Below are 72,089 nucleotides of genomic sequence, written 5' to 3'. Positions count from 1 at the left end.
ACTATCCCTAGTAGTGTGCTCAAATGAGTCCTTCAGTCTCGTCAGTGTTGCGCTCGGAGGAGAATCGATCAGTTCGCTGTCTTTCTCCTTCTCTGTATTTCACTTTCTCAGATGAAGAGGATTGTTCGAGTGGCTAAATGGTGGTTGTGGGCAGTTTAAAAGGGATTGGTGTGGGTTGGTACTACCTAAGATACTTGGGTTGCCCTCACCAGTTCGATTTTTTTTTTTTTTTTTTTTTCATATCCTTACAACATCCACAATTTATTTTTGTTTTTCATGGCTACCATTATCACAACATAATCAATTTGTCCTGAAATAAGCGTTTAAACTTCCTCATACAACTTAAACTTTATCTTAAAAAACTGCTATGGACTTACGTGTTCGAAAACATCTTTAAAACGATACAATGAAATACTAAATGAAATAAATAAACATTAAAATTAAAAGCATCCTATCCTAATCTAAGTATAAGAAAATAAATGTAACTATCCTATACATGTGTCGTTGTCTTAAATTGCGAGTCGTCATTAGCCATACATGATTGCCTGAGCTCTTCTTAAAATAGTAGTAGCACGTGACTTGAGTGTTTTAAGAAAGGATCAGCGACCCCACTATTTGGGTTAGATGCAAACATATACAATCATGAGTGGACCTTTTATATTGGTCTATATTCCTTATACAAATATCCTAAATGGGTTAATTGGATGTGTATTTACTATTTTGCACACGGTCCACACGTTTGAGTAAGGATTTGCACACCTCCTGGCCCCTTTCTTGTCTAGCAAGCATTCTCTAGTAGATATTGATGTCAGACACTCGTTTAGGAATAGCAACCACCGCAGCATTATGATAAATATAATGATCGTTTTCTTGCCCGTAGTGTACGCATTAGTACCATTATAAAAGAGAGGTATTCCCCGATGCATGAATATACAATGATGCATGAGGTCCTAACATTTTTATTCATTATCAGGTAAGACAACCTCCTTCCATTTTTCCATCATATCATATCATTTTCATCATAGCTTTCCTTACATAAATTGGGCTTGTGCATTATGTCGACACATTTTACCGTATGTCATTCGCATCATGCATCTTGTCATATCATGTCATATCATATGTATATCATATCATCAACATACCTTGTATCAACATGTATTATATGGCCAAACGTATTACACCATAACATTTATCATATCATCAGAACATCACATCATAAAACGTATCATAACATTCATGTATCATCTTGTAGTCACATTGTATAAAGGACATATCATGGACTTATCATTTCGTTTCATTTCATAAACATATCATAGTCATATCATTTCATATATATTTCATAGTCATAACATCTCATAAACACATCATAGTCATATCTTTTTCACAAACATATCATAATCATATCCCTCATAAACATATCCTAATCATATTGTTTCATCACACATCATAGTCATATCGTTTCACAAACATATCATAAACATATCATGATATGGAATCAACCCAAGGGCTCTGATACCAAATGATATGGAAATTAGCCAAAGGGAAAACTCGGATGCCAAATGATAAGAAATTACTACAAAGGGAGTATGATTCAGATTACCTTGTTGATCGAATATCTCAAGACAAGAACACTTATTTGAGATTTGAATCACTCCACAAGTAAGATCGATCATGTCTAGCTTGAATGATTCTTGTTGATCAAATATCTCAAGGCAAGATTACTTGTTTGAGATTCGAATCACTCCACAAGCAAGATTGATCATGTCGAGCTTGAATGATTCTACATGCAACCTAAACTAGATAGAATTGCAAAGAAACTTAGTCATTGGCTAAAGAAAAATACAAATTCTCCTTTTACTATATTTTTCAAGTCTCTCTTACAAAGTTAATATACATGTTTTATATTGTCTCAAAATGAAAACTCTCAACCTTCCATGAGGCTTTTCAAGAGTTGTGACTTCAATAATTTATGACAATAATTAACCATATGTATACTTTATGGCCATAATTAACCATATGTATACTTTATAGCCATAATTAGCCACTATGTAAAGGAGTTATAAAATACATTAAAGAAACAATAACTCTAAATTAATCTAAATTATGATCCACCCAGAATTTTATAACAATGAAGCTTCATTCTTCTATGATGAGGCATGAATTGAAATATCTTTTGATAATTTCAACAAAAAAATTTTCACATCTTCGTTGAAATATGATTGATGTCTCTTAGTTCATATCATATCGTTTTATAAACATGTCGTAATCATATTGTTTCATAAACACATTATAGTAATATCATCTCACAAACATATTATAAACATATCGTTCATAAACATATTATAAACATATCATATAACACGTGCAGAACTACGGGGCACGTGTCATCATACAAACATCAACTTTTAACCAAACCGATAGTAAGACCATATATTTGGTTGGCCTTAGCCGACGTTCTCCTTTAATTCGAGTATCTTTGAATTATGTTTCTCGAAGTTGCTCCAAGTATCGCCGAAAATGAAATTATTTCCTATTCGAACGTCATTGACTTGACACATCTAATTACTACAACGTAGTCAAGATACCATGTAGACTTTACAACATTGACTTGACGTCTACCTGGAAGAAATAGAACACCTTCGTTTTTTTCTCCACCTTATTCCTCGAGGAATAATTATTATTTTTATTCTCAAAGCCCAACAATCTGCTTTAAAATGAGCACACTTTTTGCCCTTAAAATATTGAAGGTGAGAAAATTTTCCCTAACCACATCTATAGTTTCTAACAAAACTCGTTTTGATTTTCAACCTCAGTGTATGCTCTTTCCACAAAAATCTTGAGCTGTTTGAAACTTTCATTCAAATCTATTGACTATAATTCTTCCTACTAAATTTTTAAAGTTAGGATTGCAATAGGCTACCATTTAATGTTATTTTTTTATCTGATACCATTAGTTGAAAATATAGTACATCCAAACAATACAATTTAGGAGTGAGAAGAAAATTATTCTCTTCCTTAAAAAAAAAAAAAAAAAAACATGTACTCTTGGTAAATGATTTCACTTTTTCTTTTTATTTTTTCTTACCACAAATTACAAATCCTACCCATATTTGTACGAGTAGAAAAATACAAACGATTATTAAATTTCAATACGTGAAACTCTTACCGATACATGAACGTATATCAATATACTTGATAATTCATGTATCTCAACATTCATTATTTGAAAATGAGTCTAGATTTTCTAACCAGCAAGAACTCATGGAGAGAAAATGAATGATACCTTCATTGTTGAAAAATAATTAAGATCTACAACTCCAAAACTATGTGGTATGTTTGATTGAAGACTTTAAATATTTGGATATAACATTTATTGTTGAACAACAAAGTAGTCCTTTATTACACGACCAACGTATGAATAGCCAAGTGAAAAGAGTTATTGTAACCACGAAACTGTCCAACGTTGGTCATCGAATGACCAACGTATGATGTCATCGAATGGAATGTTCATCCTGTCATCTCAAATGCAACCAAAGAAAGTGGGAGAAATCCGTCCTAATGTTATTCAAGAGGATCATCGTGGGTATGGACATTTAAGGTTCAACGACTTAAATAGAAAATTAAAGAATTGTAAATGGATTGCCTAATTTCAATGCTGTTGAGTAGTTGATCGGACAATGAAATCCCCATTTCATTTTTTGGCCCATTTTAAACAAATTAACATTGTTTTGTTAGTGTGGCGGCTGTTTGTGCTTTGGGTTGGTTGGGGTCTTCAAATAGGGAAGCAATCCTTTGAGTGATTTTTTAGGTATCTTCTTCGGATTGTTTGCAAGAGAGTTTTTTTTTTTTTTTTTTTCTCCCAGAGTTTTAGAAGCATATGGTTCGAGTGGTGGTAAACCCTTATATTTTCTCTAGCCTATTTAGTAGAACTTGCATCGGTAGCAAGAATTTATCTCACATTAGGCCAACAAATATAAATCTGGTGTTCATTTATCCCTTTATCTTGTTGATTTATTATAGTTTTTTTAGAAATTTAGGTTGGTGTTGAGGTAGCTCGATTTGTGAGCGACTTCAGAAGCATGATGTTAAAACTACACCAAACAATAAGTACAATAGCTTACAAAAAAAAATGTTATAGTAGACTTTTTATAGTGTTTTTTTTGTACGTCGTGACAGCCCATATTATTAAAAGTCCGAGACTTTTTATAGTATTTTTTTAGAGCTATAATGGATGCTATATTATAGTATCCAGCTGTAGCTTATATTAGTTGCATGAAAACATTTTATAGCATTTTTTATTATTAATATAGTTATAATAGTATGCTATTTTTAACTCATAATAGCATTTTTTTAATGCTATAATATATTATTTATAGCTTCAATTTTACTCTATATCTCGATAATGAATCATTTATAATTATTTTAATTATATGTATATTTGGTAGCATTTTTTTTTTATATAAATTTCTTTATACCTCTAAGTCGTATAGTTATTTTCCTCTACTAATTTATTTTTGGCTAGTTTTGTAATTCGCATAAGTAGAAGGATATTTTATAACACATTAAATATAAAAATGTATTTTTTCATTATTTCAACCCTTCAAAATAAAGCTTTTGCTAAGTACAAATAAATAAATATATATATATATATATAATAAATAAATAAATAAAGAAATAAAGAAATAAAGAAATAAATAAATAAATAAATAAAGAAATAAAGAAATAAATAAATAAATAAATAAATAAAGTAGTTCACAAAATACAAAATTCACTCAATTTGGCTTCAAGTTTATCAGGTAGATAAGGTGTCATATTCACATTCATCCTTGGCATGAATAAGGCATGCATCACTTTATTATATATATGAATATATGATTATGTGAACACTTTAATTAACGAAAAAATTATTTCATTAATTTAAATAAATAAACTTTAAAAATTATATATTGATAATCACTTTGTCCGATGGCCAAGCAACTGTACTATCCACACCTTCTTCAATGCATGTCATTTTTTATGGAGACGGCCACAAATAGGCATTGCATTTCCTTGGTATATCAACTCATACTCTAATAGCATGCTGTGTAATAGGGATGTGATGAACAAGAGCCGCTGGATCATTAGAAGACCATTATCTTTCTGCAACAATCTCTTCTGAGTCATGCCAATCTAATAACTTGCACTTAATTTGAGTATTATTATTGTTGGGTTTTATGTAAAACTCATAGTTTGTAAAAAAAAAATATTCTATTTTCAATAAAGTAATTATTGTTGTTTATTCGGTAAAGATTGTTATTGAATAAAGTGAACTTTACGATCATTAATCTGAATCCAATAAACTAAGAACACTCTGGCTATAGTATGACTACTTGAACTATATGTAGAGACATAAAAGTGGATCAAGTTCAAGTATATAGTCAAAATGATCTATAGTATAAGGATAAGGCCGAGTACCTTATTCTGGGGACACTATGGATGCGGCCCACTTTTGTATATGATATAAACAATGTGATCACTAAATTGTACATGTGGAGACATGTGAGTGGGGGCATCCTATGCAATGAGTATTGCATAAGATCGGACCATGAAGAAAACCACTCTCACTTTATAATGTCGTTTACTGTTGAGACTGATTTTCTTTTCATTCGATAACCTAGGTAACTCGGTTTTAATCCTGAGCTAACCATGAACTCCTGTTTATTCGGAATTATCCTTAGATTTGCATGGGTGAGAGTGGCACTAGTTCGCCGACTCAATAGGCCTCCCATTTCAGGGGTAAGACTGGGTGAATGGCTGGGGACGTGGGGTGCAAGATGAAATTCACTCCTACCCACTTTTAGGGATAGAAGAGAGGTAGTTCCCTTAAGCACTGACTCTAGGTCTTGAACAAGGGGCCCCACCCTCTCATTGGCCTGAGAGGGATTCGGTTTATTGGTTGGACCACAAACCAATTGTTCATTAGAGGATCAGTGAGACATAAGGAACAAGAAGTAACTTTAGGGGTAAAACGGTAAATTGACCTAGCTCTAGTTACGAACAACCTGTGAAGGATCGACTTACTAATCATGGTTATATCAAATGGACAGAAATATATCTATAGTGAGGGGAGTGCAACTACTAGGCTATAGTGGAGTGTCCTAATAGTTAACGAATGTTGGTTAACAAGGTTAATGAGTTTAGCCGGTTAATCTTGGATCGTTGGAGCCCATGATCTATAGGTCCATTAGGTCCCTCTGCTAGTTCATATCGGACTAAACCATAGAACAGTGTGACGAGTGAGTTCGAAGTGTTCGAATTCAAATTAGGGAATATCCGCTACATATATACGATATATTTAACCGCATTTTTGTTTTATTTACGAATTAAACAGAAAGAGAGAATCTGAGATATTTAAATAAGATTTAAATATCTTAATCAATTATGTGTCGGAATTGATTGAGATTGGCATTTGAATTAATATTAAATATTAATTAAATAGTTTAATTAATCATTTAATGTTACTTTAATTTAAAATTAATTATTCAAATTAATTGTTGAATTAAAATGAAGAAAGTTGACTTCATTTCATGGAAAAATCCATGTTAGTGGAATTTTGAGGTGTCAAAATTTGGTTTAACCAAACTTGCATGTTTTCCAAATAAACCCCACAAGTTTGAGTGGAATTTTGAGTGTCAAAATTTGGTTAACTCAAACATGCATGCTTGCCACCTAATCCCAAACATTTGAGTGGAATTTTAAGTGTCAAAATTTGGTGATCTCAATTTTGCATGAACATGCAAACATGACTCTTTAAATAGAGTGATCATGGTACATGGAAGGTCTTCTTTTTCTTGGTGAAAAACCTTGAGAAAAACCTCTCACAAACACTCTCTTCATATATACAAAATCCCTCCCAAGTTTAGTCACTCACCGGATTCCACAATCCCGTTCTAAGGTCGGAGGATAGTGGAGAAGACACTAGTGGTGGTTCGAAACCGATTCTTGAGAAAAAAGAAGTTTGAACTACAAAAGGTTAGTATTCAAACTCATTAAGTTTTAATACTTATGAACATGCTAGTTATTTACTATAATTGATGTTCTAAAAGTGCCTAAGATCCAAATTGCTTCCGCATGTGTTATATTAACACCATCAATTATTGATGCTCTACAAGAAGAAAAATGAAAGCATTGAAAATTTGATGGTAATAATGAAATCAATAATTTTATTGTCAAATTTGAATAGATGTTAATTGTAGTATACTTCTCCTCTTAGGTCAATGTATGAAAATTTCAATTGAAATATATATGGAATCAACTCACACTAGAATGAAGGTGAAGTTTATATAACTTAATTAAGTTAAAAAAAATGTACCTATTTCTTCGTAAAACTTTAGAATATTGATTTAATTTCCATCATTTCTTCCCTCGTCTCCATATATTCTTTTTCAAGAGTCATATATCTATTTTCTTGTTGAGACAAGAGAGATAATTTAGAACGAGTCACTTCAAATCCAAGTCCTATTACATGCCCATGATCCAGTCCAAGAACTTTACTCAAAGCATCATCAACAATATCATTTGATGAAGTTTTTGTCTCAACCTTGGCTGGTTCAATGCGCTCCTACCAAGAAAGTATATCAAATACATAATGCAATTCTTACATTTAAAAAATGTCAACCATCCATAATCGTTTCACACATCTTATAAGTTAACAAAAAATGATAAGCGCCTACAATGATGAAATTTGCAAAGCTAGAGGTCCTTCTAGAATCCTTGCAAAACGTTCACAGAGAAAGCTAACTTAATGGATTGATTCCAACCAAGAGCTGATTAGAAGATGAATGACTCTTAGATCGAACTTGACATCTATGATGGTCACTTTTAGATACCAACACAATTCACTCCAGAATTAGCTTGATCGAAACTAATTCAATGAATCGGTTTAAACATCAAACCTAAAGCAAGGTTTGAAAAAGAATAACACCAAAAGATATCAAGAAAACACAAAGGTTTTGTCTGTATTCAACAATTCATCCCAAACATGAATATTACATGCTTCTAAATAGGTCGAAAAGATAACCCTAACATAATAAAGTTCAACCACCCCTACAAATCACTAATAAATGCTATTAAATACAAATCGAAGAAAACAAGGCATTCATACAAACCACCAACTACAAATCACTAATAAATGCTATTAAATACAAATGGAAGAAAACAAGGCATTCATACAAATTACTAATAAATGCTATTAAATACAAATTGAGGAAAATAAAGCATTCATAAATTGTCTTAATTGGTAATTCAACTACTAATGACAAGTCTTCTAATCACTTTCCAATGTCAGCCACTCCATTATTTTCTGGATTTGATACTTGAATTTTCTTTGTATTGCTTCTTGTAATTGCTCGTTTAGGTACATGGAAGTGATCAACTCAATTATTTTCTGGATTTGATACTTGAATTTTCTTTGTATTGCTTCTTGTAATTGCTCGTTTAGGTACATGGAAGTGATCAGTTGTTGGATTCATATAAAAAAGCATCTCAAGAGAGTCGGTTGTTTGTTACTAACAAAAAAACCACTTCAACCTCCCATTTCATATACATTATAACCAAGAGATATCAATGAACACAATACTTCCAAACTTTTCACATATCCAATAAGGTAAAAAAAAAAAAAAAATCATTTTCAAACAAGTTTAACAGATGTTATAAGAAAAATAATCGAATCAAGTATTTTTTCCAAAAGTTTTCATCCCCTCCAACTCCCCCCACCCCTCACCACCACCACCACCACCACCACCGCCACCACCACACATACGCTCAATCTTATGATAAGTAATTATTTGTTTGTTCAACCGTTCATACCAATAAGAAACCACTTCAACCGCCCCTTTTACATACTTCATAAACAAAGGATATTCATAAACATAATACTTGCAAACTTAAAAATAAGTCATTTTCAAACAAGTTTAACATACGAGTGTCTCAGCAACTTGTGAATTCACTAGTTGTCCATCCTTCTTTGTGTGAACCTTTGTCCATAACATAATCCTTGAGATCGAAGTTGGATCCGAATAATTTTTCTTCTGCAAAATGAAATAAATATACTAAATTCACACATATAACATGAGAGTAGAATAAAACTACAATATTGATATTTACCATCTCTTAAGCCAAACGGGCATATCCTTTCCTACTACATGTACGAGGGAGTTGTCTCATATTCATGACTTTAAACTTTTTACTTTTCAACTACTCAATAAAACAACATATGTTTTTGTTATATCAAAGTATATAATAATTTCAAAAATATCATACATAAGTTTTTCGATATATAAATATTCATTACCATGAAATTTGCACTAGTTTTTTCTTTGACAAAGTCCATCCAATCATCTACCCATTGCAAATTATCTGGCATAAGTTGTAGTAGTGCTTCTTTTGTTGGGGCATTGCGAATTTGTTTTACCATAAGAGATTTTCCAGCCCTCCATAATCTACCCATTTGTTGAAATATAAACTTTTTGTGCCAATCATTGTTCACAATGTACCTTGATTAAAGAACCAAATGGTTAGAAGTAATATTATACAAATGATTAAAACTAGATAAATGAATTAAAATAACTTCATACCTCGATAGACTTCCATAACACTAATTTTAGCGTTGTAGGTAATTTCTTCAAATTCTATAACGTCACGTACAACCTCCCTTAAAAGTGGACCAAGAAAAGAAGCCAATCCTACAAATTCATCCCCTATGGGTTGTCCATGTTCATTAAAAACAAGTTTCACTCTAGATTGTCCATCAACAGCTATTGTCTTCATCTTTGTAGGACCTCTTTTTCTTTTTGATAGAGTTGTTGTTTCATGGGGGTTTCCACTAATTACATGATCTTCTTTTCCAGTTCTATTTTCATTACAAACTTCCAATTGCCTAAGGGTTGCTAACCTTGTGTGAGCAGCTGGGGAGTCTATGGTAGGAATTGAAATATGATTATGTTTCAATGTCTTCCCATTACCATTAGGTGAAAAGGGTCCACGGAGGGCAATAATAGGGTAGTTAGGTATAGGTGATTTTTCTCCTTCAACCCTTTCAACTTGTAGTTTCTAGTCATGCAACATTTCATCACTACAAATCTTTCTACATCTACATTTTTTAAGTAGAGTAATATCAATATCCCTTATACTTTTTTCAAAATGTTTAGTATGATGAGACCTTTTTCTTCGAGTGACTTTTAGACAACCGATATCTTCTTTGTGTTCTAAAGTTTGAGGTGGTACCTTATCTCCCTCCATTTGAATCTGAAACCAAAATTAATAGATAATCATTATGCACGAAATGAAAATAAAATCAAGAAATGCAATTACACATCAATCACAAAGGATCATCACAAAATAAATATTATATATGGAGTATAATGTGTTCACAAAAAATATTTATACAATGTCCCAAATTGTTCATCAAATAAAAACTCCCTCGCAATCTTCTCTTGCATAAGTGATCTCATCATTTTCATCAATGTCTTCCAATGTACTTAGAATTTGTTCATTGACAACCATTGTACACTATATTCATGATCGTACATATCAAAGTCATGAAATCCTTTGTGTGGTCCTTTTAATAAGACATATCAATTTGAGGTATCATTTTCTCTAACATAAAACATGTGTTTGGCTTGTGAGGCCAAGATGAAAGGCTCACCTACAAATATCCTTTAATTTTAATGTAAGTTAATATAAGAGCCCTACAACTGGCAATAAGTGAAGAGAGAGAAATGCCAACTGTGTACTACTTTTTTAGGGTTTTTTTTAAAAGAAAAGAAAAGAAAAGAAAAGAAAAGAAAACGGCTGAGAGTAAAAGAGAAAAGAAGAAAGAAAAAAGGAATGGAAAAGAAAGACAGCAAACATGAAAAGAGAAAAGAAGAAAGAAAAAAAAGGAAAGAAGAAGAAAACAAAGGAGAGGGTGGAGCGGTGGAGACGAACAACAGAGCTTGAGGCGCTCGTCAGCAATGGTGGGGCCGAACGGTTGAGGAAGGGAGAACGCCGACGGTAAGCCCTAGTGGTGTGATTTTCGTTGTTCCTTTCCAAAACCTTAATACATTTTACTGGATCGGTGTACCTAGGTTATTGTCGAGGGAAGTTGGTGAGTCCTTGTGAAGAAGAAGACATGGGGTGCTGAGAGGAAAGGAAGATCAAGAAGAAGGTGGGAAGAAGAGGCCGAAAACTGAGGGGGCACGACCCGACCCGACCCACCTGTATAGAACCGAAACCCGATTTTTTTCCCATTTCACACCATTTGATTCGTCTTTATTCAGATTTAGGTACTTGAATCACACATTTTATAATGTCTTATTATAGGAAAATTCCAATTAGCTTAGTCAAGGGGACACTTAAAGACTCAGATAAAGTTTTGGGAAGTCTACGACCACGTAAGTAACCATCTAGAGTAAGTTTTTAAGTAATTGCTTGTAGGAGTCGGTTCGAATTTGTGGCCAAATAATTTAGTACCGTATTTAGGAATGGATAAAGTTAGTTCATGGAGGTGGTACTTCGATAATGTGTGTGGTTGTACTTTGATTGTCGTTATGGTTATATACATTCGTTGGCATGAATGTGAAATTGTTGATAGGCGTTTGAAATGGTATGTTTTTATGTTGAGCTAGATGGTTATTACGTGATTTAGCATGGTGACGTGTTGTTGCCGTGGTTCTTTGTTAGACATTGGGTGTGGGGCTTGGGTAGCCCATTGTTACCCTGGGTGAGTTGGATCATTTATTAGGTGCTAGTTATCATAAGTTATGAAGCACATAGATGACAGTGTACCGTTTTTGTAGTCACCCACAAGGGGTTGAGGGTAATCACAGTATATTACTGTGATAACACGTCAGAGGTGCTTAGTGGGATGAGCCATGACCTTCTTATTGATCCATCCAAGCGGCATAAGGACGAGTAGTTATTGTTCCTAAGATAGGTAGTTTTACTAATCTGAGCCGATAGGGTAAGACAAGTAGTGACGGACCCGGCCTTGAGAGGCACAGTGGCAGGTAGTTACTGATCTTAGGAACAGTACGATGTTGCTAGGCACCACTAGGTCTCTGACTATCGACTATTTGACCATAAAACTTAGCATTCCGTGAATAGGGCTAAATTCGACAAGAGCTTGCGAGCAGGTTGCTTACTGAGTATTGTTTACATACTCATTTGGTGTTGTTTCTATATTTCAGGAGAAAAGTAGATCTGGGTTGGTGGCGGGGACGTGTGGAGTCGTGCAGCTGCAGAAGTGGGCCCTTAGATAGAGTCCTCTTCTCCCATGTCGTTTTGGTTATGATTTTGACGTTTTTGGAAAACCTGCGATATTTTGTAACCGTTTCTTTTTATGTGAGTCCGTGGATTCTTGTTATGTGTTTTGTAGTATTTTTTTTGAAATGTATATATTAGGCAATTTTTAACTTTTAGTCCCTTGTTCAAACAACAAGAAGTATTGAAAGGTTTTTTTTTTACTCATGAGTCTACGTGGCGACCCGTGATTTGGTATTTTCGAAGATCAGTCGTTACAGCTTTGGTATCAGAGCCCTAGGTTGTTAGGTCCTGTAGACCTTCCTTAACTAGAGTGTCAATTGGGCCCTTTTCAGCTTAGCTTGTAGCCACGTTCCTCCTCGATCAGGTAACCCAGGGAAGTAAGTTACAAGCGGTAGTAATAGCTGTAGTCTTATTGTAGTTTAACTTTTCATGATGTGACATGAATCCATAGACTGTTATGGTTAAGGTTTGGATTGGACCTGTAGTAACGTGCTTATTGTACAATGTAGATACTATGGCACCCAGGAATAGAAGAAGGAGGAGGGGTAGGAAAGCCACCAGGGCTCTAGAGGAGTCTGAGCCAGCTCAAGATTAAGCCCCGGAACAGACACCTGAGAGCGTGCAAGAAGGCATAAAATGTCCACTACCTCTTTTTCAAGCTGTAACATAATTTCTCTATCAATGACACGTTGGCATACTCTATTAAAGTATGAACATAGCTATATATTGTATGTCTTGGACCTTTCGGGAGCAAGCCTCTAAGCACCACAGATAAAAATTATTGCATCAATACATGACAATCATGAGACTTCATTCCCATCACTTTGCAATCTTGTAATGATACACACTTTGAAATGTTGGAACTGTATCCATCAAGCAACTGTTGATTTTTTGGCCCTTGATCTCACTTTAATTAATTTCAATTAATTAATTGTGTTTTGATGATAACAAATCTACTTTTTAATTATTAACTATTTTCAGTATTTTGAACTGTCGACCGTATAAGGTCGGGAATAACGATTTCAATGACCTTTCAATTACTCAAATCAGAGCTAAAACGAAGAAATTACAATCGAGACAACATACCCGACGTGATGATGTGTCAGCAAAATCAAAATGATGGACAAATCAAAATATATCAAAGTATGACATTTATAATTTTGGGAGAGTAACAAATGGTGGGGTTTTTTTTTTTCTTATTATTATATTTTTAAATAAAGTTATTTTTACAAAATATAAATTTGAATCTAACCGTTACTCACATCAATTTTTATTATTACTATATTATATTATTATATTTTAAAATTTTGGTAGTTACTCACATAGTTTTTATTATTATTATATTATTATATTTATAATAAATTTTGAATTTCATTTGACCGTTACTCACATAACTTTTTATTATTATTATATTAAAATTTTGAAATAAATGAATTTAGAAAATTTTCTTATTTGTTTACTTTTAATCTCCACCTTCCATTATTCCTAACACAATCCAATGGTCAATATTCAATCCTACATTTTGCCACTTTTCTCCTCTATATAAACTCATCTTTCCCCACATTTTAAAATACACAACTTACATACATTCTCCAATCCTCATTTGTTCAAAGTTTTGTTGCTCTCTCCAAGCTTACAAGTTTATTTCTTTTCATCTTATTCTTGAGAGGGATTATTATTGTATTGTGAGGAAATAGTTGTGAGTATCCCAAATTGTAAATCTACTCTTTGAGAGAGTTGTGGTGTGTTATTATCAAACTCAAATACTTGTATCGGTTTGATCCTGCGCCGTGAAAGGATTGAGTTTGCTCTTAAACTCGTAAAAAGTTCTTTATTCAAATTCCCAAGAGACGCTTGGGGAGTGAAGTAGGTCGAGTTTGACCGAACCACTATAAAATTACGGTGTCATTTTCTCTAACTCTTTCATATTTAATTTCAAAATTATTATTGTGATTTATTGCATGTTCTACTTGATTATTGTTTTGACTTGAATTACTTTGTTATAGTAATTATCATCTTCTACTTATTTGTAAAAAAGTTTTATCATTAGAAAAATTAATCACGTTTAAACACTTTTATCGTTAAAACCCTATTCACCCCCCCTCTAGGGTTGCCATACCGATCCAACAATTGGTATCGGAGCAGGTTGCTCCTATAGATTTTTTATCTAAACTTTATTGTTTGAGCTTATGGCAAACCTAGGTGTTAAAAATAGTTTTAGTGAAGGACAATCAACTTCTAGGCCACCTTATTTTGATGGAATAAATTATACATGTTGGAAAGCTAGAATGAAAATTTATTTGCAATCCGTGATTATCAATTGTGGTTAATTGTTAGTAATGGTCCTTACATCCCAATAAAAATTGTTAATAATATTGAGGTGCCTAAATTAGAAAATGAATTTGATGAGCATGATATGAAAAAATGTTCTTTGAATGCTAGTGCTACCAATTGTCTGTATTGTGCCTTAAGTAATGATGAATTTAATAGAGTATGTATGTGTTCTTCGGCATATGAAATTTGGAAAACTCTTGAAGTAACTCATGAGGGAACCAATCAAGTTAAAGAAACAAAAATTAGCATGTTAGTTCATAATTATGAACTATTTAAAATGGAGGAAAATGAACCTATTGGTGATATGTTTACTAGATTTACTAATATTTTAAATGCTTTGAAAAATCTTGGAAAAGTATATTCTACTTCCGAAAATGTAAGAAAAATTCTTAGGTCTCTGCCTAAAAGTTGGGAGGCAAAAGTGACGGCGATTCAAGAAGCAAAGGATCTCACAAGGCTTCCTTTGGATGAACTCGTTGGTTCTCTCATGATACATGAGATTACCATGAAGGGCACATGGAAGAAGAATCCAAAAAGAAGAAAAGTATAGCCCTAAAGTTCATCAAAGTTGACTCTGAAGATGAGGACGTCCTTGATGAAGATGATGTCACCTACTTCACACGTAAGTATAAAAATTTTATTAAAAGGAAGAAACAATTCAAGAAACATTTCACAAATCAAAAATAGTCAAAAGGTGAAAAGAGCAAAAACGATGAGGTAATATGTTATGAATGTAAAAAGTCGGGTCATATAAGAACGGATTGTCCTCTCCTCAAATCATCTAAGAAATCCAAGAAGAAAGCAATGAAGGCTACTTGGGATGATAGTGATGAACGTGCAAGTGGAAGTGATGAAGAAGTAGCAAATTTTTACTTCATGGCTCATAGTGACAAAGAGGATGAACAAGAAGATGAACAAGAAGATGAGGTAACTCTTGAATCTCTTTCTTATCATGAATTATTTAAACTTGTTGATGAGATGACAATTAATTTAGAAAAACTTAGTTCAAAGTATCTTGTGCTTAAAAAGAAATATAAGACTTCAATTATTGAAAATAAGTCTTTACTAAATGAAATTTCTTGCTTAAAAGAGAAAGATCATAATATTGTTAAAATTGATGTACCTTGTGAAAAGCATGTATTTGATTGTGAGGAGAAAAATGCATTAATTGATAAAGTCAAGTTTCTTGAGCATGATTGTTGTGAAAAAGATAAATTAATTAAATTGCTCAAAGAAAATGAATCAAATAATTTGGAAGAACTTGATAGGGCTAAGGAGTCTATTAAAATGTTAACGATAGGTGCTCAAAAATTAGATAAAGTACTTGAAGGAGGTAAGTCATATGGTGATAAAAGAGGATTAGGCTATATTGATGAATGTTCTACACCTTCAAGTTCTAAAACAATATTTGTTAAAGCATCCCTATCTTATCTAAATCTAACCCATGTAAATTTGTATCTAAGTATGATAAATCTAGATTTGTGCCTATATGTCATTATTGTGGTGTTGAAGGTTATATTAGATCTAAGTGCTTTAAATTGAAAAATTCTCAAAATATTCATTTAAGAAGAAAAGTTTTTCAAAATACAAAGTTTAACAATGTTTTAGAAAATAATTTTTCGAATAAAAATAGAATACACAAATTTAGTCCAAGAAATAAATTATTGCATAATGTTGTTTGTTTCTCATGTGGTAAGTTTGGACATAAGGATTATTCTTGTTACTTATCCAAATACAATGTGAATGCAAATATGAAATGGATTCCTAAATTTGTGAATACTAACTTTCTAGGACCCAAACAAGTATGGGTACCAAAATGTCAATTTTGAATATCTTTATTTTTAGGTTTGTTTGAAAGCCTCCAAGAAAAAATAAGTGGTACTTGGATAGTGGTTGCTCAAGACACATGACCGGTAATCCATCCAAGTTTGTGAATCTTTCCAAGAAAGATGGTGGCTTAGTAACCTTTGGTGATAACAAGAAGGGTAAAATAATTGGTAAGGGTACTATAGGTAATGACTCTTGTACTCTCATTGAAAATGTATTGTTAGTTGATGGTTTAAAGCATGACTTACTTAGCATTAGTCAATTATGTGATAAAGGTTTTAGAGTTGTATTTGATAAGAATAATTGCATAATTGAAAATGCTAGTGATAGAAAAGTTTTGTTGGTAGGAAATAGAGATGATAATGTGTATACTATTGATTTGAATGATTGTCCTACAAATGATAAATGTCTTTCGATTTTGCTTGATAACTCTTGGCTATGGCATAGAAGACTAGGACATGCTCGTATGTACTTGATTTCAAATATTTCAAAAAATTCATTAGTTAGAGGTCTTCCTCAACTTAAATTTGAAAAAGATAAAATTTGTGACTTGTCAAATGGGTAAGCAAACTAAGTCTTCTTTCAAATCTAAAAATATGATTTCTACTACTAGACCTCTTCAACTACTCCATATGGACTTATTTGGCCCTTCTAAAATAGCTAGTTATGGAGGAAATTATTATGCTTTTGTGACAATGGATGATTTTTCAAGATTTACTTGGGTTTTTGATGATAAAACATAAGACTGTTGAAAAGATTTGCTAGTTTTGTAAGAAGAGTTCAAAATGAAAAAGGGTTTTTAATTACTAAAATTAGGAGTGACCATAGAGGAGAATTTGATAGTGTTGCCCTTCAAAATTTTTGTGAAGATAATGGTTTTTCTAATGACTTCTCAACAAAATGGTGTGGTTGAAAGGAAAAATCGTACATTACAAGAATTTGCTAGATCAATGTTAAATGAGTATGATTTACCTAAATATTTTTGGCTGGAAGCCGTTAATACCGCTTGTTATATTTTAAATAGAGTTTTAATTAGACCTTCATTAAATAAAACTCCTTATGAACTTTGGCATAACAAAATTCCAAATGTTGGGTATTTCAAAGTTTTTGGTGGTAAATGTTTTATTTTGAACAACAAAGAAAAGCTTGGAAAGTTTGATTCAAAAATGGATATTGGTATTTTTCTTGGCTATTCATCTGCTAGTAAAGCTTATAGAATTTTCAATAAGAGAACTCTAGTTATTGAAGAATCTATGCATGTGGTATTTGATGAATCTTGCAATAATATTTCTAATGAGTCTATTTGTAGTGATGATTTAGAAAGAAATTTTGGAGATTTACTCATTAGTGACAATGGCAAAGAAATTGTTACGAGTAAAGAAGAGGTGAGCTTAAAGGAAGAAGGTTCTTCATCAATACCAAAAGAATGGAGGTATGCCTTGTCTCATCCCAAGGACTTGATTCTTGGTGATCTCGAACAAGGTGTGAAAACTCGCTCTTCTATTAATTTATTTAATAATCTTGCTTTTGTTTCTCAAATTGAACCAAAAAGTCTTAAGGATGCCGAAAATGATGAGTTTTGGATTTTAGCCATGCAAGAAGAGCTAAATCAATTTGAAAGGAACAAAGTTTGAGAATTAGTCCCTACGCCATCTAATACTTCTGTTATTGGAACCAAATGGGTTTTTAGAAATAAAATGGATGAAAATGGGAATATCATTAGAAATAAATCTAGGCTTGTAGTTCAAGGTTATTGTCAAGAGGAAGGCATAGATTATGAAGAAACTTTTGCACCCGTTGCTAGATTAGAAGCTATTAGAATGTTACTTGCTTTTGCTTCTTACAAAAATTTTGTATTATATCAAATGGATGTGAAAAGTGCACTTTTGAATGGTTATATTATGGAGGAAGTTTATGTAGAACAACCTCCCGGATTTGAAAATGTAGAATTTCCTCATCATGTCTATAAGTTGAAAAAGGCTCTTTATGGCTTAAAACAAGCTCCAAGAGCTTGGTACGATAGACTTAGTAATTTTCTTATCGGAAATGATTTTAAAATGGGCAAACTCGACACTACACTCTTTATTAAGATTAAAGAAAACGATATGCTATTAGTGCAAATATATGTGGATGATATCATATTTGGTTCTACTAATCCTTCCTTATGTGAAGAATTTTCTAAATGTATGCATAGTGAGTTTGAGATGAGTATGATGGGAGAACTTAGTTTCTTTCTTGGACTTCAAATCAAACAACTCAAGGATGGTATCTTCATCAATCAAGAGAAATACACTAAAGATTTGCTCAAAAGATTCAAGTTCAATGGAGGTAAGATTGCAAGAACTCCCATGAGCACATCCACTAAGCTTGCCAAGGATGAAAAAGGTAAAAGTGTGGATATTAAAGCTTATCGAGGTATGATTGGATCTTTACTTTACTTGACTGCTAGTAGACCCGATATTATGTTTAGTGTGTGTCTTTGTGCTAGATTTCAATCTTGTCCTACGGAATCTCATTTACATGCGGTTAAGAGAATATTTAAATATTTGCTTGGAACTATTGATTTAGGATTGTGGTATCCTAGAAATGTTGAATTTAAATTGGTAGGATATTCTGATGCGGATTTTGCCGGAAGCTTACTTGATCGTAAAAGTACTAGTGGAACTTGTCAATTTCTTGGTAGTTCCTTAGTTTCTTGGTTTAGTAATATATTGCGGTTGCTAGTTGTTGTGCTCAAATTCTTTGGATGAAACAAAACTCTTTGGGATTTTGGATTAAAGTTTCATAGTGTGCCTATATTTTCTGATAATACAAGTGCTATTAATTTAACTAAAAATCATATTCATCATTCTAGAACTAAACATATTGACATTAGACATCATTTTATTAGAGAGCATGTGCAAAATGTACATATTATTCTTGATTTTGTAAACTCTAATAATCAACTAACCGATATTTTCACCAAGCCATTGAATGAAGAAATTTTTTGCAAAAATAGGCTTGAGCTTGGTATTATTCGTTGTGATATATCTTGAATTTTATAATTTTTTAATGCATATTTTTAGGAGGAGCCATTATGTCATTCTTAAATGTATTCTCTCTCAATTGTTCTTTTTCATGATTACAAAGGGGGAGAAAATTAAGAAAAATATGCTCTAATTTTGTTGTTTTATTATTTATGAGTCATTTACTTGTTTGAGTTTCATAATTTCTTGAGGCATTAATATAGGGGGAAGAATATGCTTGAGTAAAATTTATGATAATATATTAGCATGTATTGATATTATTACATGGACGGTGTATTACCTTGGTTTTTATGAATTTTTCTTGATGGTGTATTACCTTCTTTTTGAATTTTTCTTAAAATGGTTTGTCATCATAAAAAAGGGGGGAGATTGTTGGCTTTTTGGCCCTTGATCTCACTTTAATTAATTTCAATTAATTAATTGATGTTTTGATGATAACAAACCTACTTTTTAATTATTAACTATTTTCAGTATTTTGAACTGTCGACCGTATAAGGTCGGGAATAACGATTTCAACGACCTTTCAATTACTCAAATCAGAGCTAAAACGAAGAAATTACAATCGAGACAACATACCCGACGTGATGATGTGTCAGCAAAATCAAAATGATGGACAAATCAAAATATATCAAAGTATGACATTTATAATTTTGGGAGAGTAACAAATAGTGGAGTTTTTTTTCTTATTGTTATATTTTTAAATAAAGTTATTTTTACAAAATATAAATTTGAATCTAACCGTTACTCACATCGATTTTTATTATTACTATATTATATTATTATATTTTAAAATTTTGATAGTTACTCACATAATTTTTATTATTATTATATTATTATATTTAGAATAAATTTTGAATTTCATTTGACCGTTACTCACATAACTTTTTATTATTATTATATTATATTACTATTATATTAAAATTTTGAAATAAATGAATTTAGAAAATTTTCTTATTTATTTACTTTTAATCTCCACCTTTCATTATTCCTAACACAATCCAATGGTCAATATTCAATCCTACATTTTGCCACTTTTCTCCTCTATATAAACTCATCTTTCCCCACATTTTAAAATACACAACTTACATACATTCTCCAATACTCATTTGTTCAAAGTCTCCATTGTTTGTTACTCTCTCCAAGCTTACAAGTTTATTTCTTTTCATCTTATTCTTGAGAGGGATTATTATTGTATTTGTGAGGAAATAGTTGTGAGTATCCCAAATTGTAAATCTACTCTTTGAGAGAGTTGTGGTGTGTTATTATCAAACTCAAATACTTGTATCGGTTTGATCCTGCGCCGTGGAAAGGATTGAGTTTGCTCTTAAACTCGTAAAAAGAGCGGTGTAGCGCTTTGGCTCAGATCCGTGGAAAGAGTCGAGAAAGTTCTTTATTCAAATTTCCAAGAGGCGCTTGGGGAGCGGAGTAGGTCGAGTTTGACCGAATCACTATAAAACTACGGTGTCATTTTCTCTAACTCTTTCCTATTTAATTTCAAAATTATTATTGTGATTTATTGCATGTTCTACTTGATTATTGTTTTGACTTGAATTACTTTGTTATAGTAATTATCATCTTCTACTTATTTGTAAAAAGTTTCATCATTAGAAAAATTAATCACGTTTAAACACTTTTATCGTTAAAACCCTATTCACCCCCTCTGGGGTTGTCATACCGATCCAACAGCAACTTTAGATTATACAACCTTGAAAAAAATAATTTCTTCTCAAACTTCGACAATGTATGTGTAGCAGGAGGTAGGTAAGTTCGACCACCTCGCTCTTGAGGATAGCCGAATTTTCAAAAATAGTAAATCTTTTCTTGCATTAATTCCATCTTTTGACTTTCCATTTATATCTAATAATGTACCTACAATACTCTCACATACATTCTTATCTACATGCATGACATCCAAGTTGTGGTGTATTGGTAATTCCTACCCAATAAATTACATTTCAAATTGCTAATAACTTGAAACTCAATAAAATACACCATAAATTTAGAGTGTCAACCTTTCAATATGGTAGATGGAAGAAAATGGATAGCTTCTTCCACCTTTGACTTCTGCATTGTTTCTTGCTCTTTCTTTTTAAGCTCCAACAATTTTCAAAGTCTTGAAGTTTGGTATAAATTGCACTACTTGTTGCAATTTTGAGAGGTAATTCTTCTTCTATTTTTCTATCAAACCATGTTTTTTTTCCTTCGATATGGATGCAACTTTGACAAGAATCGTCTTTGACCCCATATATGAATACTTTTTTCCATTCTTCAACCAAAGAGACCGAGTATTATCTCCTCAAATTGGACATGCGTATACCTTTTGTGGTGCATACAGCCAGATTTCCATATGCAGGAAAATCATTTATAGTCCCTATGAGAGTTGCTCTTAAATTGAAATATGTTTTACTTACAATATCATAGGCTTGTACTCCTTTCTATAGATGTTGTAAATCTTCCACAAGAGGATGTAAGTAGACATCAATATCGTTTCCGGGCTGTCTTAGGCTAGAAATCAACAATGTTAACATTATATTTTCCTTTTTCATACATAACCAAGGAGGCAAGTTATCCGTAACAAGCATGACTGACCAACAACTATATCGACTGCTCATGTTGGAGAATGGATTAAAACCATCTGTAGCAAGGCCTAACCTAAGATTACGAGAGTCCATAACAAACTCAGACCACTTTTTATCCATCAACTCCCATGCAACAGAATCAACTGGATGTCAAATCTTTCCATTAGTACTTTTATGTTGTGAATGTCATCGTAAACTTTCACCCACTTCATAAATTTTAAACATTCATTTAAGTCGCGGAATAATCGGAAAGTATCTTAATACCTTAGCAGGTATACCTTGCTTGATTGCATTTGTTTGTATATTAATGATATGAACCAAGAGACATCAATCATACAATATACTTCAATGAAGATGTGAAGAAAAAGTTGTCAAAATTATCAAAAGATGTTTCAACTCATGCTACATTGAAGAAGAATGAAGTTTGATTGTTGTAAATTTTGGGTGGGTTACAATTTAGAGTAATTTAGAGTTATTGTATTTTTAGGTTACGTTTACATGATGGCTCATTATGGTCATTAAGTATAAATGTTACAACTCTTGGAATGCCTTTAGTAGTTTCATTTTGAGGCTATATAAAGCCATGTATGTTGTATTTCTAAGAGGACTTGGAAAATATATAGAAAGAAGCATTTGTGCTTTTCTTTAGCCAATGGCTAAGTTTATTTGCAATTCTATGTAGTTTAGATTGCATGTAGAATCATTCAAGCTCGACATGATCAATCTTGCTTGTGGAGTGATTCGAATCTCAAACAAGTGTTTGAGATATTTGATCAATAAGAGTCATTCAAGCTAGACATGATCGATCTTGCTTGTGGAGTGATTCGAATCTCAATCAAGTGTTCTTGCCTTGAGATATTCGATCAACAAGGTAATCTGAATCTTATTCCCCTTGTAGTTGATTCCTTATCTTATCATTTGGTATCAGAGCTTCAGGCTCAAGATCGGATATATGTTTTCTTTGCATTTTTTCTCAATTTGATTTTTATTTATTTTTATCCTTTTAATTTTTAATCGACCCAAAGTTCAAAATTCAATCTTTGCTCTATTAAAATTTTGATAGGTGAGAATGAGAGCTTCATTTGTGTAAACGAGTGTAAAAAGAGTGGCCTAAAATTCCTTGAGCGTATACTCGTGAGAGAGTGTTGTGAGGTCCTTCGTATTTCCATAACTTATTTTTTGCAGCAAAGTTACACAAATAGATTCGAGGACGAATCCTCTTGAAGAAGTGGAGAATGATATGAACCAAGAGACATCAATCATACAATATACTTCAATGAAGATGTGAAGAAAAAGTTGTCAAAATTATCAAAAGATGTTTCAACTCATGCTACATTGAAGAAGAATGAAGTTTGATTGTTGTAAATTTTGGGTGGGTTACAATTTAGAGTAATTTAGAGTTATTGTATTTTTAGGTTACGTTTACATGATGGCTCATTATGGTCATTAAGTATAAATGTTACAACTCTTGGAATGCCTTTAGTAGTTTCATTTTGAGGCTATATAAAGCCATGTATGTTGTATTTCTAAGAGGACTTGGAAAATATATAGAAAGAAGCATTTGTGCTTTTCTTTAGCCAATGGCTAAGTTTATTTGCAATTCTATGTAGTTTAGATTGCATGTAGAATCATTCAAGCTCGACATGATCAATCTTGCTTGTGGAGTGATTCGAATCTCAAACAAGTGTTTGAGATATTTGATCAATAAGAGTCATTCAAGCTAGACATGATCGATCTTGCTTGTGGAGTGATTCGAATCTCAATCAAGTGTTCTTGCCTTGAGATATTCGATCAACAAGGTAATCTGAATCTTATTCCCCTTGTAGTTGATTCCTTATCTTATCAATTAACCTTCCACCTTGAAGTATTACAATGAGGACAACTTTCTAACTTTTCTTTCTCATTTTTAAATGGACAACAATCATTGATACATGCATGTAGGGGTGTACATGGTCCGAGTTGGGTTGGGTTGAAGGATTTTTTTGACCCAACCCAAAAGTTCGGGTTGGTTGGATCGGTAACCCAACCCAACCCAAAAAAATTTTCAAACCAACCCAACCCAACCAAATCCTCTATTTTCGGGTTGGGTTCGGGTTGGTCCAAAAAAAAATTAAAAAAATTAAATTTGTATGACCTAAAATGATAAAACAATTATTAAGTTGTAGATCAAAAGTATCAAATTCTCTATTGCATCCATATTATCACCTATAAATATGTAAAGAATATGCAATGAACCAAAGTTATCCCATCTAATTAAATTATCTACTTTCACAATATATAATCATTCAACAAAATGCCTAAAAATTCACCTATAAATATGTAAAGAATATTGAATGAATTAATTCCAAAATTACAAAATTCAACAAAATGCCTAAAAATTTAAAACTATCCAACCCTCTATTGCATTCTTAATTTCTGGAAAAAAAAAATATATATCTTGAAAGTTCGTTTTTAAGATTGTTTCAAAATTACAACATTCAATAAAGCTTATTGTAACTTCAAATATTTTACTTTCATTTAAAAATAATTATTCTTGCATGACATTGGTGGAGCTAGAAGATCTTAAATCATTTGAAAAATAAAATATATATTGTAATATAACACTATAAAATACATCTTAACAAATAGACAATAAATAGATTTGGAACTACCTGTCTCAATCTTAGAACAAATTTCTAAATCTTCAAGTTGTTGAGGAATATCTATCGACACTGATGTTCTACCAATCCAATTTTGTATACATATCAGAGCTTCCACTGTTTTAGGTGTCAAAGAGCTCCTAAAAGAATCAAGAATCCTTCCACCCGTACTAAATGTTGATTCAGAAGATACAGTCGATGCTAGAACGGCCAAAACATCTTGGGCAATTTTCGATAAAACTCTATATTTAAACTCATTTGCTTTCCACCATGCCAAAACATCAAAATTATCATCAAGTTCTTTACTAGGGTCAGATAAATATCGATCCACATCATTCTTTAACTCGAGTGAATTTTGCTCTTCTCTTCTTGATTTGTATCTTGATAATACTAATATTGAACCACTCAAATTCTCTTCAGCAATTGTGTCCATCTCCATACTCATGGACTTAGAAGTGAGTCTTGATTCAGATTGATGATGATCTTGAGCATTATCATAAAACTTGTAGTAATCATACAAACGAATTAAATAATTATTTATGCCATCCACCATCACTTTAGCCATAACATCTTCATAAATATTCGAAAAGCAAAATGACATGTAATCCAATTTGTAACGAGGATCGAGTACCACTGCTATGAATATCAACTTATTAATTCTTTCCACTTAGCCCCAATATTTGTCATACTTAACTTTCATATTTGAACTCATGTTACTTAAAACAGAGTTCAAATTTGTACTCCACTGGAACGACCCTAAATTTCCACATACTCAGAGTCGCTACTAACGTCTCATGCTCATCTATAATGCGGAAATATAACTCTTACATGAACATAATTGATAACGTAAACTTAAAAAAAAAACGTTTAAAACAACTTCTTCTCTGGAAAACATAGCCATGGTCGTATGTGTTTAAATATGAAATACTAGAAAACAAAAACAAATACAAAATAATTTAAAACAATGAAATGCAAAACAACCTATTCTAACTTAAGACTAAAAATTTAAATATGAATCTACCCTATGAACGTGCCCCAGTCTCTGCTCGCGATGCCGCCGTCCTCCGTACAAGTGCGGCTTGCCTTTACCTGAAAAATGATGTGGCACACAGCCTGAGTATTTTAAAGAATACTCAGTAAGTGGCCCCACTATAGGGGCCATGCAAATGCAAACACATGCAATTATGATTTAGGGACCTATCTTTAATCATCTTAGGGGTGGCCTCCAGTCTCGGACAAATTGGATGTGTAGTACTTCCCTACTCACACGTGCGAGTGTGAATCCCCAGGGCGCTCGCACACCCCCTGGACCCTCTGGTCAAGCTAATCTGTAGCGACGTCCAGAGGTCAGCGGAACCCCATAGTGTCATGCACCTCATGAACACCCTCATCTGTGTGCTTTCGCACCTGTGCGCATTCGCGCTCATCATACGATGCGCGTCCGCACTCATCATCTCTAGGGGAAGTAGTCCTATGCTTATGAAAATACAATATGCATGAGGTCCCTCTAAATCCATCATAATGTCTCTTCTGACACAACCCTCTAATCTCATGTCTTTGTTACTCTAGGTAACACATACTCGTGGATATTTATATTAATATCATTTTCACGCTCTTAGGGTTGTGTCCTATGTCGATCTAACGACATGATGCAATATGGCACTCATCATCATATAGCATGCTCAATATGGAAAACATCATCATATTAAGGTAAACGTCACGCAATCATCATACTCATCATATTGCCACAAAGTGCATCAAACATATCAAGTACGACATTCATCAAAATATATATATATATTGAGCACATCATCAAGTATCGTAACCCGCACATCATCATAACTCATACATTATCATAAGTCATACATCATCATAACTCATATACCACATCGTACGACATAGTTCATACATCATCGTAACTCATACAATTTTTAGCGTATCCTATAGTAAAGCCACTTACCTGGTTGGCCTTAGTCGAAGTATTCCCTAATTTATTTAACGTAAGCTCCCGTTCCTCGAGAACTACACCAAATGTTGCCAAGGTTTGCTTCCTATCGCATCGTTCGTCACCTTTTATTAGTATTTCACATTTTAATTAATAATCCAACTAATAGTGTGAAATACCGCTCTAAACGGCCTCAATAAAAATAGAGTTCCATGTTTTCATTGTTTCTAAATTATATAGGATAATAAAACTTAAAACTTAAAACTTAAATTAAAGAAATGTCAATATTATTAATATTTCAAGCGGGTTGGATAATTCAACCTTTAATGTTATATCCTATATATATATATATATATAATAATTTCTCATATCTTCCATTTTCCTTCTCTCACTTTATTTCACTTCTATGTTATATTTTAATTCGGTTTACAGTACTTGCTCTCTGAACAGTACGCCAATTTCAAATACTCTTTTTTTTTCTAAGCAGTTCAATTCTACCTCTATATCTAATTATTTCAAGCGATTTAAATCTAATTCTTTTAATCTTTCTTTTAATCTGTTTCTTCCCAGGAATTTAATTTTATAATTCTTCTAACCAGTTTATTACCAGAAGTTCCCAGGAATTTAATTTTATAATTCTTCTAACCAGTTTATTACCAGAAGTTAACTCTACTTATTTAAATCTAATTCTTTTAATCCTTCTTTTAATCTGTTTCTTCCCGGGAGTTTAATAACTCTACTTTAAGCGATTTAAATCTAATTCTATTAATCCTTCTTTTAATCTGTTTCTTCCCGGGAGTTTAATTCTATAATTCTTTTAAGCAGTTTATTTCAAGCGATTTAAATCTAATTCTTTTAATCGTTTTTTTAATCTGTTTCTTCCCGGGAGTTTAATTCTATAATTCTTTTAAGCAGTTTATTACAAGGAGTTAACTCTACTTATTTAAATCTAATTCTTTTAATCCTTCTTTTAATCTGTTTCTTCCCGGGAGTTTAATAACTCTACTTTAAGCGATTTAAATCTCTTCTTTTAATCTGTTTCTTCCCGGGAGTTTAATAACTCTACTTTAAGCGATTTAAATCTAATTTTTAAATCTCTTCTTTTAATTTGTATCTAATTCTTTTAATCCTTCTTTTAATTTGTTTCTTCCCAGGAATTTAATTTTATAATTCTTTTAACCAGTTTATTACAAGGAGTAACTCTACTTATTTAAATCTAATTCTTTTAATCCTTCTTTTAATCTGTTTATTCCCGGGAGTTTAATAACTCTACTTTAAGCGATTTAAATCTAATTCTTTTAATCCTTCTTTTAATCTGTTTCTTCCCGGGAGTTTAATTCTATAATTCTTTTAAGCAGTTTATTTCAAGCGATTTAAATCTAATTCTTTTAATCCTTTTTTTAATCTGTTTCCTCCCGGGAGTTTAATTCTATAATTCTTTTAAGCAGTTTATTACAAGGAGTTAACTTTTAATCCTTTTTTTAATCTGTTTCTTCCGGGGAGTTTAATTCTATAATTCTGTTTCTCCCCAGGAGTTTAATTCTATAATTCTTTTAAGCAGTTTATTACAAGGAGTTAACTCTACTTATTTAAATCTAATTCTTTTAATCCTTCTTTTAATATGTTTCTTCCCGGGAGTTTAATAACTCTACTTTAAGCGATTTAAATCTCTTCTTTTAATCTGTTTCTTCCCGGGAGTTTAATAACTCTACTTTAAGCGATTTAAATCTAATTTTTAAATCTCTTCTTTTAATTTGTTTCTTCCCGGGAGTTTAATAACTCTACTCCCCGGGAGTTTAATTCTATAATTCTTTTAAGCAGTTTATTACAAGGAGTTAACTCTACTTATTTAAATCTAATTCTTTTAATCCTTCTTTTAATCTGTTTCTTCCGGGGAGTTTAATAACTCTACTTTAAGCGATTTAAATCTCTTCTTTTAATCTGTTTCTTCCCGGGAGTTTAATAACTCTACTTTAAGCGATTTAAATCTAATTTTTAAATCTCTTCTTTTAATTTGTTTCTTCCTGGGAGTTTAATAACTCTACTTTAAGCGATTTTTTTTTATTACAACAGAAAAAAAAAACGGTAAATCTGACTACTAACCTTTTATTTTCATATGACATCTCTCTTCCTTTGTCTGCCTACCATCTCTCCACCTTTCTTCTAGATCTCTCCATTATTGTCTAATCATCTCTCTATCCTTATGGTCTAATCATCTCTCCATCCTTATAACCATCTCTCCATTATCTTTTTGTTTCTATTTTGTTCAGATTATTGATACTAAATGAGGGAGGTATTTTAGAGGGGCTGAGAGATGTAAGGAGAGGTGGTCAGTTTTTTTTTCTTCTTCTTTATTTTGTTATTTTTATTTTAATATATATATATATATATATATATATATATATATATATATATATATATATATATATATATATATATATATATATAAACCTAACGGGCGTTACACCACATAATTAAAAGTTCTCGAATACTCCAAAGTTCATGAAAATAAGAATTAGAAGTGACATATAAAGAACCACTTATCTCCGTAGTGACATCATAGAAAACCTTCAAAAACTTTATGAACATTGCAACGTTTTCCCTATCATCAATGGTTGGTGGCCCTATTCTTTTGTTTCCATGATCACCCTCTTTGAAGTAACCAACATAATCTACTTCTTCTTCCTCTAATACTTTGAAAGTTTTTTCAAATTTCAAGGCATGATCAAGCATCAAATAAGTGGAATTCCATCGAGTTGCCACATCCAAACAAACAAGTGCTTTACATTTAATTTTTTCTTGTTCAACACGATCTGTAAATTTTGTCAATCTCTTGAGGGATGATCTAACATACCTCACGGCATTGCGAACACTAGAAATGGAGTCATGCATTTCTTTAAGTCCTTCATTCACAATCAAATTAATTATGTGAGCACAACACCTCATGTGTAATATTTCTCCATCTAAGACAAGTGAATTCCAACTTCTAAGCCTTATCATTGGAACTTGCATTATCAACTGTGATAGAGAAAACCTTATCGATTCTCCATTTCAATAAACAACTCTCAATAATCTTGCCAATAGTCTCTCCCTTGTGGTTTAGCAACTTGACTAAAGTTGAGAATTCTATTATGCAAATTCCATTCTGATGTATAGTACGTTAACTCTAGATGATTGATTGTAGAGTGAAGGTAGTAGAAACAAAATAAGACTAAGGTGTGAACATTTGTTTGACTAGACTATAACCTAGGATAGAATGCCTCTAGTAACTTGAGTGCGTTAGAATCATAAGAGACGATCAGAGGGTGTAGCCATAATGCTCCCAATCAAAGTAGACTCGATGAGTCAAAATCAAGGAATCTAGAGACGTGAATCCATGTCAAGGTTGCCAAATCGCTCTAGGGACCTAGAAGACCACCAAGGTCCTTGTAGACAAAGGTGTGTAGAGCTTCTGCTTCCCTTTTCACTCCGGTATGGTATTGTTGAACTTGGAGTGATGCTGGTTAGTGACATGAGACTTGATGGTTCAGTTGGTTTATCCTATCCTGCACGGTGGATTGGTCTTGTGTTTGGGTGTTGATCATGCGAGTATTAAGTTGAGTTTGCCAGCTAATCTCATATGGAGGATAAACAGGCTAACACTCATCATGTTTTACCCATGAATAGAGCGATTTTTTAAGGTAGCGCCTCAACAGCAGATACCGATTACCACTGTGTAGGCTAAGCTAGAGTAAGAGTTCTCCGTCTAGAGCTTGAGGTAAAACCCGTGATCACTTGCTAGGTCAAGGATGTGATGAGAGCCTACCAGTAGGTTGTTTATTGAGTATTTTATATATTCAACCCTTTTTACATTTTCTTTTTCAGGTGCATGATGCTATTGATCGAGGCGAGGGGTGTTTGGGTGCTTAATAACCACAGAGAGGCGTCAACTCGGGGCGTCTGTCTTGTCCACATATTTTTGTAGTATGTCATATTGTATATATCTTTTGTATCAAATCTTTTTTTTTTTTTTAATTTATTTATTTATTTATGAACAAATGAAACATTTGTACATGTAGATGTTATTAAATGGATTTTTGTAAAATTTGTTGAATGGTTTAAAATTGCATAAAATTTTATGGTAGTTTTCCATTGTTTTCTCAAACATTCTTGTTGCAGTGCAAGTCCATTAGTCATGTCCTACTTTTCGGTATACCAAAATTTTAGTTGTGACAGATCGATATCAGAGTAGTCGGGTTTTAGATCTCGTAGACATTTAGGGTAGGGAGTCATAAACCTCTGTGACTCAGCCCGCCAACACGCCCCTCCATGGTGAGGTAAGTTATCCGAATTTGAATTTGAATTGGAGAATTAATTTTTAAGAATTTTGTGCCTTTCAAGCATAATCAATTTAGTAGATTACGTTTACACTACTGTTTACTAAATAACGTGTCAATTTGGTATTCACCCATAAGTTCTTCGATTTGATACCTCAAGAAGTTGACGAGGTTATAGAGAGATTCCTCTAGAAGCCAATGAGGTTATGCCACCACCACAACCGCCTAGAAAGGGGAAGGAGATTCGTGGCTAGAGATTCCCCCAGAGGTAGGTCTTCAGGTACTAGTGTCGCCCACCAAGCCATTCGAGACCCTTACCCTTGAAATCCTAGTCTTTGTCAAGACTGCCAAACCGAGAAACCTAGAGACATGAATTGATGTAAAGGCCACAAAACCACTCTATGAACCTAGAAGACCACTACGAAAACCCCGTCAGACAAAGGTAGCTGCCTACGCCAATAACAACCAATATAGTGTATGCAGAGCTTCCATTTCTCTTTCCACTTTAATATAGTACTTTTGAGCTAGGCATAACGCTAGTTAGGAACATGAGACTTGGTAGTTCAATTGGATTAACCTACACGGTAGATTTTTCTTGTGGTTGGGCGTTGATCATGCAGGTAGTCAGTGGAGTTGGCACGTCTAAGGGGGTTGGTCCTCCCAACCCTAGGCGACTGCATGGGCCTGTGGGATGGTTTCGCTAACTAACTTTCCATGGATGACAAGCAAGCACTCACTATGTTGTCCCCACATAATAGAGAGAGTTTTTTTTAGGTGTCTTAACTGCAAATACTGATTATTATTATATAGGCTAAGCAAGCTACCCAAGTCTATATAAAGCAAGAGTTCTCTGCCTAGAATGTAGAGTAAAGCTCGTGGTCACTTACTAAGACGATGATGCAATTAGAGCCTACAAATAGGTTGATTACTCGATATATTTATATACTCAACCCTTTATACATTTTTTTTAGCTGCATTGCTTCTGGTCGAAGCAAGGGGTGCTCAGGAGCTTAGTAGCCACATAGGGGTGTCTGTCTTGTTCACATATTTTTGTAGCTTGTCATATCATCTACATCTTTTGTATCCCGATCTCATTCTTCCTTTTATGAGCGAACTGAGCATTTATACATGTATGTTATTACGTTGACTTTGGAAATGTTGAATGGTTTAAAATAGTGTGAAATTTTATGGTATTTGTCTATTGTTTTCGAAAAAATTCATGTTACGTTGCATAATCTGTCAATCACATCTTATTTTTTGGTGCCCAAAAATTTGGGTTGTGATACCTTACTTAAAATCTTGAGTCGTTAGGAGAGTGTTTCGACTTTGAAATATCTTAAGGAAACCTTAGGGGCATTTTTGTTACTTACCACCTTAAACTTGGTTCAAGCCCCATACATAATTTAATGGTTCTAAAATTTTATAAAATTCTTAGGCATCATGAAATAGACCTCTTATAAGTTTCATTGGCGATCACATGGGTCATGAACCAAAGGTAAGTTACATTAGGGACATTATGGTCATTTTACGTCATTATTTGGTTTAGCTAATCATCCTTATCCAATTACCACCAAATTTCACATATAACTTTATCATGTCATATGCCTAGCATTTAAATTTCATGAGCATTGGAGTTCATTTTGTGAGTTATTTTAACGTTGCTTGATTCCTAAAAAAACGCTCCATTTTGGTCCTTAGGTCATAGTTGTTTGCTTATTTCTTCCATATTCCCTTAAATCATACTTGACTTAAAGCTCATATTGAAATCCAAGTGATTCTTACGGGTATTTCTTAAGAAAAGTTAAGATTGGTTACTATAACCCTCTAAATTAGTAGATACTCAGAGTCGCTACCAACATCTCATGCTCATCTATAATGAAGAAATATAACCCTTAAAGAAGACATCATCTCTAATATAAATGTCAAAAACATTTAAAAAATCCTATTCTCTAGAAAATACAGCCATAGTTTTACGTGTTGAAATACGAAATACTATAATTTAGAGAAAATAAAAATAAATACAACATAATTTAAAACGACGAAATGCAAAACAACCTATTCTAACCTAAGACTAGAATTTAAATATGAGTCTACCCTATGCACGTGCCACAGTCTCTGTTCGCGATGCCACCGTTCTTCGTACATGTGCGCCTTGCCTTTACCTAAAAGATGATGTGGCACACAACTTGAGTATTTCGAAGAATAATCAGTAAGTGGCCCAGGGGGCCATGCAAATGTAGACACATGCATTCATTCTCTTGGGACATATCTCTATTCTCTAGGGGTGGCCTCTAGTCTTGGATAAATTGGATGTGTATTACTTCCCTACACACGACCCACATATGCAAGTGTGAATCCCCAGGGAGCTCAGACACCCTTTAAACCCTCTTTGGTCAAGGTAATCTGTAGCGACGTCCGGAGGTTAGTGAAACCCCTTAGTGTCATGCTTCCCATGAACACCCTCATCATCATACTGTGCACATCCGCACCCATCGTCTCTGGGAAAGTATCCCTATGCTTATGAACACACAACATGCCTGAGGTCCCTCTAATTTCCATCTTATCGTCTATTCTGACACAACCCTCTCGTCTCATCTCTTTGTTACATTAAGTAACACATGCTCGGATGATATTTATATTAATATCATTTTTATGCTCTTAGGGTTCTGTCCTATGTTAATCTATCGACATGATGCAATGTGGCACTCATCATCATATAACATGCTTAATATAGAAAACATCAACATATTAAGATAGACCTCATGCAATCATCATATTCATCATAGCACCATAAGTGCATCAAGCATATCAAGTATGTCATATATCAAACTATATATATTACGCACATCATCAAGCATCATAACTCATACATCATCATATACTAGTATACAACATCATATGATACAACTCATACATCATAAATTGCAACTCATACAATTTCTAGTCTATCCTATAGTAAGACCACTTACCTTATTAGCTTAAGCCGGTGTCACCAATTTATCTTTAATAAAAGTTTGATTTTGTCCTTTGACGTCCATGTCAACCTATGTGAGTCCATGACATCAATTTTAAATTTAAAACTTTTGTCAAACTATTTAGCTAAATTTTACCATGGTTCATGTGTTAGACTTCATGTAGACCTTTTACCTGATTAGAGTCTTAGAATTTTTTTTTGTTTTTTTGTTTTTTTTTTTTTTTTTTTTTTTTTTGTTTTGTTTTGTTTTTGTTTTTGTTTTTTTTTTTTTTTTTTTTTTTTTTTTTTTTTTTTTTTGTATATGTTTATATATATATATGCATTTATCCTCTTTTTCTTTTATTCCTTCCGGCAATGGATAAAAATTTGAATCCATCCCCCAAGGAATTCCATTTAATTAAGTTATAGTTAAATTTATGCTCCATATTTTAACAAGTTTTTAAATGTTGTCATAATAAAAAAAAAAAAAAAAAAGTTGAACTTAAAAGGAACTAATTTCCTTGTTTCCCTTAACCTTCTCTCGTCAAGCTAATTTGTAGCAGCGTTTAGAGGTCAGTGGAACCCCTTGGTGTCATGTTCTCCATGAACACTCCCATCATCATACTGTACATATCTACACTCATCGTCTTTGGGGAAGTACCCCTATGCTTATGAACACACAAGTATGAGGTCCCTCTTGATGGTGTTAATAACACATGCATAAGAAATTTGGATCTTAGGCACTCTTAGAACATTAATTATGGTAAATAACTAGCATGTTCATAAGTATTAAAACTCAAGGAGTTTGAGTACTAACCTTTTGTAGTTCAAATTCCTTTTTTCTCACGAACCGGTTTCGAACCACCACTAGTGTCTTCTTTACTATTCTCCGGCCTTAGAACGGGATTGTGGAATCCAGCGAGTGACTAAACTTGGAAGGGATTTAGTATATATGAAGAGAGAGTTTGTGAGAGTTTTTCTCAAGGTTTTTCCATGTACTTTGATCACTCTATTTATAGAGTCATATTTGCATGTTCATGCAAATTTGAGATCACCAAATTTTGACACTCAAATTTGTGGTCCAACCAGTAAACCGAATCCCTATCAGGCCATGCGTGGGTCTTCTCGTTATAGGTTTGTCGTTTACTGGAGTCAGTACTTAAGGGAACTACCTCTCTTCTATCCCTAAAAGTGGGTAGGAGCGAATTCCATCTTGCACACCCACCTCCCCAGCCATTCACCCATTCTTACCCCTGAAATGGGAGGCCTATTGAGTCGGCGGACTCGAGCCACTCTCACCCATGCAAATATAGGGATAATTCCGAATAAACAAGAGTTCATGGTTAGCTCAGGATTAAGATCGAGTTACCTAGGTCATCGAATGAAAAAAAATCAGTCTCAATAGTAAACGACATTATAAAGTGAGAGTGATTTTCTTCATGGTCCGATCTTATGCAATACTCATTGCATAGGACGCCCCCACTCACATGTCTCCACATGTATAATAACTTTATTGAAAATAGAATATCTTTTTGTTTACAAACTATGAGTTTTAGGACATAAAACCAAACACCTCTAATTTCCATCTTATCATCTCTTTTGACACAACCTTCTTGTCTCATCTATTTGTTACATTAAGTAACATATGCTCGTTGAATATTTATATTAATATTATTTTCATGCTCTTAGGGTTGTGTTCTATGTCAGTCTATCGACATGATGCAATATGACACTCATCATCATATATCATGCTTAATATGGAAAACATCAATATATTAAGACAAACATCATGCAATCATCATAATGATCATATCGCCATAAAGTGCATCAAGCATATCAAGTACATCATATATCAAACTATATATATTATACACATCATCAAGCATAATAACTCAAGCAACATAACTCAAGCATCATAACTCAAGCAATATAACTCAAACATCATAACTCATACATCATCATATACTAGTATACGACATCAAACGATATAGCTCATACATCATCATATCTTATACATCATAAATTGTAACCCATACAATTTCTAGCCTATCTTACCGTAACGCCACTTACTTGGTTAGCTTAAGCTAGTGTCACCAATTTATCCTTAATGAAACTTCGATTTTTTCTTTTGAAATCCATGTCAACCTATGTGAGCCCATGACATCAATTTTAAATTCCAAACTTTTGCAAAACTATTTCGCTAAATTTTTACAATGGTTCATATGTTAGATTTTGTGTAGACCTTTTACATGATTAGCATCTTGGAATTTTTTTTTTTTTTTTTTTTTTGATATTTTATTTTATTTTATTTTTATTTTTGATGTTTATACATACATTTATATATATAACTTACATTTATCCTATTTTTTTTTGTTTCTTCATGCAATAAATTAGATAAAAATTTGAATCCGGAGGAATTCCATTTTATTAAGTTATATAGTTAAATTGATGTTCCATTTGAAAACGGGTTAAAATTAACAAGTTTATAAAAGTTGTCATAATTCAAAAAAGATTGAACTCAAAGGGATTAATTTCCTTCTCGCAAAAGTTATGGGCAGAATAAAAAGCTTCATCTTCCTGATTTCCTTTTTAATTATGTAAAAATGGCTAAGGATTAATATCCTAAAAATGCCAATTTTAAGCAGTTTTACTTTTTCTGTAAAAAGTGGCTACGGATTAATATCCTAAAACTCATACAAATTCTTGAAATGATTGTGATTTAATTTCTAACTAAGGCAACAAATCCTCCTTCCATTATCTGTTTGATCAGCTCTCTTTCCATGATATGCGTAACCATCCTCTTTCCAGAAAATCTTTCAGCAGTTGGAGGAGACGTTGGGAGAGATATTTGGGAGGAGTTCTAATGGTGGAGAGAGAGGATCATTACTTTTTCCTTTTTTTTTTCTTTTTTCTAATTATTATTTACTTGTTATTATTATTATTATCATTTTTATTTATTTATTTATTATTATTTACTTGTTATTATTTACTTGTTATTATTTATTAGAACCATTCAAAAATTTCTAGAAAATTGGTCTGGAAGAATTTCAATTTGATGAAGAACGTAAGAAGATTCCCCTGAACAACGTAAGAAGATTCGCAACTGTTGCAAGATGCCTCTAAAACTTCCTCTCTACAGTGTTGTGTAATGACTTTCTCCAATCGATATCTTCAAAAAACTTAAGGACGGTGTTGCAAGAAAGATGTAGAGATTGATTTCATGCATTCTTGTGGACTGTAGTCTAAGATATAAGTCGTTGTGAAACTTAATCCTCACTAAAGTAAAAGCTCATGAACTCTTTATTTGTAACGACCCTAAACTTTTACATACTCAAAGTCGTTAGTAACGTCTCATGCCCACCATCTATGCGAAAATATAACTCTCAGAAGCAAACCTCATCTCTAGTATAGATGTCGAAAACATTTAAAACGAACTCTTCTTTAGAAAACACAACCATGGTCATACATGTTTAAATACGAAATACTGAAATTTAGAGAATTTAAAGCAAATACAAAATATTTAAAACGATGTAATGCAAAATAACTTATTCTAACCTAATATTAGAAATTTAAATATGAGTCTACCCAATGCAAGTGCTACAGTCTTTGCTCGATGCCGCCATCCGCACATGGCCTAAGTATTTCGTCCATAAGTGGCCCCACCATAGGTGCCATGCATGTAATGAAGAAAAAAAAAAAAATAAAAAAAAAAAATAATCGTGGTTGCTGGTGAAGACTCGAAAAATCCGACAAACGCTGGAGTTTTCGTTCTCACACGACCCACGAACTCTGACCAATATCTGGATCACAACGAAACAAAACTCCGACCTTCAGCCATCTCGAAAGGACATGCAAGAAAAGAAAACACTGAGAAAGATGAGAGAGACCGAGAAAAATCGACGACTTTCCAAAGAAGTGAACCTATAAGAAATCAACGTCGAAACCACTGAACTACGCCACAAAAATCATCCCAAAAGCCTACGCACACACTGGGAACGAACTCCGACGCTCCTTACATGCTGTACACCGTCGGATGAAGAAGACAGAACCTCAGATTTTTAAACGCTCTCAGCTCTGGGAGTTTTAGACCCTTACGAACCAAACAAACAGGAGAAAGGGGAAGAGGGAGGAGAGACAACGCGAAACCAAAAGGAAACAAGGGGAAACAAACATTGGAGCGACGTTAAGGAAAAGTGAGAGAGTCGACACAAAAAAATCGCAGGAATCCGGATGAGGAAGACGAAGCTGAAGGGTTGGATCCAGACTCGATTCATACCCACACTACCAACCCGATCCCCTGCAGCCCAGCACACTTTAGCCTACAGACACCTTCGGCCTAGCTTCGTTTCCCACAGCCGCGTTTTGCCCCACGAATCGAAAACCCGTGACTCGTGACCCAGTCTCGTCCAAACTCCTGCAGCCCAAGGATCTCGGCCCAACCCAGTCAGTCGAGGCCCGAGATCGAAAACCATCACAACCCAGAAATCGCCCAACAAACCGAGCCTCGACCCGACCTCAGTTTGCACACGCAGCCACTTCTGGTTGTGCCACGTGTCAGCGTCTTGCGCAAACACCCCCTTGACTCCGGCAGGTGATCAACTCGGCAACGGCTTCTTGGCTTGGAAACCCTATTTTCGACCCGTTCGAGACCATTTTGACCTTTCCGGACTTAATTTCGTCCTCATTTAGGGTGAAATAGGTCCTTTTAAGGCCGTATTTCACAAATGTCAAGTTGGAAATTAATTATGTTCGTGAAATACTAATAAAGGTGTTGAACGATCCAATAGGAACCAACCACCAATGAAAGTGTAGGATGTATACAAGGAGCTAGGGGCTTACGTATATATTTTAGGGAGTACGTCGGCTAAGGCCCACCAAGTAAGTGGCTCTACTGTCGTAGGTTACAAAATTGTATGTTGTATGTTGGTACATGCCCGTGGATTCACACGTGCCATAAATTGTATGTTAGACTGTTACAATTTAATACGTAAAAGTATGAAATGTGAATGTATGTTGTTGTGATGTGATGTGTCATGCTTAGAATGATTATGTGATCGTTGAGATGTTTTCGGTATGAATTGCATGTCATAATATGTTACAATGAAAGCATGAAATGTAATGTTATGTTCTTCAAATTGTATGTGAACAACATGACATGTATGACATGAAATTACGAACTTTAGCATGAAATATAACCCATTAGAATTATGCATGATAGGAAGATTGAAAATGAGAAATAACATGATACAAATGAAACTTATAGCGGGGTTATATCTATTAATGATAAAAGTAGAAATATTTGGGACCTCATGCATCTATGTGTTCTCATGCATTGGGGGATACCCCTATTCCATAACGAGGGTATGGACGCATACACCCAAGGGTAGGAGAACGATTGTTATGTTTTACATAACGCTGCCGTGACGGTTACTAGTTCTAACGGGTGTCCTGCCTAAGGAGTTCCCAGAGTATGCTCGCCCGACAAGGAAAGAGGCTCAGCGGTGTGCAAACTGACTAGTGAGTCCATTTTTGCACGTATGGGCTATGTGTAGAGTATATGGTACACATCCAAGTTGCCCGTTAGGATAGCATCGTAGGAAGACAGATTGAAGGATAGGTCCCATCATCTCATCTGCATGTGTTTGTTGCATAATCTCGATAAGGGGTCACTTACTGAGTATTTTAGAAATACTCAAGCCTTGTGCTACTACATTTTTAGATAAAGGCAAGGCGCCCATGTGAGACCGATGGAAGCATCGTAAACCCGTGACCGTGGCACATGCATAGGATAGATTGCTTTCCATTCATAGTATAGTTTAGTATAGGTTGAATTTCATTTACATTATTAGTATAGGTTAGTATAGGTTGAATTCTAATTGCATTAATAAACTATAGGTTAGTCTAGGATATTCAATTCGACATCATTTTTCCTTTCTTTCCTTTGTATTTGTTTATTCACGAGGTAATAAATGAGATTAATATTGCAATTATAATAAGAGCCCATTTAAAGCAAATTCTGCATTAAATGTACGGATAAGAGTATAATAATGACCTTAGATTAAATAGAAAAATTGAGGGTCGTTACAGTTGGTATCAAAACTCTAAGTTGTAGATTTTGTAGACTAGCCTACGACGTATGCTTTTATACTATGATATGATTGTATGTCAATGCATGTCTTTATGTTACGACATTAATGTTTTCTTGAATTATATAGTGGATTGTAATTAATACGAATAGCAAACCATAGGCTTAGATAGAATTATTTTTCTTGGTTTGTAGAACTATGCCGCCTAGAGACCGTGGAAAAGGTAGAAGAGGAAGGGAAAAATTCCCACTAGGATAAGGAGAAGGGGAGGAGTGGAAAGAAGCTCTTCCCAAGAAGGGTCGACTATTGGACCCTATGTCCCTGAACCACCACCTAGGGAACCCCATCTACAACTAGTGCACCCTCCACAAACTGCACCCCCTTCGAAAAACGCACCTCTCCTACAAACTACACCCCCTCCAGAAAACGCACTACACAATTAATGTGGGAATCATTCCCAACGATGATGCAAACAATATAGCCACGCAACAAACCACAATGGTGGCTACACAGTAGGTCACAAGGATAGCCACTCAACAAGCCAACAATCCGCAACCAGACAGAGGGGCGAACTGGTTACGGGACTTCAAACGGTATGCCCCCCATTCATTCGTCTATTCAAAGGAAGATCCTACAACGACTCAGATGTGGATCGCAAATATGGAAACAACCTTTGAATCAATGAGGTGTCTGAACGACCACAAAGCAGCTTGTGCGGCTTATGTGCTACAAAATGACGCAGAAATGTGGTGGACGGATAATAAAAGTAATATCAACCCGGGAGAGGGGATCATGACATGGGATACATTTAAAAAAGCCTTCCTGAAAAATTACTATCCGAAGGTAACCCGCATCAAGAAACAACAAGAATTTAATTACCTGACCCAAGGTGAACACACCGTAGACGATTATGACCAGGAATTTGTGAGGTTAAAGAGGTTTGCATTGTCACTAGTAGACACTGAGGAAAAGGAGACGAAGAAATTTGTGTTGGGGCTGAACACGAAAGTCACTGCATGGTTGAGGCATTTGACCCAAAAACCTACGACGAGGCATTGAGGATGACTAAGGTCTTGGAGGTACCGCAACAAGAGAAAAATCTGGAGCCAATTGTAGTCGTAGGAAAGAAATGCCCTATCGAGGCCAAACCGACGAAATTCCAATTGCCACCTAAGAGACCTCAATATCATGACAGGCGACCTACCCTGCCTCCGGTAAACTGAACCCTAGTACTAGAACGCGAAAACCCCGTGTGTTATAGATGTGGGAAACAACATTAGGGTAGATGTATGGCAAGCTCTAATGTATGTTACACATGTAATCGTATAGATCACGTGGCAAAAGTCTGCCCTGTAACGAACACTGGAAATCCAAGGGGACCCCCTAGAGGTCCGATTATTCGAGAACCCACCATGCAAACCCGTGCACAGACCAGGGCCTATGCAACGACTAGTAAGGTCGCGGGAACGTCTAGGACCGTGGTGAAAGGTACGTTTTCCATACTAGGACATTTTGCATTAACATTGTTTGATTCGGGTTTAACCCATTCTTTTGTTTCCTTGCATTTCGTTAGTCAAGCAGAGTTCATAGTTGAACCCTTATTGCATGTGTTGTTGGTCGGTACCCCAGTGGGGATAGAACTACTTACTGAAAATAGAGTAAAAGATGGACAAGTAGTAATAGTTGGATGAACCATCAAGGTAGACCTAAAAGTAGTAGATATGACAGATTTTGACGTCATACTAGGAATGGACTGGCTAGCCAAAAACTTCGTTAGTATAGACCGCCATAAGAAAGTAGTATTCACGCCTCCAAACAGACTCACCTTTAAATTTAAAAGAACTTGCACAGGCACCACCCCAAAAACAATATCGATGATAAGACAGACGCCTGGTACAACAAGGGGAGTGGGCGAGTATAGGCTATGTAGTAAACACAAACAGAAAAAAAAATTAATTGATACGGTACCTACAGTATACAAATTCCCAGATGTCTTCCTGGAGGACCTCCCAGGAATCCCCCCTTCACGAGCTGTAGACTTCGGGATAGAACTTGAACTGGGAATGGAACACATCTCTAAAGCCCCATACCGCATAGCCCCAGTAGAATTAAAAGAACTTAAATTACAACTACAAGACTTATTAAATAAAGGTTCATTTGACCTAACGTATCCCCTTAGGGTGTGCCAGTGTTGTTTGTTAAAAAGAAAGATGGTTCGATATATGTGTGCATCAACTAAAGAGAATTAAACAAGAGGACAATAAAGAACAAATATCCCTTACCACACATCGAGAACATATTCGACCAACTTCGAGAAGCAACAATATTTTCCAAAATAGATCTTCGATCAGGATACCACCAAATTAAGATTAAAGACATGGACATACCGAAAACCGCCTTTCAAATAAAATGGCCACTACGAATTTGTAGTGATGTCATTTGGCCTCACCAACGCCCCAGTGGTGTTCATGAAATTAATGAACCGAGTATTTAAGGAGTGCCTAGACACATTTGTGATTGTGTTCATAGACGATATCTTAATATACTCGAAAACAAACCAAGAACACCTTTGAAATTCCGTAACTATCTTGAGGGAGAACAACTTGTCTGCCATATTCTCCAAATGTGAGTTTTGGCTTCGACAGATTTTGTTCTTGGGACATGTAGTGTCTAAATACGGAATTTTAGTAGATCTCACAAAGACAGAAGTCATCACGAAATGGGAACACCCAACTACGGTCACCGAGGTACAAAGTTTCTTGGGATTGGCAGGTTACTACCGAAGGTTTGTCCAAGACTTCGCTAAAATAGCCTCGCCTCTCACCCAATTGACAGAAAAGGGCGTACCTTTCGTATGGGATGAAGTTCGTGAGGCCAGCTTTCAGGATCTAAAACAAAGACTAGTGCCCGCCCCTGTATTCGCGGTCTTAAAACGCTCTGTAGGATATGTGATATATAGTGATGCATCCAAAAAGGGGCTAGGTTGCATATTGACGCAACACGACAAGGTTGTTGCATATGCATCAAGCCAATTAAAAGATTACGAGAAATATTATCATATACATGACCTTGAATTAGTAGCGATGATGTTCGAATTAAAAATTTGGCGATGCTACCTGTATGGCGAAATGACTCAAATTTACACGGATCATAAAAGCTTAAAATACTTCACACAAAAAGAATTGAATATGAAACAATGTAGATGGCTAGAGCTAGTAAAAGACTACAACATAGATATCCAGTATCACCTTGAAAAAGCAAACGTAGTCGCAGAGGCACTAAGTCGAAAAAAAGTACACTCGTCGGCCCTCATTACAAGGGAGCTACGAGTGCGAGCTAATTTCGACCGAGCTAACATAGCGGTAGTAACCGAGGAGGTTATAGCCCAGATAGCTCGACTTACAATGCGACCCACGCTCAGACAGAGGATTATAGACATACAACGAGAAGACCCCAACCTAAATAAAATTCTAGACCAGTTAATAGCAGGCCCAGTGAACAGTTTTTCTAAGTCAACAAACTATTGGCTATTATGTCAAGAACGTTTATCTGTCCCAGCTGTGAGTGAATTAAAATACGAAATCCTAACCGAAGCACACAACTCACCCTTCTCGATACACCCAGGTGATACGAAGATGTACCAAGATCTGAAACAACCCTTCTGATGTTGAAGTACGAAAAAAGATATCGCGAAATTTGTGAGTAAATGTCTAGTGTGCCAACAAGTAAAAGCCCATAGGCAAAAAATAGCCGGACTACTACAACCTCTAAGCATACCGGAGTGGAAATAGGAAAATATTGCTTTGGATTTCATAGTAGGCTTACCCAAAACGCTAAGGGGTTACACAGTAATTTGGGTAATTTTCGATCGACTGATAAAGTCGGCACACTTCCTACCAGGTAAAGCAACATATATAGTAGACAACTGGGCTCAATTGTATGTGAAAGAAATTTTGAGGTTGCATGGAGTCCCAATATCAAAAGTGTCGGACCAAGACCCACGTTTTACATCGGCCTTTTGGCCGGACTCTAAAAAGTGTTGGGTACCCGCCTCGACTTTAATACTGTCTTCCACCCACAGACTGATGGCCAAATGGAACGGTTAATCCAAATCTTAGAAGACATACTTCGGTCTGTGTTATGGATTTCACGTACACTTAATGGAATTCTTGTACAACAACAGTTTCCAAGCAACAATCATGATGACACCGTTTGAATCCTAATATGGAAAATGGTGTAGATCCCCATTGTGCTGGGATGAAGTACGAGAACAAGAACTAATAGGACCCAAGTTGGTATGTATTACAAACGAGACAGTACAGAAAATTAGAGCAAGGATGTGCACCGCACAAAGTAGGCAAAAGACCTACGACGACGTCAGGCGAGGATCTTAGAGTTCGAAGAGGGGGACTCGGTGTTTCTAAAAGTAGCTCCTATGAAAGGCGTTTTAAGATTCAGATGTAAGGGAAAGCTAAGCCCCCGATATATCAGACCTTTCAAAATCATAGAGCGAATATGTTCAATAGCATACAAACTAGCCTTACTACCTTCACTCTCGAGCGTACACGATGTATTCCATGTGTCCATGTTGAGGAAATATATTATAGACCCTACGCACTGATAGAATACAAACCCCCTAAGATCGAGGAAACTTATGTTATCAAGTGAAAGTCTTACGTAATAGAAACATACGTTTCGTCAAAGTATTGGGCGAAACCACCAAATCGAGGAAGCGATGTGGGAACGAGAGGAGAAAATTAAAGAAAAATACCCCGAATTGAACCAGGAGTTTGAGACTTTCGAGGAAGAAAGTTATTTTTAGGGGTAGAGAATGTAACGAATATATATAAAAAAAAAATTGTGGTCGCCGGTGAAGACCTAAAAACTTGAATGCTGGAGTTTTCGTTCTCACATGATCCACGAAATCTACCCAACGTCTAGATCACCACGAAACCAAATCCCGACCTTCAACCATCTCGAAATGACCTGCAAAAAAGAAAACGCTGAGAAAAATGAGAGAGACCGAGAAAAATTGACGACGCACTAAAGAAGTGAACCTATACGAAATCAACGTCGAAACCACTGAACTACGCCACAAAAATCATCCCAAAAGCCTACGCACACACTGGGAACGAACTCCGACACTCCTTACATGCTGTACACTGTCGGACGAGGAAGACAGAACCTCAGATTTTCAAACCCTCTCATATCTGGGAGTTTTAGACTCTTACGAACCAAACAAACATGAGAAAGGGGAAGAGGGAGGAGAGACAACGTGAAACCAAAAGGAAAGAGGGGAAACAAACATTGGAGCGACGTTAAGGAAAAGTAAGAGAGTTGACACAGAAAAATCGCACGAATCCGAGTGAGGAAGGCAAAGCTGAAGGGTTGGATCCAGACTCGATTCATACCCACACTATCAACCCAATCCCCTGCAGCCCAGCACACTTTAGCCCACAGACACCCTCGGCCCAACTCCGTTTCCCACAGCCGCGTTTTGCCCCGCGAACTGAAAACCCGTGACTCGTGACCCAGTCCGGTCCAAACTCCTGCGGCCCAACAAGACCACTTGCAGCCCAAGGATCTTAGCCCAACCTAGTGAGTCGAGGCCCGAGACCGGAAACCATCGCAACCCAGAAACTGCCCGACAAACCGCACCTCAACCCGACCTTAGTTTGCACACGCAGCCACTTCTGGTTGTGCCACGTGTCCGTGTCTGGTGCAAACACCCCCTCGACTCCAGCAGGTGATCAACTCGGTACTTCTTGGCTTGGAAACCCAATTTTCGACTTGTTCGACACCATTTTGATCTTTCTGGACTTGATTTCGTCTTCATTTAGGTTAAAATAGGTCATTTTAAGGCCGTATTTCACAAATGTCAAGTTGGAAATAATTATGTTTGTGAAATACTAACAAAGGTGTTGAACGATCCAAAAAGAATTGTTTACTTTAGTCCGCACATTGCAGGTGTGACAATACTACTTACGGCTTATAGAATTTATGATCCACTCTATTCATGAAAGTTTGAAGTATCTTAAATGTCACAGCAAACTAAATCATAGGCATGCAAAGTGGGTGAAGTTTATTGATATATTGTCGTATGTTATCAAATATAAGCAAGGTAAAAATATATGGTAGCTGATGTATTATCTAGAAGGTATAATCTCATTTACTTCTCTTAGTGCAAAAATTCTTGGATTTGAGTATATTAAAGAATTATATAGAGATGACTAAGACTTTAGAACTATTTATGCATCTTATCTTGTGAAAAGAGCTGGGGATGAGTATTATATGTTTCATGAATTTTTATTTAAGAAAAGTAAGATTTGTATTACTAAATGCTCTATAAGAGATTTGGAGGTAAAAGAAGCACATGGTGACAGCTTACTGAGACATTTTGAGATTAATAAAACTTATAAAATGTTGCATGAACACTTCTTTTGGCCGAAGATGAAGCACAATGTTCATAAGTTTTGTAGCCAATATTTTAAATGCAAAAAAGCTAAATCTAGATCACAACCAAATGGATTGTATAGTCCTTTGAATGTACCTAACGAACTTTAGACTAATATATCTATAGATTTTGTTCTCGGTTTGGTGCACACTAAAAAGGGTAAAGATAGTATTTTTTTTGTGGCAGACATATAGTAAGATTGTTCATTTTATTGCATGCAACAAGACGGATGATGTAAAGCATGTTGCTGATTTATTCTTTAAGGAAGTAGTAAGATTACGTGGAATCTGTAGGATAATTTTTAGTGACAAGGAGGTTAACTTTTTAAGTCTCTTAGAAAGTATTGTGGGGGTAAATTGGGTACCAAGTTGTTTTCAACTACATGTCATCATTAGACTAATGGGCAAACATGGTTAATAGAATATTAGAAACATTGTTTAGGGCTATTATTTCTAAGAATATTAAGTCTTGGAATGAATGTTTGCCATTTGAAGAGTTTACATATAATAAACAATTCACAGTACTGCTCATTGTTTCCCTTTTTGAAGTTGTTTATGGATTTAATTCCCTTACGCCTCTTGATTTGCTTCTTATTCATTCTAATATTTTTGCAAGTGAAGCAGCCACAAGTAAGACAAATTTTATCAAAATATTACACAAAGAGGTGGAGAGAAATGTGAAACAAAATTTCAAAGTTGCTTTAAGAATTAACGAAGGACGAAAGGAAATCATTTTTCAACTAAGTGACTGGGTTTGGATACATTTTCGCAAGAAGCGATTCCCATCTCAAAGGAAAACAAAGTTACTTCAAAGGGGATGACAGTTATTAAGTTCTTTAAATCATTAATAACAATGCCTATAAAATTGATCTTTCCGGAGAATTTTCAGTACAATGTTGCTGACTAGAGTCCTTTGGATGTAGGTGATGATTTAACTCATTAGTGTTGTAAATTGTTATAAGTTTTGATTTGATTGGGTTATTTGGATTAGATTTAGTCACACGAGATTTAGTCATATCGGAATTTGATATAGGGATTCTGGAATGTTTTGTGTGTCACATTGTATTTCTTGAGTGACATATTGGTGAGAGTCTTTATAGTGTGATAGTGAGGTATTCACTTGTAAAGCTTTGTTTATTAGTGATTGGTTGCTACCCGTGGATGTAGGGGAACTTCTTCTCTCCGAACCACATAAATATCTTAGTGTCTCTTTGTGTAATTTCGTTCATTGGTGTTATGAGTATATTTGTTCCACTTTCGGCGCACAACAAGTGGTATCAGAGCTAATTAAGATCCGCCAGAAATGCTGCCATTGAAGATCTCAATGGTATCGTCGTGGGCCACACCATGCCAATGGAAGGAGCGGTCTTCGTCCATAACGTCGCGGTCATAAATGAAAAAGAAACCCTCTGGTGGCAGATGAAAATGCAGTCTCTTCTGTAGCTTTTGCAACTCTTTCTTCAATTCCCCCACGTTATTCGTTGGGTTCACTTCCATTGGTATCTTTGAGTTCCCAAATTTTGGTTGCACCATTACTTTCAACTTGTTCTTCGACGACCCACTCGTTGCCACCGTCACAGTCGCTGTCGTCGTCGTTGTCGGTGTCGTCGACGGCTGCGGCAACAACATTGTCATTCCGGGCGCACCGGTCGAAACCGTAGGCGACGGCCGCAAACAAACCTCAACCTCGGAATTCTCCAACATCTCGCTGTCACGCAAGGAACGTTGATCCTGTAAGTCGGTAGGGGAGGTGTTGGGTTGGAGCATGATCCCGTTGATGGGGCCCACAGAGTTTATTTCGTGGATCCTTTGTTTGAGGTGCCCGATTGAATGGTTCGGGTTGATTTGGGGTTGCGATTGGTATTGGGAACTATTTTGGGATTCGGAAGCTACGAGGAGTTGAATGCGAGAATGCTAGAGGATTTTGCAGAATTCGACGTCGCGGTCGTCTTGGAGGACGTGGCCATTGAAGATTAGGGTTTGTTTAGGGATTGGGATATGGTAGAGTTGCCTATATGGGCAATGATAGTACTTGTAAGATGACGGGAATCGGCTCAGTACAAATCAAGATGTTTGACGGGGTTATACAAAAACTCAATGACGTGAGGTATGTCCCTGACTTGAAGAAAAATTTGATTTTCCTTGACGTTTTGGATGCGAGTGGTTATCGTATCATTTTGGAAGGAGGGAATTTGAAAGTAGCTCGTGGAGCTTTGGTGGCAATTAAAGGAACTAGAAGAGGTAGCATATACTACCTCAACGGAACCACAATAATTGGGCATGCTGCTGTGGCAAGTTCGAAAGAACAAGACATATCGAAATTATGGCACATGAGACTTGGGCATGCTGGTGAGAAGGCGCTTCAGACAATGGTGAACCAAGGAGTCCTTAAGGGTGCCACAACTGGTAAAATTGATTTTTGTGAACATTGTATATTTGGTAAACAAAAAATGTGAAGTTTGGTACAACTATACACCAAACAAAGGGCATTTTGGATTATGTTCACACTTATGTATGGGCCCCACGAAGGATGCCTCATTGGGAGGAAAGAGGTGGTTTGTCACCTTTATTGATGACTACACAAGGAGAGTTTGGATGTATCCCATGAGGCACAAAAACGAGGTTCTCCAAATCTTCCTAGAGTGGAAGAAAATGGTAAAGAATCAGACGGACAAGAAAATCAAAAAGCTGAGATCAGACAACGGTGGAGAATATACTTATGATCTATTTCTTAAAGTATGCCGAGATGAAGGGATCATTCGACACTTCATTATTCCTGGTAAGCCACAAAAAAATGAAGTTGTTGAGAGAATGAACTAGACATTAATAGAGAAGGTTCAATGCATATTGTCTCAAGCAGGATTGAGTAAGGCATTTTGGGCTGAGCCTCTCAGTTATGCAGTTCATTTGGTGAATCGTTTACCTGTTTCTGGAAATGGTGGGAAAACTCCGCTTGAGACGCAAAGCTGGATCCTAGAACAAAAAAAGCCAAGTTTATAGGCTTTAGTAAAGGCGTGAAGGGCTATAGGTTATGGTGTCCAGAAACAAGATTGTTAATAGTTGAGATGTGACATTCGATGAGCCTGGAATGTTTTTGCAGAAAATTGAAAATAATGATGAGGCATTGAAGCAGGTGGAGAAGGAGGAGCAAAACCTTGTAAATGAAAGAGTGGAGGAACCTAAGTCCATCGCTAGGAATAGACCACGAAGGAAAGTTCGAAAACCTGCAAGGTTTGATGATACGATAGCATATGCTTTCCCTTTGATTGACTTCCAAAAGAAATATATATGGCGCAACCGGTTGGTTTTTCGAGTAGTTGGACAGCAATATTTGGTATGTAGATTGAAGAAATCTTTGTATGGGCTGAAGCAATCTCCTAGCCAATGAGACAGGTGGAGATTGATAAGCTCAAAGATCAGCTTTGTAAAACATTTAAAATGAAAGACTTAGGCAATTCAAAGAAAATACTTGGAATGGAGATAGAGCAATATCGAAAAAAAGGAACAGTCTGGTTGACTCAATCTCAATATCTACGCAAGGTATTGACAAGATTTAGTTTGAATAATTCAACCAAACCCGTTGGTACTCCACTTGCTCCTTATTTCCAGCTTAGTGCTTCCATGTGTCCAAGTTCTGACGATGACAAAAGGTATATGGAGAATATTCCTTATACAAATGTTGTTGGTGCTTTGATGTATGTTATGGCTATCAAATGGATTCTTAATTGGTTTATGTGGATTCTGATTATTATGGTGATTTGGATAAGCGACGATCTACTACGGGTTATTTATTTACAATGGTTGGTGGACCTGTTTGTTGACGTTTAACATTGCAGTCTATTGTTGTATTGTCTACCACTGGAGCAGAGTATGTGGCAGTAACGGAAGCTTTTAAAAAAGCTATTTGGATGCATTGTTTGATCAATGACTTGAGTATTTTCAAGAACATATAGATGTGTTTTGTGATAGACAGAGTGCTATTTGTTTGTCAAAAAATCAAGTCTATCATGCTCGTACTAAACATATTGATGTTTATTTTCACTTTATTCGAGAAATTATTAGTGACGGGGACATTCGTTTATTAAAATTGGAATTGCTGATAACCCTGCTGATATGTTGACAAAGGTGATCACTCGTGAAAAGTTCTGGCATTGTTTGGATTTCATCAACGTTGGAAGGAAGGAGTAGTGTATTGACCTGGTAGCAACCAACTCAATCATGAACTTGGAGATCTTATGACAAGTGGACATTGTTGTAAATTGTCATGAGTTTTGATTTGATTTGGTTATTTGCATTATATTTGATTGCTTAGTTGGATTAGATTTGATTTGGTTATTTGGATTAGATTTGATTTGGTTATTTGGATTAGATTTAGTCAGATTTAGTCATATCAGAATTTGATATGGGGATTTGGGAATGTTTTGTGTGTCACATTGTATTTCTTGAATGACATATTGGTGAGAGTATTTATAGTGTGATAGTGAGGTATTCACTTATAACGCTTTGTTTATTAGTGATTGGTTGCTACCTGTGGATGTAGGGAAACTTCTTCTCTCTGAACCACGTAAATATCTTGGTGTCTCTTTGTGTAATTCTGTTCATTAGTGTTGTGAGTACATTTATTCCGCTTTCGGCGCACAACAATTAGATGACAAATCCTTTTGAAGAGGGGGAAGATGATAAGGATCACGGTGTTCCAAACATTCCAATTGGACCTATTACACGATCTAAGGCCATGAAGATCCAACAAACATTCATTCTTCATCTACAAAATTGGATAGGCTCGATTTAACAATTATTTCATGTGTTACAAGTTGATTCGATTTAGGAATGACCATTTGAAGCTTTGGAAGTGAATATTTGTACGGTTGAAGAAGTAACATATGAAGTTGTTATAAGGGTGGAAGGGAGGGAAGTTAGTTGTCAAAGTTACTTATCATTTTGATTGATAACTTGTAACAAAATATTATTTATTATTTTTAATTTATTAATTTATTGCGGTGAGAAAAGGGTGGGAAGTTAGTTGTCAAAGTCACTCGTTTTTGTGGAGATTTAGAGGGTTGGAGTAAATTAAGGTGACTAACTTCTTTAGTCGACATTTGAAGAGTTAAATTTTGTTCGTGGAGAGACTATAAATACCCACAAATTACTATCTTTATGTAAAAGATAGATTTTGGTGAATGAAATTTAGCGCTCAAATTAAGACTGTACCCTTGGAAATTTGAGTATTGTTTTTGTAATTTCTAAGTTACATGCAATTATTGTGATTATTTGAGTCACCCAATCAAATCTTGATCAAATTGAATTGTGAAACAACTTCATTTAGGAAAAAAGTTCCAAATCTTGATGCTAGATATTTATCTCAGGAGGTAATCTAATTTTGGCCTTTATGCACGGTTGATTTGAATTTTGTATAAGGATGTGTTAATTTCTTTGATTCAAGGTTCTTGCTTTAACAAAACCTTGGATCGTTGGATTGAGAATTAGGGTTGCCTTATCACGTCTTCTCCCCACAGCGACACGTGTCACGCATGCAGATGCCGACTTCTTCGACTCAGTCGATTCAACGCAACTCGGCTCAGCTCAGTGCAACTTTTCGACTCAAAACTCGATCATTCGGCTTGGTATAGACATTTTGATATTGATTACTCGATCATTCGGCTTAATTCGACCTTATCTAAGACGATTAAGATCATTATAAGGTTCGTTTTCTCAATTTAAGTTAAATTGAGATAAGAAATTCGTATTACTAACGAAACGAGATGAATGTTCTAATAGGAAATAACTCTTGATGATATTTGGAACAACTTCGAGGGATGGAATACAAACATACTCGAGTTTAAGGAGAACGTCGGCTAAGGTCAACTAAGTAAGTGACCTTACTATCGATTCGGTTAGGAATTAATGTTTGTATTATGACACGTGTCCGTGGTTCTGCACGTGTTATATGCTTGACATATGACTATGATATGTTTATGAAACGATATGACTATGATATGTTTATAAAACGATATGACTATGATATATTTATGAAACAATATGACTATGATATATTTATGAAAGATATGATTATGATATATATATGATACGATATGACTATGATATATTTATGAAATTATATGAAAGGATAAATCCATAATAGGTCTATGAAACAATGGGACTATGAGATGATACGTGAATGTTATGACATGTGTTTTGATGTGATGTATTGATGATATGATAAATGTTATGTTGTAACACGTTTGACGATATAGTATATGATGTTACATGATATGTTGATATATGAGATATGTATGATATGACATGATATGACACGATGCATGATATGAATGATATAAGACAAGATGTGTCTGCACAACCTCAATTTATGCATGGAAAGCTAGGATGAAAATAACATGATATGAAAAAAAATAGGAGGTGTTGTCTTACATGACAATGATTAAAAATATTGGAACCTCATGCATCATTGTGTGTTCATGCATCGAGGAAATACCCCTCTTTTATGATGGTATGGACGCGTACACTACGAGGTAGGGAAACGATCATTATATTCATTATAATGTTGTGACAGTCGCTATTTCTAACGGGTGTTCGAATGCAATAACTCCTAGAGAATGCTCGCCCAACTATGAAAGGGGGCCTAGGAGGTGTGCGAATCAACTAGTGGGTCCATACTCGCACGTGTGGGCCGTGTGTAGAACAGTGAATACATATCCAATTAACATGTTTAGGATAGCCACATAAGAAATATAGACTGATATGATAGGTCTCACTCATGATTGTATGTGCTCGCATCTAACCCCAATAGTGGGGTCACTTAATGAGTATTTATTAAAATACTTAAGCCACGTGTTACTTATATTTCAGGTAAATGCAAGACAATCTTGTACGACTGACGATAACATCTTAACTCGAGATCATGACACATGAATATGGTAGTTATATTTAATTTCTTAGACTTAGGTTAGAATAGAGTGTTTGCTTTTTTTTAATGTTTATTTATTTCATTTAGTTTTTTGTTGTGTCGTTTTAAACACGTTTTCGAACACATAAGTCCATGACAATGTTTTAAGATGAAATTATGTGATATATATACATAAGAAGGCTTATAATTATAAATATATGCCAAATATAATATATTTTAGAAATAGTCAATCTAAAATACTATTATTCCCAATTGTGGCTTGGATTCTTTAATAATCTAAAAAGTAATCTAGCCAAACTTCTCAACTAAAAAATTTTAAGACTAAGTTATTGTCTTATTTTTTTCATAAAAAAAATATGTGATCAAGCCTAACATCATAAAATAAATAAATAAATAAATAAATAAATAAATAATAATAATAATAATAATAATAATATAATCAAAACAAGTTACAAGATCAAAGAAAAATGGATTGAACCTATCGAGTTGAATTAGATTGGTCCAATTGAACCGAAGTGAACTATGGAACAAAACCACGTAAGTCAGGAATCTTTACCAACTTTTGTAGCCCATTTCAGGACTTTCTTTGATTTATTTCTTTGGAGAGGATCTTCTTTTACGTACAAGGTAATCCAAGGATGAAGAAAACTAATCGAGGATGGGGAGGATAAGGTCAATCAAGCGAAATAGTCCGTTAAGCATAGCAGCAACAACAATAATAACAAGCAAAATTAACTATTTAAGTAGCTTGAAAATCATATTAATAGTTGTAATAGCCAAAAAATAAATAAACAAATAAAAAAAATAAAAATAATTATAAAAGGAGTTAAAATAATAATAATAAATAAATAAATAAATAAAAACAACATTTCTCCACCTCTCTCCACTAACCTCTCATCCCTCCCCCACAATCATCTCTCATCAACCCATTCTTACGCACCAAAGTAACAGTTAGTACAAAAAAGAAACAGAAAAAATATAATCTTCACATTTACTTGAGGAGAAAAAAGAATGAGAATGGTCTTTACCCCGGTGAGATTGAGGGAGATTTAATTGAAGATAGATCTTATCAATAAGGTATATATTAAATCTTCATTTTCTTTCATCCTATTTTTTAGAAATCACAACAAATTATGGTTAAATCTTCATTGAATTATTACAATGGTCTAGGTTTGAGTTAGAAACTAAATGTCAATCATTTATACGATTAGATTAGTAATATTAGATTAAATTTTTATCAGTAGCCAAATGAATAGATTAAAGATAGAATTGCCAAGAAAACTTATCAATAGGAAACACTGAGATAAGGAAATAGGAAACACTGAGATAAACAAAGATTTGGAGATAGAGATCCACTGTAAATTTGGAATACATGAGAACATAATTAAAAGGCAAAGATTTTAGAAAGATTTAGAAATAGAGATAGTAAATTTGGAATAGATGAGAACAGAATTAAAAGGCAATAGATAAAAAAAAAAGATTAGGGAATTAAAAACCACAAACGGGAGGGAAAGGTAAATACTGACGGTAAATACAGAGAATAGTAAAGCTCATAATAACTTAGCTGTGTCTACTTTTTATACAACAGTAATCATGAAAAATGAGATTTTTAATAAAAATATAATTATCGATATATAACATTTCAAGACTTCTAACAATGGATCAATATAAATTAGAGAAACAATTTTGTAGAAATTCAAACTCGAAACTGATGTCATGGGCTCACATAGGTTGACTTGGAGTTCAATGGACTTTCATTAAGGATAACGACAGAATCGAACTTTCATTAAGGATATATTCGTGACAACGACTTAAGCTAGCCAAGTAAGTGACCTAACTATCGGCATGGTTATATTTGATGTTGACACGTGCCCTGTGGTTCTGTACGTGTCATATATATTGATATGTGTGAATTGTCTGTGGATCGATATGCTTTCTATATGTTATGTTATGTTATAATATGTGGTTTGTATGATAATAATTATGGTACGATGTGCTCAAGGATATGTTTGAGATAGGATACGAGAAGGATGCACAAAACGAAATGTAACAATAGGGGTAAGATACGTTCATGAAACGTTAAGGTTAGATTACATACCGGAGTGCTATGGATAGGAGAGATTGATGAAAGAATACGGTTAGGTTATGGGTAGAAAGGGATAGGTTTGTGATAGATTGATAGAACGATAGCGTTAGAGTACGTTCTTTGACGATATGACTAAGGTACGTTACGTAATGATATGTCTGTGATAGGTATAAGAACGTTAAGGCTATGGTAAGTTAGAGAACGATATGACTATGAAGTGTTTACGTTATGACTTGTTTATGATATGATACATTATATGCTAGATTATTGTGCTTAAGTACGTAGTTATGTGAACGTGAATGTATGCTATGTATGCTTTTAATCTGATGTGATGTGTAATGCATGTAACGATATGAGGTCCTTGAATGATTATGGCATGTTTGTATGTAATATGTGAATGTGAACAGCATGAATTGTATGACATGAAACACGGTAAACTGTCTGGAACCATAACCCCAATAGAAATGTGTATGAAATTTGAAATGAAAATGAGAATGACATGAAGCCTGGAACGTGACAGGGGGGTTATGGTCATTAAAGATAAATGTAGAAATAGGGGGACCTCATGCATTATGTGTGTTCATGCATCTGGGGGGATACCCCCATCCCATCACGAGGATACGGACGCATACATCCAATGGCAAGACAACGATCGTTATGCATTACATAGCGCTACCGTGACGGTTCTAGTTTTAACTGGTCCCGGCATAAGGGGCTCCCAGAGTATGCCCACCGGCTAAGGACTATGGCCCAGCAGTGTGCGAACTAGCTGGTGAGCCCATACTCGCACGTATGGGCTGTGTGTAGAGTATATGATACACGTCCACGATTACCCGTTAGGATAGCACCGTAGGGAAAACGAAACGAAACAAAACGAAAGATAGGTCCCATCATTTCATTGCATGTGATTGTTGCATTTAGCCCCAATAGTGGGGTCACTTAGTGAGTATTTCTTTAAATACTCAAGCAATGTGTTACTACATTTTTCATGTTAAGGCAAGACATTCCTGTACGGCTGACGACGGCATCGCAACTCGAGATCATGGCACATGCATAGGATAGTGGTATTTATTTTCTTATACTTAGGATAGAATAGGATGTTTTAAACTTAAATGCTTATTTATTTCATTTCAGGTCTTTTGTTGTGTCGTTTTAAAGATGTTTTCGAAACACGTAAGTACATGGCTGTGTTTTAAGTTAAAGGTTATGTTTTATGGAATTTAAATGAAGTCTTCCGCATTCAATGTTTATGGCACGTATACAGTAGCGACCTTGAATTAAGTAGAAAATTTTGGGTCGTTACAAATAATTTTGCAATAGTCTCGATAACATTGTAGATGAGTAGTCCATTTTACCACTATAAAACAATTCTCTTTTGGGCTAGTGAGAGGGGCCCATTGTTTAATTTTGTCAAATTAGGTTTCCATCTCTCTATTTGTCCCAAAAATGGTAGGCATATTGAATCACATACATAAGTCATTCTCACCCATGTGGATCAAAAGACAAGTTATGTAAGAGTTCATAACTCATTATCGAGGCCCATATGATCTGTAACGACCCTAATTTTTACCTATTTAATCTAAGGTTATTACTATACCTTGGAATGCGGAATTACATTAAATGGGCCCTGAATATAAATGCGACTTTAACACTCGTCTTTTATTACCTTGTGAAAGAGAAAAACAAATACAGGCGAAAGAAAGGAAAAGAACAATGCTGAAATAATTGTCTCAATTTACCCTAAGGTTTATTATGCGATTACAATTCAACCTATACTAATTTATACTAATGACATAAACAGAATTCAACCTAAACTAACCTATACTAGTAATGGAAAGCAACTACCCTATGCACGTGCCACGGTCCCGGGGTGTACGATGCCGCCGACGATCTCACATGGGTGCCTTGCCTTTATCTGAAAAGTAAAGTAGCACGAGGCTTGAGTATTTCTAGAATACTCAGTAAGTGACTCCCTATCAGGGTTATGCAACATTCACATGCAATGAAATGATGGGACCTATCTTTCGTTTCGTTTCGTTTTTCTTTCGGTTCTGTCCTAACTGGTAAACTTTGGACGTGTACCATATACTCTACACACAGCCCATACGTGCGAGTATGGGCTCACCAGCTAGTTCGCACACCGCTGGGCCACTTTCCTTATCCAGTGGGTATGCTCTAGGAGCCTTTTATGCCGGAACCCATTAGAACTAGTAACCGTCACGGCAGCGCTATGCAAAGCATAACGATCGTTGTCCTGCATTTGGATGTACACGTTTGTACCCTCGAGATGGGATAGGGGTATCCCTCAGATGCATGGACACACAATATGCATGAGGTCCCCACTAGTCCTACATTTATCATTAATGAACATAACCCCCTGTCACGTTTCATGCTTACATGTCATTCTCATTTTCATTTCTTTACGTATCATACATATTCCTAACGGGGTTATGTTCCCATGCAGTTTACCGTATTTCATGTCATACAATTCATGTTGTTTACATTCAAACATTCCATACAATCATGCCATAATCATTCAAGAACAACATATCGTCACATGCATAACATTCACGTTCACATGATTACGTACTTAAGCACAACAAACTAGCATACAATTTAATGTCACGTGCAAATCCACGGGCACGTGCCAACAAACAGCAATTAACGCGTAACCTATGACGGGTGAGCCACTTACTTGATACGCCTTAGCTGAAGTACTCTCTAAAATTATAAACGTAAGCTCCTAGCTCCTCATGAACGTTCTACGCTTCCGTTGGTGGTTGGTTCCTATTGGATCATTCGTCACCTTCGTTAGTATTTCACAAACATAATTAATTTTCAACTTGAATTTGTGAAATACGACCTTAAAATGATATATTTTACCTTAAACAGGGCCGAAACTAAGTCAGGGAGGCTCGGAACGATGACAAACGGGCTGAAAATAGGTATCCCGAGCCGAATAAGCCGTTGGAGCTGAGAAGCCGCCGGAGCCGAGGGGAGCCGCGTTGCAGACTTGCCACGTGGCACAAACAGAGGGAGACGCGTGTGCAGCGGTCTCGGGTCGAGGAGCGGGTTATCGGATCGCTCGCGGGTTTTAGGTCGTTCGTGGGTGACAGGTCGGCCCGGGCTAAAGTAAAAATGAAGGTGGGCTGGGCTGGGCGTGTCGGCGTTGGACTGGGCTTGCATTTTGGGCTGAAGCGACTGGGTCGCGGGAATCGTCGGGTACTTGGCTGACCTAAGGTGATTGGGTTGGGTTTGGGTCGCGGGATCCGGCCCTCAGGTCGGACTTCGTCTTCTTCACCCGGTTGCCTGCGCGTTTTTCCAGTGACTTTCTCTCTCCTCGTTAACGTCATTTCGACGTCCTTTTTTCCCTCCTTTTTCCTCCGTTTCCGAGTCTCTTCCTCCCCCTAATTTCATTTTTGGTATTGGTTTGATTCATAAAGGCCTCACACTCCCAGATCTGAAAAAGTTCGGACATCCAACGTTTCGTCTTCCTTGCCGATGATGTTCAACGTATAAGATTTGTCTAAATCTACCCCTCATGTGTGTAAAAGGTTCTGGTATTACTTTTGTTGTGTAAAATGGAGGTTTTGACGTTGATTACGTAGGGTTTGGCCTCGCTGGAGTTTCGTCGGATTTTCTCTGTCCTCTTCGTTTTTCTTTATTTATTTTTGTTCTTTGCAGGTTGTTTTGGGGTGGCTGAAGGTCGGGATCGGGTTCCCTCACATCCCAGCCTTCGGCCACCCTTTGTGGGTCGTGTGCGAACGAAAACTCTGGCGTTTGCCGGAGTTTTCGGTTCACACTCTCGGATCTGGAAAAGTTCAGAAATTTGACGTTCCGTCTTCCTTGCCGACGGTGTTCAACGTATAGGATTCGTCTAAATCTACCCCTGATGTGTGTAAAAGGTTCTGGTATTACTTTTGTTGCGTAAAATGGAGGTTTTGACGTCGATTACGTAGGGTTTGGCCTCGCTGGAGTTTTGTTGGATTTTCTCTGTCCTCTTCTTTTCTTTTTTTTTTTTTTTTTTTTTTTTGCAGGTTGTTTTGAGGTGGCTGAAGGTCGGGGTCGGGTTCCCTCGCATCCCAGCCTTCGACCGCCCTTTGTGGGTCGTGTGCGAACGAAAACTCCAGCGTTGGCCGCAGTTTTCGGTTCTGCCAACGACTTTTTTTTTTTTTTTTTTTTTTTATTGGATCCGTTACATGATCATTCTATGAAATATTAATCTTTTTAATTAACAGATTTATTTCATGATCCACTCTTATACAAACTAATTGTAATGGATACCCCCACTCACATGTCTCCACGTAAACGATTTGAATCAAATCAAATCATTTGTAACAATTGCAAAGTGAAACGTATCAATAGTGTTACCAGGATAAGACACTCAACCTTAGCCATATAGTATAAATTCTTTAGGTTATTATTCACTTCAACAAATTGCTTCATTTATAGCATTTGGTTATAGCAATTTTAAAAAAGAGCTATTAAAAATGTAAAAAAAAAACACGCATCACTACTTTTTACTTTTTGATTTACACACCAGGTACTCACACTCTCACTCTCACTCCAATGGTTGTTGATTTGCACACTCCTGAATTGTATCTATCTCAAATCTCCATTATTCTTTCTCATTTCAGTTTCATCTTATCTTGTTGACCCAGTATCTTTTCTTATTGTTATAGCCTTCTACAATAGATGTGTGGGTATTGGTCAGGAAGTGCAAAAGTACCGAAAGCACCAAAAGTCAACCATTATTGAAAGTCATGAGAAACTCAGTAGGTTCTTTCCCTTTTCATAGCTACTAGTCATTTGTTGTTGATATTAAAGTTTTGTCAGAAACTCATTTCGTTGAATCTTGTTCCACGTTTCCTTCATTCATCACTTCGTTTCTATTAGAAATTTTCTTTTTTACGATCTCTCTTAGGGTTTTGTTGGATGTTGTTCAACTAGGTTTATCGTATAAAAAATAAACAATTATCTAAATCTATTTCTTCTTTCTTAAACATTTGGATTGATACTTCTTTCTTCTTATTCTAGGGTTTAGGGTTTCTCTGTGTATGGATGTTTGACTCTCTCTGTTTAAGCCCCTTCATTTTCTCAATTGATTTCAACATTTAGTTTTGGAAGATGAAGCTTTTGACTTTGAGCATTTTGATTAATTTAAGAGATTTAGTTAGATTCAAGAATTTTGTTGTTATTTGTTTTCTTTATAGAATTTGTTTCACTTCTTTGTCGCCAACCTTTGGAGCTTAGGCTCGATTTCAATATTTTATGAGTTATACTTTAGTAGATCTTCCAATTTTGTGGGCATGGTTTTCCCTTGTTTTTTTCGATTTATCAACATATCATCCTTATTGATCCAAGTTCCAAAGTTATGCTTTTAGCAAATTTAAACACTTTCTTTCTCTTAATTGGTCAAATGTGTCATCTTTCTCGCTTTCCTTCTCTGTTACTCAAAGTGAAGCTGTCATATTATAGAAGAATAAGAGGATGAACTCGAGTTATTTGAATGAACTACTTCCTCCAATTAGAGGATCAAATTAAAGCTTTATTACTCCTTATCGAACCATTTCATTTAAAAAGACTTCATTCTTTAGTGATACCAATTATTTATTCACACCATACAGACTTATCAATCGATTATTTATTCACACCATACAGACTTATCAATGCATAAATTATTTGATTCCACTATTATTTAGCTATTAGCCATGGTATAGAAAAGACAAGTAAATAAGTTTTTTTTGTTGGCCAGAGGCTTTATGAGAATCAGATCAATATCAATGTATAAATGATGGTTGCACCATATCAATGAGTGTTGGTTTACAATTTATTTGTTGTAAAGCTTTATCCAATGGTTGTTTAGTTGCACCGATTGTTAGTACGTTTTCGTATGTTGTTTAGCATGAAGGGTTGCACGGAATGTAGTTTTCTAGATGTTAAGCATGAATGCTTCAACCTGTCTTTTTAGTTTTATGTATGTTTGTTTCCAAATTTTGATAAAAGCATGTCTGATAAATATTTAAAAAAGAAAAAAAAAATTATTCTTCATACTTTTATAACAAATGATTAATGAAAACGTGAAGGATATTGTTTTTCTATAAGTTACAGCACAATTTACATAAATACTCTATGGAATGTTATTTATTTTTATTAAAATTATGAATGAGGTTGGTTGTCAAAGATTTGGTTCAGCTAGAAACTAAAAATTGGAACTTACAACTCTTGTATTTTAAGGGTTCAATAATGTATTATTTCGCTAAACTATTTGGCTAATACATCAAGTTATGGTTAGGTTAGCAGTTTAACGATTAAAAAACTAAACGAATATATATGTTCTCTTTCTCTACCTATAACTTTTTTAATAGTCGTTGGGTTTATTATAACACATTATATTCGTAGATTAAGTTAGCCGTGCAAGTAGGATCGCTAGAGTCGAATGAAAACAGAGTTTAGGGTGAAGGAATAAAATGGAGAATTATATTTAAAAAAATTGAATCTGTATAGGCATCCAACTATTTTATTTAATGGGGACGGGTAAAAGCCAGAATTGATCACTTTCTAGCTATCATGGAATCAACAACAAAAGCAAAAAATAAAATAAAATAAAATATAGTTACAAGTGATTGGTTAAATTCACATAGACATTCAACATTTTTATTTAATAATCTGTTGTACAAATCAGAATGGATCACTTTTTAACAATCATGGAAACAATAGCAAATATAGTTAAATGAGATTTGTCCAATTGGAACACATTCAGAGGTTGATTTGGGAAACTTGTGTAAACATCTCTCTCTACAGTCTTTAGGTAAGCATCCTTCGTACAACTTCTCTTCACATTGTATTGCATTGACCGACAACATGCATGCAGCTGTCAAAAATCAAATAGTTATTGAACCAAAACGTACAAAATTCTTGAAAGTTTATATAAGATGTCTTTAAATCTTAAAAACAAACTTGAACAAAGGAGGAAACCAATGAAGAATAGGGAGCAAGAAAACTTTGCCATTTCCTATAAAAAGCAATGATAAACTGAAATTGATACGGGATTGAAACGAGTATGATACTTTCATTTTTAATGGAAGATTTATATGAAAATATTTGGTTTCAAATATGGGAACACATTAAGTTAATTCCTCATTTATTGGAAAGTAGGTTTTGAGGAAAGTAGGCTATTATGTCAACATCATTATTCGTTATAATCAAGATATTATTTGTTTTAGTTCGTTACTGATCGTAGATTCATTAAGTTATTATGTCAATATCATTATTTGTTCTAATCAAGAAAATCGGTTTTATTTCGTTACTTATCCTCATTTGATAGTTTTTAATGTCTCCCCTAGATCTTTTATCTTCCTTAACACAAAAGCCTCTTGAAAGATAGAAAAATTAAAAGATTTATGAGTCATATTTAAAATAACAACCTCTAATATATAATATAATAAAAAAATATTTTTTTAAATAGATCATATTTAAATAAAACATTTCAATACATATTTAACAAATTTGAATGTAGTATATATATAATTTACCCTGAATATTTCAATTACAAATCAAAAATATTTTCACAAATCAAAAATATTTTTTCCTTTATATTTAATATATAAAATTATTAAATATTAATCTGAATCTTTAAAAATTTTATTACAATTTAGGTTGGACATAAGGTTATAAATTCTAATAATATAAAATTAATTAATTCTTTTTTATTCATTAATTATAGATCATCTACTATAGACCTATAGTTGAACTCTTGTATCGGGTAACAAGTTGTGTTCATGTATGTAATCACTACAATCAAGTCAATTATCGATTCTTCACGAATTGTTTGTAACTATCGTTAGATTAAAAGTTTGTTTTACCCTTGTAAATATATTTTTCACTATAAGAACTACTGAATTTCTAATTAACAATTTTTTTTTTACGATTAACTATAAACTAAGTCATACCAATGAGAGGGTGTGCTCTCATTGTTCAAGTTTACAAAATGGTAGACATATTGAATCGGTTGTGAAAGTCATTCTCACCTATGCAAATCAAATACAAGTTTCCGGTAAGGAATAGTTCATAACTCACTCAAGATTAAAATCGCGTCACATATGATCATCCCATAAAATATTAATCTTCTCAATCAACACATTTAGAAGAAGAGATTAAATATTTCGTAATTCAATCTTAAATATTTTGTGCTTTTCAAAGTTAATATTCTAATCACAAATAAAAAATAGATATTTTGTGCTTTGGGTTTCCCCTCAAGGTTTTCCACATCTTGGCTAACACACCGTTCAGTGTCTGGGTCTGATACTATTAGTGTCTGGGTCTGATACTATTTGTAATAGCCCAAGCCCACAACTAGCAGATATTGTCCACTTGGCTCGTTATGTATCGTAGTCAGCCTCACAGTTTTAAAATGTGTCTACTAGTACGGAGAGGTAGAAGTTTTCACATACCTATAAGGAATGCTTAGTTTCCCTCTCCAACTAATGTGACTATATTGCACCAAATATTGAGGCCATTGAATGCAAAATTTAGAAGAACCAACTCCATTATATAACTTCTCTCAAATGACATATCAACTCAAAGAATTATGTCAAATCAACCCATAGTGAAGGACAAAATAGAAATTTAATACAAATTTAACCCAAAATAGATATGTAAGAATTGTCCCTTTGGAGCCCCTCTTATTATGTAACATAGATTTAATAGTTGGAGAACCATCTACCCGTTTTCCACCTTAATATATTACTATAGGGTCAAATCTCCATTATTAAGAATATATATAATATATATATTTACTATATGGATAACTAGGTGAATTCGTTCAACAAAAAAGTTATTTAATAATTTAAAATATCTATTAATAATATAATAACTTTTTAAAATAGTAAATATGTTACATACATTTGTATTTTACGTAGAGTCACTAAAGGAATATTTCTTAAAGTACTCAAGTTATGTGTTATTTTTACGTTTCAGGTAAAAGCTAGATATTCTTATACGGATGACAGAGGCGATGCATGAAAACCGTGGAGCTCGTGTTAGGGTAGTTGCTTTTCATCTTATTTTATACACAATTTTCACTTGCAACCGTAATGACAAATTGAATAATAGAAAAGTCACCTGACCATTTTATTTAGGAAACGTGTGGACTTAGGGCATTACAATACGTGGATTAGTACCAGAAAAAGAAGAGCATCACATCAAAACTCATTTTTCTTCACAAGGGAAGAAACAATGACAAGCGAAGTTGGTGGGAAATTCAGGAGTTTCAACACATTGAGATGTTGAATTTGGATAAACCTCTAGGCACTTTTGGTGACATCCAGTGGTGTCGCATGCATATTCGAACATCTTCACATCACATTGCTTTGCGTGGGTTGCTAGAGGCACCATCCAACCAGCTACACAAATTTTCAAAGTTATACATAATTTAATACCCATCCACGCTTACAACACAAAACTTAAAGGCATCTAAACAACCATATGTACCTGACAGAACCAAGACAAGAACAAAGAGGGAGCAAGAGAAGTTCGCCATCTCCTAAAATATGAGTGTTATAATATACTAAATTTTATGTGTTTGAATGTAGAGTTGGTTTGCTCATTTGCCATTGTAGAGTGTATTTATATACACATTTTGTTTAACAAATATGGTGACACAATAACTTTTATATCTTCATTGGAAAGTAGGGCAATTATGGTAGCTTCAAACTCCTATGGAATGTAACTAATTTTTTCATGGCATGACCTTAACTACCTAGACCAGAGTAGTATGTATGGTCCTATAAATTACAACTATTAAAGATTGTGACACCTGAATAAAAGAGTAAATGAATGAATGGAGGCTATGTCTAGATGAAAATAATCTTGAGGATAGGAGGTTAAAAAAAAGCTTTAAAAAATTACAAGTTATTATCTATTCAAACGTTAGTGTGTTTTCCTTGTAATAATTGTATCTAGGGTGACCTCCTCACAATTTCCTTAGAATGCATGTAAGTTAGGACAAAACATATTGGAATGACTCGTGTTGATCTGTGGAAATAATATTCACCCTTACCACCAAGGAATAAGTAACGTGACTATATCGCAGGAATATTCGGAAAGAGTCATCTCCATTGTATAAGTTCTCTCGAATGTCATCTCAACTCAAAGAATTATGTCAAATCAACACAGCCAAGGGCAAAATAGATATCAACACACCAAAGGGCAAAATAGATATTTAATAAAAATTTAACAGTAAAATAGGTAGTTAAGAATTGTAACATTGTAGAACCATCTCTTTTTTACCTAAATATAGTTTAACTATTAAGACATATATTATCCATCTAGAGATTAAATTTACATTCACTACTTATCTACTAGATCAGAAAAAATATATATATATATATCTGTGTGTGAATTCGTTCCCTACAAAAATAAATAAATAAATAAATAAATAATAAAAGTGATTGAATAATTTAAAATAGCTACTAATAATAAAATAATTTTTTTTTATAAGTTATTAAAAAAAAAAATTAGAGTTTTGAGTCTCCCTATCCATTAAAAAAAAGACATTTTTTTTTTTAGTGCAAGTCTTATTTAAATAAAATGTTATTTTAAATTAAAAAAAATGTATTATTATGCCGCAAATTTAATTACAAATGACCTTGAGTTGGAGTTGATTCGAAAGCCTATATATTCCCTCCGATTATTTTTGTAAATAAAAAAATATTTATTTTTATTAATAACTAATTTATGTTAATATAGGGATTGAATCCACCAACCTATCGACAAATAATTTCATTTATGATTAAGATAAAGATTGATGAGAAAGAGTTGAATCAGATTGTCAATTATTTAGTATAACAACCATACGTTACATATTGTATTCCATAATAATATTCCTTTCTAACAAAAATACTATATTTCATCTATGTATTTTACTAATGATGTTACAAGTTATGAAACGTTAATTTTGGTAGCTTATAAATTAAATTATATCGAAATTAGCAGTTTAATCCTTAAAAAAACATATGACGGAATATAGATATTCACTTTCTCTACTTCCAACTTTTCTAAAAGTAGTTGGATTTATTTTATTATAACACATTATATTAGTAGGTCAAGTTAGCGGTTCAAATTAAGACACGCTAGAAGGAATGAAATGGAGAATTATGCTAAAAAAGTTGCATCCATAGAGGAATCCAACCATTTTATTTAATGGAGACGGGTAAAAACCAGAATTGATCACTTTCTAGCGATCATGGAAGCAACAACAAAAGCAAAAATAAAATAGTTACAAGGGATTGGTTGAATTCATAGAGACATTCAACCGTTTTATTTAATAGAGGCTGTGATAAAAACGAGAATTAATCATCTTTTAGCAATCATGGAAACAATAGCAAATATAGTTAAATGGCATTTGTCCAATTGGAACACATTCAGATGTTGATTTGGGAAACTTCTGTAAACATCTCTCGCTACAGTCTTTAGGTACGCATCCTTCGTACAACTTCTCTTCACATTGTGTTGCATTGACCGACAACATGCATGCAGCTGTCAAAAATCAAATAGTTATTAAAACGAAATTCTTGAAAGTAAATAAGATGTTTCTAAATCTAAAAAAACAAACCTGAGAAAAGGAGGAGGAAACCAATGAAGAATAGGGAGTAAGAAAACTTTGCCATTTCGTATAAAAAGCAATGATAAACTGAAATTGATCTGTGATTGAAAGGTGTAGGATACTTTCATTTTGAATCGAAGATTTATATGAAAATATTTGGTTTCAAATAAGGCAACACACTAAGTTAATTTGTCTTTTATTTGGAAAGTAGGCCAATTATGATAAGTTACAACTTTTTTTTCCGTCTTGGATCCAGAGTCATTAGGGTTATTCTGTCAATATCATTATTTGTTATATTAACAGCTATTTTATATATTTGCTATATGGATAGCGATGTGAATTCGTTCAATAAAAAAAATATTTAATAATAATAATATAATAATTTTTTTTAATTAATAAATATGTTGCATATATTTGTATTCACGACTCTAACAGTGAAGTCACTTATTAAGTATTTCTTAAAGTACCTAAGTCAGGTGCTATGTTTACGTTTCAGATAAAAGCAAGACATCCTTCTACGGATAACGGAAGTGACGCATGAATACCATGGAGCACGTGTTAGGGTAGTTGGTTTTCATCTTATTTTATACACACTTTTCACTAGCAACCATAATGACAAATTGAATAACAGGAAAGTCACCGACCATTTTATTTAGGAAACGGGTGGACTTTTAGGGCATTACGATATGTGGATTAGTATAAGGAAAAGAAGAGCATCACATCAAAACTCAATTTTCTTCGCAAGGGAAGAAACAATGGCAAGCAAAGTTGGTGAAAAATTCAGGAGTTTCAACACATTGAGATGTTGAATTTGGATAAACCTCTAGGCACTTTTGGTGACATCCAGCGGTGTCGCATGCATATTCAAACATCTTCACATCACATTGTTTTGCGTGGGTTGCTAGAGGCACCATCCAACCAGCTGCACAAATTTTCAAAATTATACATAGGTAAATTCCTTCCCTTAGAACCGTACTTGAGAGTTTCCTACCTCATACGACTCAACAGTCAATTCTTTTGCTATCCCATATTTTTTAAAATTTAACATATCTAATCTAATTGAAAGAAATTTCTCATAGATCTAGCCCATTTTTTTTTTCTCGAGTTAAGCAAAAGAGGTTAATTATATAAGTTTCAAACTTTAATTTTGCTGAATAATTAAATAGCTTTAATACCCATCCAGGCTTACAACACAAAACTTAAGGACATCTATACAACCATACTGACGTGAGAGAACCAGGACAAGAACAAAGAGGGAGCAAGAGAAGTTTGCCATCTCCTAAAATATCAGTGTTATATTATACTAAATTTATGTGTTTGAATGTAGAGTTGGTTTGCTCATTTGCCATTGTAGAGTCTGTATTTATATACACATTTTGTTTAACAAATATGGTGAATCTATAACTTTTATATCTTCATTGGAAAGTAGTCCAACTATGGTAGCTTCAAACCCCAGTGGAATTAACTAATCTTTTCATGGAATGACCTTGATCGGAGCAGTATGTATTGTTATATAAATTACAACTATTAAAGATTGTGACATCCGAGTAAATGAGTAAATGTATGAATCGAGACTATGTCCAGATGAAAATAATCTTGTGGATAGGATGTTAAGAAAAGCTTAAAAAAAATTAAAAGTTACTGTCCATTCTAGTGGTAAGTGATTCGATTGGTAAGTGTGTTTTTCGTGCAACAATTCTATGTTGGGTGATCTCTTCAAAATTTTCTTAGAATGCAGGTAAGTTAGGATAAAACATGTTAGAATGGCTCGTGTTATTTGTTTTCTTTGTAGAATTTGTTTCACTTCTTTGTCGCCAACCTTTGGAGCTTAGGCTCGATTTCAATCTTTTATGAGTTATACTTTAGTAGATCTTCCAATTTTGTGGGCATCGTTTTCCCTCTGTTTGTTTCGATTTATCAACATATCATCCTTACTGATCCAAGTTCCAAAGTTATGTTTTTAGCAAATTTAAACTCTTTCTTTCTCTTAATTGGTCAAATGTGTCATTTTTCTCGCTTTCATTCTCTGTTACTCAGAGTGAAGCTGTCATATTATAGAAGAATAAGAGGATGAACTCGAGTTATTTGAATGAACTACTTCCTCCAATTAGATGATCAAATTAAAGCTTTATTACTCCTTATCGAACCATTTCATTTAAAAACACTTCATTCTTTAGTGATACCAATTATTTATTCACACCATACAGACTTATCAATCGATTATTTATTCACACCACACAGACTTATCAATGCATAAATTATTTGATTCCACTATTATTTAGCTATTAGCCATGGTATAGAAAAGACAAATAAATAAGTTTTTTTTGTTGGCCAGAGGCTTTATGAGAATCAGATCAATATCAATGTATAAATGATGGTTGCACCATATCAATGAGTGTTGGTTTACAATTTATTTGTTGTAAAGCTTTATCCAATGGTTGTTTAGTTGCACCGATTGTTAGTACGTTTTCGTAGGTTGTTTAGCATGAAGGGTTGCACGGAATGTAGTTTTCTAGATGTTAAGCATGAGTGCTTCAACCTGTCTTTTTAGTTTTATGTATGTTTGTTTCCAAATTTTGATAAAAGCATGTCTGATAAATATTTAAAAAAGAAAAAAAAAATTATTCTTCATACTTTTATAACAAATGATTAATGAAAACATGAAGGATATTGTTTTTCTATAAGTTACAGCACAATTTATATAAATACTCTATGGAATGTTATTTATTTTTATTAAAATTATGAATGAGGTTGGTTGTCAACGATTTGGTTCCGCTAGAAACTAAAAATTGGAACTTACAACTCTTGTATTTTAAGGGTTCAATAATGTATTATTTCGCTAAACTATTTGGCTAATACATCAAGTTATGGTTAGGTTAGCAGTTTAACGATTAAAAAACTAAACGAATATATATGTTCTCTTTCTCTACCTATAACTTTTTTAATAGTCGTTGGGTTTATTATAACACATTATATTCGTAGATTAAGTTAGCCGTGCAAGTAGGATCGCTAGAGTCGAATGAAAACAGAGTTTAGGGTGAAGGAATAAAATGGAGAATTATATTTAAAAAAATTGAATCTGTATAGGCATCCAACTATTTTATTTAATGGGGACGGGTAAAAGCCAGAATTGATCACTTTCTAGCTATCATGGAATCAACAACAAAAGCAAAAAATAAAATAAAATAAAATATAGTTACAAGTGATTGGTTAAATTCACATAGACATTCAACATTTTTATTTAATAATCTGTTGTACAAATCAGAATGGATCACTTTTTAACAATCATGGAAACAATAGCAAATATAGTTAAATGAGATTTGTCCAATTGGAACACATTCAGAGGTTGATTTGGGAAACTTGTGTAAACATCTCTCTCTACAGTCTTTAGGTAAGCATCCTTCGTACAACTTCTCTTCACATTGTATTGCATTGACCGACAACATGCATGCAGCTGTCAAAAATCAAATAGTTATTGAACCAAAACGTACAAAATTCTTGAAAGTTTATATAAGATGTCTTTAAATCTTAAAAACAAACTTGAACAAAGGAGGAAACCAATGAAGAATAGGGAGCAAGAAAACTTTGCCATTTCCTATAAAAAGCAATGATAAACTGAAATTGATACGGGATTGAAACGAGTATGATACTTTCATTTTTAATGGAAGATTTATATGAAAATATTTGGTTTCAAATATGGGAACACATTAAGTTAATTCCTCATTTATTGGAAAGTAGGTTTTGAGGAAAGTAGGCTATTATGTCAACATCATTATTCGTTATAATCAAGATATTATTTGTTTTAGTTCGTTACTGATCGTAGATTCATTAAGTTATTATGTCAATATCATTATTTGTTCTAATCAAGAAAATCGGTTTTATTTCGTTACTTATCCTCATTTGATAGTTTTTAATGTCTCCCCTAGATCTTTTATCTTCCTTAACACAAAAGCCTCTTGAAAGATAGAAAAATTAAAAGATTTATGAGTCATATTTAAAATAACAACCTCTAATATATAATATAATAAAAAAATATTTTTTTAAATAGATCATATTTAAATAAAACATTTCAATACATATTTAACAAATTTGAATGTAGTATATATATAATTTACCCTGAATATTTCAATTACAAATCAAAAATATTTTCACAAATCAAAAATATTTTTTCCTTTATATTTAATATATAAAATTATTAAATATTAATCTGAATCTTTAAAAATTTTATTACAATTTAGGTTGGACATAAGGTTATAAATTCTAATAATATAAAATTAATTAATTCTTTTTTATTCATTAATTATAGATCATCTACTATAGACCTATAGTTGAACTCTTGTATCGGGTAACAAGTTGTGTTCATGTATGTAATCACTACAATCAAGTCAATTATCGATTCTTCACGAATTGTTTGTAACTATCGTTAGATTAAAAGTTTGTTTTACCCTTGTAAATATATTTTTCACTATAAGAACTACTGAATTTCTAATTAACAATTTTTTTTTTACGATTAACTATAAACTAAGTCATACCAATGAGAGGGTGTGCTCTCATTGTTCAAGTTTACAAAATGGTAGACATATTGAATCGGTTGTGAAAGTCATTCTCACCTATGCAAATCAAATACAAGTTTCCGGTAAGGAATAGTTCATAACTCACTCAAGATTAAAATCGCGTCACATATGATCATCCCATAAAATATTAATCTTCTCAATCAACACATTTAGAAGAAGAGATTAAATATTTCGTAATTCAATCTTAAATATTTTGTGCTTTTCAAAGTTAATATTCTAATCACAAATAAAAAATAGATATTTTGTGCTTTGGGTTTCCCCTCAAGGTTTTCCACATCTTGGCTAACACACCGTTCAGTGTCTGGGTCTGATACTATTAGTGTCTGGGTCTGATACTATTTGTAATAGCCCAAGCCCACAACTAGCAGATATTGTCCACTTGGCTCGTTATGTATCGTAGTCAGCCTCACAGTTTTAAAATGTGTCTACTAGTACGGAGAGGTAGAAGTTTTCACATAC

At 34.2% G+C, this 72,089-nt stretch overlaps 2 long non-coding RNA genes and 4 pseudogenes across 4 annotated transcripts; 1 reads left to right on the top strand and 5 right to left on the bottom strand.

The window, feature by feature from the left end:
• Positions 1–6,899: 6,899 nt before the first annotated feature.
• LOC147794810 (uncharacterized) lies at positions 6,900–9,490 on the bottom strand (annotated as a pseudogene).
• A 1,334-nt stretch (positions 9,491–10,824) lies between these two features.
• On the top strand, positions 10,825–13,087 carry LOC111811734 (uncharacterized). 3 transcript variants are annotated; one of them, XR_002817592.2, is made up of 4 exons: positions 10,825–11,031; positions 11,106–11,237; positions 11,341–11,411; positions 12,207–13,087. It is a non-coding gene; the product is annotated as an uncharacterized LOC111811734 (long non-coding RNA). The 3 variants fall into 3 exon arrangements; XR_015411742.1 differs by lacking the exon at positions 11,341–11,411 and having other exon boundaries at positions 11,106–11,303; positions 12,207–12,646; positions 12,792–13,082; XR_015411741.1 differs by lacking the exon at positions 11,341–11,411 and having other exon boundaries at positions 11,106–11,303; positions 12,207–13,083.
• Positions 13,088–21,639: 8,552 nt separating this feature from the next.
• On the bottom strand, positions 21,640–23,986 carry LOC147794809 (uncharacterized; annotated as a pseudogene).
• Positions 23,987–29,083: 5,097 nt separating this feature from the next.
• Positions 29,084–42,082, bottom strand: LOC147794808 (zinc finger BED domain-containing protein RICESLEEPER 2-like; annotated as a pseudogene).
• A 5,645-nt stretch (positions 42,083–47,727) lies between these two features.
• Positions 47,728–48,754, bottom strand: LOC111796180 (uncharacterized; annotated as a pseudogene).
• Positions 48,755–66,605: 17,851 nt separating this feature from the next.
• Positions 66,606–67,154, bottom strand: LOC147794807 (uncharacterized). The gene is made up of 2 exons (XR_015422489.1): positions 67,066–67,154; positions 66,606–66,989 (listed from the first exon to the last, which is right to left on the bottom strand). It is a non-coding gene; the product is annotated as an uncharacterized LOC147794807 (long non-coding RNA).
• Positions 67,155–72,089: the final 4,935 nt, after the last annotated feature.

The sequence above is a fragment of the Cucurbita pepo genome, chromosome 1 (assembly GCF_057944985.1).
Source record: "Cucurbita pepo subsp. pepo isolate OVF chromosome 1, ASM5794498v1, whole genome shotgun sequence".
Classification (NCBI taxonomy): Eukaryota; Viridiplantae; Streptophyta; class Magnoliopsida; order Cucurbitales; family Cucurbitaceae; genus Cucurbita; species Cucurbita pepo.
The sequence above is the reverse complement of the archived record's forward strand: the minus strand, read 5'-3'. Positions and strand labels throughout refer to the sequence as shown.